The sequence below is a fragment of the Girardinichthys multiradiatus genome, chromosome 10 (assembly GCF_021462225.1).
Source record: "Girardinichthys multiradiatus isolate DD_20200921_A chromosome 10, DD_fGirMul_XY1, whole genome shotgun sequence".
Classification (NCBI taxonomy): domain Eukaryota; kingdom Metazoa; phylum Chordata; class Actinopteri; order Cyprinodontiformes; family Goodeidae; genus Girardinichthys; species Girardinichthys multiradiatus.
Window position 1 is genome coordinate 34,489,394 of NC_061803.1, and position 70,269 is coordinate 34,559,662.

The 70,269-nt window shown below is 42.9% G+C and overlaps 5 protein-coding genes across 9 annotated transcripts in view; 3 read left to right on the plus strand and 2 right to left on the minus strand.

Annotated features, from left to right (window-relative positions):
• The first annotated feature begins 7,572 nt into the window (after nt 1-7,572).
• acta2 (actin alpha 2, smooth muscle) lies at nt 7,573-14,716 on the plus strand. Its single transcript, XM_047376713.1, has 9 exons — nt 7,573-7,725; nt 11,125-11,304; nt 11,385-11,513; nt 11,589-11,699; nt 12,758-12,842; nt 12,963-13,124; nt 13,244-13,435; nt 13,575-13,756; nt 14,052-14,716. The coding sequence occupies exons 2-9, from the start codon at nt 11,176-11,178 to the stop codon at nt 14,193-14,195; spliced, it is 1,134 nt and encodes a 377-aa protein (XP_047232669.1). The 5' UTR covers nt 7,573-7,725; nt 11,125-11,175; the 3' UTR covers nt 14,196-14,716.
• A 5,357-nt stretch (nt 14,717-20,073) lies between these two features.
• Nucleotides 20,074-35,117, minus strand: stambpl1 (STAM binding protein-like 1). 2 transcript variants are annotated; one of them, XM_047377782.1, is made up of 12 exons: nt 34,796-35,117; nt 32,606-32,707; nt 30,185-30,402; nt 30,018-30,096; nt 28,403-28,498; nt 27,920-28,135; nt 25,839-25,989; nt 25,529-25,653; nt 25,306-25,443; nt 24,301-24,413; nt 24,120-24,232; nt 20,074-23,550 (listed from the first exon to the last, which is right to left on the minus strand). In XM_047377782.1, exons 2-12 carry the CDS (start codon nt 32,633-32,635, stop codon nt 23,543-23,545), a joined length of 1,287 nt encoding a protein of 428 aa, XP_047233738.1. In that variant the 5' UTR covers nt 32,636-32,707; nt 34,796-35,117; the 3' UTR covers nt 20,074-23,542. The 2 variants fall into 2 exon arrangements, with proteins under 2 accessions (XP_047233738.1, XP_047233737.1); XM_047377781.1 differs by having other exon boundaries at nt 24,120-24,219; nt 34,796-35,115.
• Nucleotides 35,118-38,535: 3,418 nt separating this feature from the next.
• ankrd22 (ankyrin repeat domain 22) lies at nt 38,536-48,466 on the plus strand. Of its 4 annotated transcripts, XM_047377104.1 has the most exons (7): nt 39,612-39,843; nt 40,088-40,176; nt 41,611-41,802; nt 41,881-41,988; nt 44,540-44,617; nt 44,711-44,809; nt 46,147-48,466. In XM_047377104.1, the coding sequence occupies exons 3-7, from the start codon at nt 41,668-41,670 to the stop codon at nt 46,222-46,224; spliced, it is 498 nt and encodes a 165-aa protein (XP_047233060.1). In that variant the 5' UTR covers nt 39,612-39,843; nt 40,088-40,176; nt 41,611-41,667; the 3' UTR covers nt 46,225-48,466. The 4 variants fall into 4 exon arrangements, with proteins under 4 accessions (XP_047233057.1, XP_047233060.1, XP_047233058.1 ...); XM_047377101.1 differs by lacking the exons at nt 39,612-39,843; nt 40,088-40,176 and adding an exon at nt 38,536-38,916; XM_047377102.1 differs by having other exon boundaries at nt 39,612-40,176.
• An 801-nt stretch (nt 48,467-49,267) lies between these two features.
• On the minus strand, nt 49,268-63,852 carry lipf (lipase, gastric). The gene is made up of 11 exons (XM_047377099.1): nt 63,709-63,852; nt 54,743-54,871; nt 54,394-54,505; nt 54,083-54,281; nt 53,358-53,467; nt 53,136-53,272; nt 52,729-52,875; nt 52,489-52,560; nt 50,960-51,028; nt 50,694-50,804; nt 49,268-50,434 (listed from the first exon to the last, which is right to left on the minus strand). The coding sequence occupies exons 2-11, from the start codon at nt 54,863-54,865 to the stop codon at nt 50,312-50,314; spliced, it is 1,203 nt and encodes a 400-aa protein (XP_047233055.1). The 5' UTR covers nt 54,866-54,871; nt 63,709-63,852; the 3' UTR covers nt 49,268-50,311.
• Nucleotides 63,853-64,495: 643 nt separating this feature from the next.
• Nucleotides 64,496-70,269, plus strand: part of rnls (renalase, FAD-dependent amine oxidase) — a 10,970-nt gene continuing 5,196 nt past the window's right edge. The window contains exons 1-3 of the mRNA XM_047377245.1: nt 64,496-64,742; nt 65,305-65,410; nt 65,483-65,625. Of these exons, the coding sequence (XP_047233201.1) occupies nt 64,625-64,742; nt 65,305-65,410; nt 65,483-65,625 (367 nt within the window). The 5' untranslated portion in view covers nt 64,496-64,624. The remainder of the gene's footprint in view (nt 64,743-65,304; nt 65,411-65,482; nt 65,626-70,269) is intronic.

Consider the following 70,269-nt stretch of genomic DNA (forward strand, 5'->3'; position numbering starts at 1 on the left):
ACTCTGGGAACAGCCTATTCGTTCAGAAATTTCTTTCTGTGTCTTATCCTCTTGCTTGAGGGTGTCAATAGTGGCCTTCTGGACAGTCAGGTCGGCAGTCTTACCCATGATTGGGGTTTTGAGTGATGAACCAGGCTGGGAGTTTTAAAGGCCTCAGGAATCTTTTCCAGGTGTTTAGAGTTAACTCGTTGATTCAGATGATTAGGTTCATAGCTCGTTTAGAAACCCTTTTAATGATATGCTAATTTAGTGAGATAGGAATTTTGGGTTTTCATGAGCTGTATGCCAAAATCATCCGTATTAAGACAATAACAGACCTGAAATATTTCAGTTAGTGTGCAATGAATCTAAAATATATGAATGTTAAATTTTCATCATGACATTATGGAAAATAATGAACTTTATCACAATATGCTAATATTTTGAGAAGGACCTGTAAATACCTCGATCTTCACCTGGACAACAGACTAGAGTGGAGATGCAACTGTGAAGCCAACTACAAGAAGGGACAGAGCAGACTGTACTTCTTGAGGAAGCTTAGGTCCTTTGGTGTTTGCAGCAAGATGCTCCATATCTTCTTTAAGTCTGTTGTGGAAAGTGTGATCTCTTCTGCAATCATCTGCTGGGGAAGCAGCATCAGAGCCAGGGACTTAAAAAAGCTCAACAAGCTGATAAAGAAGGCTGGCTCTGTTCTGGGGACTCCTCTGGAACCTCTGGAGATCATTGTGCCAAGAAGGATTCTTCATAAAATGAAGAACATTATGGAGAACCCTGAGCATCCTCTTCATGAGACTGTCCTACAACAACAGAGTATCTTCAGTCAGAGGCTTCTCCAGATCTGCTGTAAGACAGGAGATCCTTCCTGCCCACAGTCATCAGAATCTACAACGGCTCTTTGAAGAAACCCTCATAATGAGCTACAACAACATTTAATTTCCATTTGGGATTAATAAAGTATTTCTGAATTGAATTTCCCCAAAATGTTCGCCAATTATCAATGTAGCCCACATCGTTTTCTGGACACTACCTAGACAGCCAGCGGTTGAATGACAGCATGCGGCTAAACATGTCGTCACTGGTCAGATCAGGGAGGGGACCAGAGAAAATTACGGAGTCCGACATTGTTTTGGCAAACTTACACACCGAAGCAACACTAACTTTGATGACCTCCGATTGACATAACCGGGTGTCATTACCGCCAGGGTGGATAACAATCTTACTGTATTTACGCTGATCCTTAGCCGGGAGTTTTAGGTAGGATTTGATGTCGCACGTTCTGGCCCCTGGCAGACATTTGACTATGGTCGCTGGTGTCTCTAGTGCCATGTTTCTGACTATGGAGCTGCCAATTACCAGAGTTGGCTTCTCAGCGGGTGTGTCGCTGAGCGGAGAAAATCTGTAAGAAACGCAGACGGGTTGGTGGTGACCTGTGGGCTGGGATCTAGGACTATGCTTTCTACGTACTGTCACCCAGCCGGCCTGAGGCCCCGGCTGCGCGGGCTCTGCTGGAGGACTGCTACGGGGAGCTACCCTCGGTGGCTCCGCGCGGATTAAGGGGCCTCGGCTATCTGCTGGTTTTTCAACAGCGCGAAGCCGGGCCTCCAATTCCGACACCCTCGCCTCCAAAGTTACAAAAATGCTACATTTATTACACGCACCATTATCACTAAAGGAGGCATAGGAGTAACTGAACATCTGACACAGAGAGCAGGAGAGAGGAGGAGACTCAGGGAGAGAAACAGCAGAACGGGTAGCCATGGTGGAGCTAAAGCTAACGCTAAGCTAGCGACCCCTTACCACTACAAGAAAAAAAACGTGTAAAACACAGAGAGTCCCCAAACGTTAAATGCAGCAACAGAAAGTATGTGTTTTAACGTGCTTATGTATTAGAACAAGTAAGAGGTATCACAGTAGAGAGAAATCAGATCAAACGAGAGAGCCTTCACACACCAAACAATCCACCGAGTGTAGCAGCGAAAACAGGAAATGACGAATACGCCTTACCACGCCTGTCCAGCAGAGGCAGTCTGAACACAGAAAGTGTGAAAGACCGGTGAAAAGTACTATATAAATAAATCAGAACTCCTGTCCAGGGTGTACCCTGCCTCTCGCCCATAGACTACTGGAGATAGGCACCAGCTCCCCCGCGAACCACTATGGAATAAGCGGTAGAAAATGACTGACTGACTGACTAAATCAGAACTCAATAAAAATAACACAACAAGCAAATGGATTGTTTTAAACAGCATAATTATTAAGGGAAGGAAAAGCAAAAATTATCCTTTGTATTTTCTCAAAAATGGAAACAGTAAAATATAAATCAAATATTCAATGAATTCTTTGCAAATGTTGGACCAAAACCATCAGAGGCAATAAATGCTGAAAGGAAAACGGATGCACCAGATAATGTTGAGTGAAAGAGCAGTTTAATGTTTTGAGATCAGATGAAGAAAATGATACACAATATACAGTATTGGGATGGTCTGAAGAAAACTACCACAGACTGGAAAGCAATCACATTAAAGGCCTGTATCGATACCTTTCCAGTTTCAAAAATATTCGAGAAACTTATCATAAATTAGTTTGACAGTTTAATAGAGAAACACAAGTTGTTAACAGATCACCAGATTAACAGCCTTGGCCCTGATTGACCTAGTAGGTGAAGTTACAGATAGATTGACAAGAAAGGTTTGCAGTAGGACTGTTTTTAGATCTGAAGATAGCATTTGACTCTGTCAATTAGGACACCAGCTTAGAAAAATGCATGGTAAAAGTACGGTTTCCAATTAGTTTTTCTGGACTGGTTAAAAATCTAAATAAACAACAATATGTATTAACCAGTACAAATATAAATTTATGGATTTTACATGTGGTGTACCTCAAGGGCCAAGTCTAGGGCCAAAAATGTTCATTAAGTATATTAATGGTATATATATAAAGTATCAGAGAGCTTAAAATTTGTGTTATTTGCAGATGTCCGTTCTGGTTTCAAACTGCAGCAGCTTTTAGAGGTGGTCGCAAAAGAAATGAAAAAGATTAAAACATTTTGTCTTTCAGCTTTAAAATTAAAGACAGAAAACGTCATCAAAACTCCATGCTGAGTGAATGAGCTGATGAAATGATGAATCAGGAAACCTGATTGTTATCTGATTGTTATGATGCTATTTTTTGTTGAATACTTTACATTAAAGGTTAAATTCCGACAAACAGATTCAAACTGTATATCTGGATGTTAGTTGACATTTGGTTCCACTAAACCTGTGATGATCTCCTAAACACCAGCCAGCTATATGAAAGATCATGTCATTATTTGTTGACTTTCACATGAGAACAAGCTGAGATTAGTCCTTCAACTCTCTGACATCCCATCACTAAAATTAATCCTGACTTGGTACACAGCCTCTGAGGACGCACAAAACACAAAAATTATGAAAGAAGCTGTTTGAGGATACAGATGTGGTTTTCTCGCAGGGAGGTGGTGGTCATTGGACAGGAGGCAAGGTACACCCTTGCCAGGTCGCCAGTCTATCACAGTGTTCTGGGAATGTGTAACATAATTTCAAATAAAACAGGCAGGGCTGTATCTCTGTGTGGCTTCAGGAAGGTCTGGAAATATCCTCAGATGGGAATCACTGTGTACATTGTATAAACTAATGATGTAATTTCTATGGCTTGGTGTATACAGTGTGTGTGTGTGTGTGTGTGTGTGTCGGTATGTGCGAACACGCTCCAAGTCCATATCAGGAGGGAAGAGCAGTGGCTCTCAGGCCGGCTGTAAAGAGCAGTAAATTAAACCACTTTGGGTTCAGTTCATCAGTCAGCTTCAGAAAATGTTCAAGCTCTTTCCTCACTACTGGAACAGCAGAGTTACACTCACAGCCTCCTTTATTTATTGCCGCTGTGGCTTCTTTGTTTTCTTGGTTATTGTTTTCAGTTTTAGTCTTTCTTTTCCTCTTTTTTACAGTTTATTAGTCTTCCTTACTTAAATTTCTACTAGTTTAGCTGAATGTTACTAGCCTAGTTAAAGAGTTTGTTAATTAAAGTTTGGTAACCTGAAATTGAATTATTTTGTTAATAATAACAATAATTAGTTAATAATGTTTATTTTATATAAATGTGTAGGGCATACTGTTTGAGAACACCAGTGCTTCATCTACTGTTCTATAAAACTCACTCATTGGGCAATACCTGACAGACTGAAAGTTGGCTAAAATTTAAGTATTCTATCTGTGTGTAACCCTCTCTCTCTCTCTCTCTCTCTACATATATATATAGCCAAACCTTTGGTCACTCATGCCAATGCCAAACGTCGGTTTCAATGGTGCAAAGAGCGCAAATCTTGGACTGTGGACAATGTGAAACATGTATTGTTCTCTGATGAGTCCACCTTTACTGTTTTCCCCACATCCGGGAGAGTTATGGTGTGGAGAAGCCCCAAAGAAGCGTACCACCCAGACTGTTGCATGCCCAGAGTGAAGCATGGGGGTGGATCAGTGATGGTTTGGGCTGCCATATCATGGCATTCCCTTGGCCCAATTCTTGTACTAGATGGGCCAAGGACTACCAAACCATTCTTGAGGACCATGCGCATCCAATGGTTCAAAATTGTATCCTGAAGGCGGTGCCGTGTATCAGGATGACAATGCACCAATACACACAGCAACACTGGTGAAAGATTGGTTTGATGAATATGAAAGTGAAGTTGAACATCTCCCATGGCCTGCACAATCACCAGATCTAAATATTATTGAGCCACTTTGGGGTGTTTTGGAGGAGCGAGTCAGGAAACGTTTTCCTCCACCAGTATCACGTAGTGACCTGGCCACTATCCTGAAAGAAGAATGTCTTAAAATCCCTCTGACCACTGTGCAGGACTTGTATATGTCATTCCCAAGATGAATTGATGCTGGATTGGCCACAAAAGGAGGCCCTACACCATACTAATAAATTATTGTGGTCTAAAACCAGGTGTTTCAGTGTCATTGTCCAACCCCTGTATATATATGTATATATATAGGTCACTGTACAAATGAAAACAAAGCCCCTGGTGTAGTATATCTCTAATTAAATAATAGATGACTCAGAATATTTCATATTTCAGTGAAAATATGCCACAAAAAGAGAATCTAAGTAAGAAGAAAGATGGAAAAGATATGACTACCTGAACAGATGTTTAAACAAAGCACAGTTAGCAAAGATGAGATGCAGTTCTAAAACTTACATATTGTAAAATAGTCTTTGAGGATTTTATATAATTTCAGTTTTAATATTCTAGGACAAGTATTCTGTTTTCTTACGCTGTAGAGAATTGTCATTATTTCCAAAATGTGAGTTACTCCAGAGCAGATTTTTAGTGTGTGTAAAGGCCCAGAGGTGTGGTAATGGTAAAAAGATGTGGCAAGTAATTTGTTACTTTTCTCAGTACTGCATACATTTTTCATACATTTTTCCTGCTTCCTCTCTTTTCCATGATAAATATTCACAGGACTCGTTTTCAAGCATGAGTACTGACCATGAAGGGGTTTGTTAATGGGTTTGTATCAGTCCCTTTGGCAAAGTTCATTTCCACTCCTGTGAAGGAAGCATAATTCAGAAAAGTCCATCAGAGTTTTCAGAGCAACACATGTTGCGTTCAAGGCGATATCTTTTCCAGGGACATCCTTGGCTTGGCTGTGTCAGAGTATCAGAGTACTATAACCAGTATCAGAGTATTAAAGTACAATAAGCCCCATGAGAGTACTAAAACTCATATAAAATATTAGAGTACTATAACCCATTTCAGAGCATCAGAGTAATATAATCCATCACAGTAACAGAGTACTGTAATCTGCATACAGTGGCTTGCAAAAGTATTCATACCCCTTGAACTTTTCCACATATTGTCACATTACAACCACAAACATGAGAAAGACCAACATAAAGTGGTATATAATTTTGAAGTGGATTGAAAATAACACGTGATTTTGTTCTTTTACAAATAAAAAACTGAAAAGGCCATTGTGCAAAAGTATTCAGCCCCCCTGAGTCAATACTTTGTTGAACCACCTTTTGCTGCAATCACAGCAGCAAGTCTTATAAGGCATGTCTCTACCAGCTTTGTACGTCTATTGACTGAAATTTTTGTCCATTCTTCTTCGTAAAACACCTCAAGCTTAGTCAGATTAGATGGAGAGCGTTTGTGAACAGCAGTTTTCAGATCTTGCCACAGATTCTCGATTGGGTTTAGGTCTGGACTTTGACTAGGCCATTCTAACACATGAATATGTTTTGTTTTAAACCATTCCATTGTAGCCCTGGCTTTATATTTAGGGTTGTTGTCCTGCTGGAAGGTGAACCTCCGCCCCAGTCTCAAGTCATTTGCAGACTCCAACAGGTTTTCTTCCAAGATTGACCTGTATTTGGCTCCATCCATCTTCCCATTAACTCTGACCACCTTCCCTATCCCTGCTGAAGAGAAGCACCCCCAGAGCATAATGCTGCCACCACCATATGTGACAGTGGGGATGGTGTGTTCAGAGTGATGTTAGGTGTTAGTTCTCCGCCACTCATTGCGTTTTGCATTTTGGCCAAAAAGTTCAATTTTGGTCTCGTCTGACCAAAGCACCTTCTTCCACATGTTTGCTGTGTTCCCAACATGGCTTCTGGCAAACTGCAAACGGGACTTCTTATGGTTTGCTTTCAACAATGGCTTTCTTCTTGAAACTCTTCCATAAATACCATATTTGTGCAGTGCACGGCTAATAGTTGTCCTGTGGACAGATTCCCCCACCTGAGCTGTGGATCTCTGCAGTTCATCCAGAGTCACCATGGGCCTCTTGGCTGCATCTCTGATCAGTGCTCTCCTTGTTCGGTCCGTAAGTTTAGGTGGATGATCTTGTCTTGGTAGGTTTACAGTTGTGCCATAATCTTTCCATTTCCAGATGATGGATTGAACAGTGCTCTATGAGATTAAATCTTTTTATAGCCTAAACCTGCTTTAAACTTCTCCACAACTTTATCCCTGACCTGTCTGGTTTGTTTCTTGGACTTCATGATGCTGTTTGCTCCAATATTCTCTTAACCAACCTCTGAGGCCATCACAGAGCAGCTGTATTTGTACTGAGATTAGATTACACACAGCTGAACTCTATTTAGTCATTAGCAACCATCAGGCAACTTCTGAAGGCAATTGGTTGCAGTCAAAGTAAAAGAGGCTGAATACCTTTGCACACCGCACTTTTCAGTTCTTTATTTGTAAAGAATGTTTCAAATCATGTATAATTTTTATTCCACTTCACAATTGTTTACCAGTTTGTTGTTCTTTCACATAAAAATATATTTATGTTTGTGGATGTAATGTGTGATGTGACAATATGTGGAAACGTTAAAGGGGTATGAATACTTTTACAAGCCACTGTATATAGTATCAGAGTACCTTTCCTTGGCGCCCTACAGACTTCCTACTCAGCTGTTCCTGCCTCTTACAGGAATGCAGTGAATGATGGGAGAAAGTCCACAGATGCCATCAGCCGTCTGATTGGCCACTTCCCTCGGGCCCTGCCCTATAAGGAAAGGAGCCGAGGAGACAGTAAGGAGGAGGATGAAGAGGAGGAGGCCCTGGCCTTGTTTGGATGGAGGATGGATAGAGAAGGTGGAGGTTTGATAAACTGCGAGGCAGCTCCTCATACTCTCACTTCTGTCCTGCTCTGACTCCCACATCATCCCAGCAGGTCCTGCAGTGCCACGGTAAGACCTCCTCATCAACACCTCATCTGCACTCTTCTTTTTACAGTAGGAACACCTTATTAAAGATTCTATTCCTCCTCACCACCTCCATTCGGACTTATTGTTTCTTGTACTTTGTATTCACTTCTCTCTCCTACTTTATTTTATTGCTCTTTCACCTCCTCTCTCTTCTCTCCTATGTTTCCTGTTCCTATCAGTGATCAAACATCTCTCTTTAATTTCTCTCTTTATTGCTGCATCTGCTCCAAAAGCATCTCTTCTCCTTCAGTTACTACCTGGACACCCTCTCCTGTCAGAAAGAGGTTTCACCTCTTTAACTTCATCTCCTGTCAGTGAAAGCTTTGTCCTCCTTCACCTACTCTCCTACCAGTAAAAGACTGATCACCTATGTTTTCTCCTCCTGTGGTTGTCCTCTCTGCTCCTGCAGCGGGAAGATCATGTTCTCTGTGCTTAAACCTGTTTTTTTACTCGTGAAAAACTGTCCATCATCTCGGTGGGAGCGCCTTGTGTTTAGAAAACTAACAGAATTTACTCTTTCACCTCTGTGTCCTGAGCTCTGACTGACAGGCTATATGTCTGAAAAGCCTGATTCCTGCAGCAGATGTTCATACTCAGTTTAAATTGTCCATCACTGTAAAATGTTTTATTAACCAAACATGATGCCTTCAGGTGCAATCATTTAGACTGTATAATGTTCTTCATCAGGGTAAGCAGAGGAAAGAGTATTGGTGGGCTCAGCTCTAAGACAGACTGAAGGGTCCTGAGATCTGAGCCCATTTAATGTCGTTCAACTCTGTGTTACAATTGAAAAAAATCATCTTGGACGTGTCAAAACCTAAAAATTGTCCTACCGTTTGACTAAAATCCCCACCAGCAGAGGGCAGCTCTGAGAAATCCCACAGAACTGGTCATTAAGAAATAGTTTGAAATATGTAAAATGTTCTTATTTGGGATGTTCTGAGTCAACCTTAACAGAAGGATATAATTAATCCATCTGCTTTTTTTAAATCTATGATATAAATAATTTTAATCAAAGTTATCACAGCTGCTGAACCACCTTTAAACCAACCCACTGGTCCAGGACATCCTGACAGAAACTGAAAGAGAACATCAATCCAGTTCTGGAAAACCTTTTGAGCTAAAACAAAACTTCATAACATTTCTTTGATTCCTGTTGTATCGTTTCCAATTATCTGGGTGCTCTTCTTAATTGTTTATCTGGTGATTCCAGAATTTTTCCAACCACTATCCGCGATTCTGATTGACTCCTTACCTATAGGAGCTTTCCAGATGTGGATCGGAACTGAGTCCAACATCCAGCTGTGGTCTCCATCTCTGCTTCCAGAAAATATTCACTGAACATCTGGAAGTCACTTCTAGGAACATGTAGTCACTTTCATTGTTTGGAAGAACATTTAAAGTTATATTTCAAATGTGGCCACAATCAGAACTTTTACTAAGGCTGCTTCTGGACTAGGTTTTTGGGAGGTCCATTTTTAGGGTGTTTAAGTGATTCGTAGTTCAAGTTGATTTATAAATGACTAAATGTCATGGCATGAAGGAAGTTTCTGTACGTTCTGACCTAAATTCAGGTCAAATGCTTGATTAAAGCAAAAGTTTTTATTTTGGTTTTTATTTCTGTATCCACTGCTGATCTTGGATCAGTTAATTTTTCTGATCTTTGTTGTTCTGATGCTTTGACTTTGATGTTAAGTTTGATTTGGAAAAATAAAACTGAGGCACACAGATGAAACACATGAGCTCCCTGCAAAGTTAAAGCAGTTTCTACAGTCACTGTAAGCCAGATAACCCTTGACCTTAAAGGGTAAGCTGAGCCAAGCATCAGCTCCACATGCACACAGCTGAAATCTTCATCACATTCATACCTCTTATTACTGTCAGGTTTCAGCATGTATGCTGTTAATAAAGTTTAATTCAATTTAACAATTGAAATTCAGATTTTTACAGCGGCAATTCACAGCAGATGTCAAAACAAAAAAAGATCCAAGTGATGAAGAGAAATATATCCAATCATGTAAACATATTCAAAGTTAAATACATACAATTTAATTCATTCCTAAAATAATGTGGTCAAGCTCAGTTTATTATTTCAGTCGGTAAAGTTTTCTATCTAAGGAAACCCTGGCGTTTGCATCGAGTCAGCATTCACTCCTCCTGGATGAGTATCTAGCATCAGCAGACTGTCAATTCCATTGTTGTTAACTTTGCAGCAATCCCTCATACTGAGCATGTATCTAGCGACTGTGTAAAGAAAAACTTCCCTTTAACAGAAAAAACTTCCTGCAGACCCTGGATCAATGTAAGCAGGGTTGAAAAGATAGAGCATACACACATAAAGACACAGTTTTGTCCCAAAGCATCTCCTGCAGCAGAAGATGATATCCCAGATTCTGGGAAGTTGAATCAGCATAAGCATCTGCTGCAGAAAAGGGCTTACAGCTCAAAAAAATGCAGAAACTGTTTAACTGACTAAGATAATAGGAGGAGCAGAGGGGAGTGTCAGGCAGAGCTCAGGGCAAAGTTAACCCACAGAGGCCTATCCAGCAGCCAGAAACAGCAGAAATATTCAGTTCCTAGAGTTTATGACTAAATATGGAGCAAAGTGTTGTACACAGAGAGGAAGATGAGGAGAGATGAGGAAGGACAGATGGAGTGGGCTGGGCAAGGCAGAGCCAACAAAGGGAGAGAGAGAGAGAACATACCAAACACAGGGAGGATTCTACTCATGACCGAAATAGGAAGTTTTCTCTGAGTAGGTCATGTGACCACCTCTCAGCTCCAGTTTTGGTGATACTACACTACTCTGACGGACTTCATTCAGACCTTCTCCCTCTGAGGTGTTTTTGATGTAAAAATATAATTTTAGAAGAAATTTGGTTAATCTGGGTGCTGATGCTTAAGTTTCTACCTCTGGAATATTTTTTAATGTTTCAACTTTTATAACGTTTATCCTTGTCCTCCAAGTTTCTACTTGATCTTTCAGAAAACCGAGCTTTAGAGCAGGATCCCAAAAACTCATTAATCAATAATTAATAACCACGATTACTAAGCAGTGATATTACTCTATCTATTCAACATGTTTAACCTTTCAACACTCCAAGATGAATTTGAAATTATTTCTAAAATAATTTGTGGAAATTAAATAAATGTCAATGAGCTTTAAATTGAGTCAATGAAGCAGCTGTAAATTCAACAACTAATTTATGTTTATGTTTTAAATTTCAAATAAATGTTTTATTTGAATCATATTTAGGTTGCTAAGTTTCATTCAACTACAAGCTGAGCAAGCCGTTGATGATAATTGCTCTGATGTTTTGTTTTATTTAAATAAAAGCTGAACTGTTACAGCCGCTGACCAATTACATCTCTCTTCATCAGTGCGAGTCGCTCTTGTAGGTCTGCAGCTTGTCCACAGCGCCCCCTGCAGTCATGTGTGATGATGAAGAGAGCACCGCTCTGGTCTGTGATAATGGATCTGGTCTGTGTAAGGCCGGATTCGCTGGAGACGACGCTCCCAGAGCTGTCTTCCCCTCCATCGTGGGCCGGCCCAGGCACCAGGTGACTGCTGATTGGTCCACGTTCACACCAGTCCTTCACAATGAAACTGTGAACTGACAGATTGTGTGTATATGTGTCAGGGAGTGATGGTGGGAATGGGACAGAAGGACAGCTATGTGGGAGACGAGGCTCAAAGCAAGAGAGGAATCCTCACCCTGAAGTATCCCATCGAACATGGAATCATCACCAACTGGGACGACATGGAGAAGGTCTGATACACACACAGACGTGCACACACACACCTGTGACACCTCCTGATCTGCTCCTGCTCTCTGATTGGTCAGATCTGGCATCACTCATTCTACAACGAACTGCGAGTGGCTCCAGAAGAACATCCCACCCTGCTGACCGAGGCTCCGCTCAACCCCAAAGCCAACCGAGAGAAGATGACTCAGGTAGAAGAAGCACTGTGCACAGTCAAATTAAGTTCAACCAGATCCAGAGACACTGGTTCCTGCAAAACCCACAGGTTCTGAAGGAGGTCCTGATAAATCTTTGTAATGTCTGTCTATCCTGTTGTAAAGTGACAGACTGAAGCAGCAGGTTCCTGCAGACGCTTAAGTGTCCTGCAGCTTTTTTGCTGATATAATCTGAACTAACAACCTGTGAAGTGTTTAATCACACATACCTGGTCATGTTACTGCACAGAGACATGTCAGAGCAAACAGGAACCGACAGGAGGCAGGAAGGTTTGGTGGTGCTGAGCAGAGAGCATTCCTCAGTGCTCTGCAGAAGGTTGCATCTCCTGCATCCACGTCTTCTCCCACAGCTCCCAGTCACATGTTGGCTTTCAGTTACGTTTTATTGAATAGGTCCTGAGTGGTTCTTACACACCTACTATAAAGTTCATGGAGTAGTGACAGCAGCACAGCGCAGCAGTTTCTGTTCCAACTAACTGTCATCACCATCAGAGCTGATGATGATGATGACCACAGAGTCAACAAGGATGTTGTGATAGTGTCTCTCTAGAGTGGGTGCTGACTGAGGAAAGCTGAGATTTTTATTCAAAACATCTTAAACGTGAGTCCATGTGGCTCAATGAGAAGTTGTTCCTCTATGGTTAGATCAGAAGATGAAAACTAAAAGAGACCATGAACCCAGCTTTAATCGTGAAATCCCAAATCTCTTGCAACCTTTCTGTGAGGAACTGTTTTAAATCAGTTCATTGATTTTCTCAAGCTGAAGATCCACTAAATATCAATAATCCTAACAGATTTAGACTGTCATAAACACCATTTTTGGGGCAAATCAGAGTTATCTCTGTTTTCGGAAAATGTTATATTACAAAAATCTCCTTGCCCCAGGTTTTTATGGAATATGTTGCAGCATGGAGCTCAGGAATTCATGAAAAGATGCAAGGAATCTGAGGAGATGAAGCACATCTTTGCTTCGAGTTACAGTTGAAGGATGAATGAAGTGACTCTGATGGTACTCTGTTAATATCTGTGTTCAGATCATGTTCGAGACTTTTAATGTTCCTGCCATGTACGTGGCCATCCAGGCAGTCCTGTCGCTGTATGCCTCTGGACGCACCACAGGTTGGACCTCTTCCTCCTCCTTTAGAACTCATGGATATTTCCTTAAAAGCAGTATTAAACATGTCTGATACAAAGCAAAGGTTGAAACCAGCTGAGGGACACCTCCTCTCTGTCCTCCAGGTATTGTCCTGGACTCAGGTGATGGTGTCACCCACAACGTCCCAATCTATGAGGGCTACGCACTCCCGCATGCCATCATGAGGTTGGACCTGGCTGGCCGTGACCTCACAGACTACCTCATGAAGATCCTAACTGAGCGAGGCTACAGCTTTGTTACCACAGGTATACCCCCACACTGACACACCTGAACTTGCCCTTTGACAAACATCTTTCACCCTGATACTTGGACATGCCCTCATCACGCTAACAAGTCTGATCCTATGTGTCCGTCTGTCCTGCAGCTGAGAGGGAGATCGTGCGCGACATTAAGGAGAAGCTGTGCTACGTGGCTTTGGACTTCGAGAATGAGATGGCGACAGCGGCTACTTCTTCTTCTCTGGAGAAGAGCTATGAGCTTCCTGACGGTCAGGTGATCACCATCGGCAATGAGAGGTTTCGCTGCCCAGAGACACTCTTCCAGCCATCCTTCATTGGTCAGTCACCAATGTCATCATTCATACTAGTTGTTTATTTGTCTTTCCACCGCTTACCTGACAATTGATAAACTGGTACAGCTGTTTTGGTAAATGGATTAGGACACAGCTACACATTGGTACTTTAATCTTCCTGCAGGTATGGAGTCAGCTGGAATCCATGAGACAACCTACAACAGTATCATGAAGTGTGATATTGACATTCGTAAAGACTTGTATGCCAACAATGTGCTGTCAGGCGGAACCACCATGTACCCTGGCATTGCTGATAGGATGCAAAAGGAGATCACAGCACTAGCTCCCAGCACTATGAAAATAAAGGTCAGCTCTAAGTTTATCATCAATCCCAGATTCCAGGATGAGTTGAAGCTTTTTAAAGTGACAGAATGAGGATACGTTCAGTTTTTAGCTTCCTTTTGACCAGAGCCAGTTATCTGGTGTACTTGTTAGCAGTACTTAAAAGAAAATCTCTTTATGGGTTTAAAGGACAGAAGAGCCCTGTGGAACTCCAAATGTAATTCAAATAGTTGTTTGTCCTATTGTTTGGAAAAATAGTTGAGATATAATTAAAGGTAATAAGCACCATGTATACATTTCATTTAACCCTGTCCCTCAGATCATCGCCCCTCCTGAGAGGAAGTACTCTGTGTGGATCGGCGGTTCCATCCTGGCCTCCCTTTCCACCTTCCAGCAGATGTGGATCAGTAAGCAGGAGTACGACGAGGCTGGACCCTCCATTGTCCACCGCAAGTGCTTCTAAAGAACCCACCCCCTTCTCCAGGTCTATGTGCTTTGCAGCCTCCCCGCTGTTTCCAGCTTCAGCACTGTCTTTATTTTAACCTGCACTGAGCACCAGTTACTACCCCCAAGGACCAGCAGCAGGAGCTCCTGACAGAAAGAGGTTGAGAGATGCTGAAAGCTCCTGGCTGGGTCAGCAGTTAATAGGGAATTGATGTTGGGTTTAATGTTGGACTTTTTTCGTCAAATTAGTAAAAATACCCCCATCTGCTCACCTTCAAACTGTGAATCTGCTATTTTGCCCTCCCTCTGCAACACCGTCCCTCACTCCAGTTGTGGCCCACCCATTCCTCCTCCATGTTGATTCTGTTTTTGTTTAGAAATAAAGCTTGACTGTTACCAGGGAGCAGAGCACACATGCACTGCATTACGATGTCACAGTGTGTACGACAGGTGATCAGGAGGCGTGGCCTCACTTATGGTGAGTAAGCACCGTGGGCATGACCGTCCAGAAAGAAATAAAGAGCTCCAATAAAACACAAACTGTTGTTAATGTCTTTTATGTAACTGTTGATACTCTTTGTTGTCATAGCAACCAGTTTTAAAGGCAGGTAGGTCTTCACCTTTGTTGTGCAACTACAGGTCCTTCTCAAAACATTAGCATATTGTGATAAAGTTCATTATTTTCCATAATGTCATGATGAAAATTTAACATTCATATATTTTAGATTCATTGCACACTAACTGAAATATTTCAGGTCTTTTATTGTCTTAATACAGATGATTTTGGCATACAGCTCATGAAAACCCAAAATTCCTATCTCACAAAATTAGCATATCATTAAAAGGGTCTCTAAACGAGCTATGAACCTAATCATCTGAATCAACGAGTTAACTCTAAACACCTGCAAAAGATTCCTGAGGCCTTTAAAACTCCCAGCCTGGTTCATCACTCAAAACCCCAATCATGGGTAAGACTGCCGACCTGACTGCTGTCCAGAAGGCCACTATTGACACCCTCAAGCAACAGGGTAAGACACAGAAAGACATTTCTGAATGAATAGGCTGTTCCCAGAGTGCTGTATCAAGGCACCTCAGTGGGAAGTCTGTGGGAAGGAAAAAGTCTGGAGGAAAACGCTGCACAACGAGAAGAGGTGACCGGACCCTGAGGAAGATTGTGGAGAAGGGCCGATTCCAGACCTTGGGGGACCTGCGGAAGCAGTGGACTGAGCCTGGAGTAGAAACATCCAGAGCCACCGTGCACAGGCGTGTGCAGGAAATGGGCTACAGGTGCCGCATTCCCCAGGTCAAGCCACTTTTGAACCAGAAACAGCGGCAGAAGCGCCTGACCTGGGCTACAGAGAAGCAGCACTGGACTGTTGCTCAGTGGTCCAAAGTACTTTTTTCGGATGAAAGCAAATTCTGCATGTCATTCGGAAATCAAGGTGCCAGAGTCTGGAGGAAGACTGGGGAGAAGGAAATGCCAAAATGCCAGAAGTCCATTGTCAAGTACCCACAGTCAGTGATGGTCTGGGGTGCCGTGTCAGCTGCTGGTGTTGGTCCACTGTGTTTTATCAAGGGCAGGGTCAATGCAGCTAGCTATCAGGAGATTTTGGAGCACTTCATGCTTCCATCTGCTGAAAAGCTTTATGGAGATGAAGATTTCATTTTTCAGCACGACCTGGCACCTGCTCACAGTGCCAAAACCACTGGTAAATGGTTTACTGACCATGGTATCACTGTGCTCAATTGGCCTGCCAACTCTCCTGACCTGAACCCCATAGAGAATCTGTGGGATATTGTGAAGAGAACGTTGAGAGACTCAAGACCCAACACTCTGGATGAGCTAAAGGCCGCTATCGAAGCATCCTGGGCCTCCATAAGACCTCAGCAGTGCCACAGGCTGATTGCCTCCATGCCACGCCGCATTGAAGCAGTCATTTCTGCCAAAGGATTCCCGACCAAGTATTGAGTGCATAACTGTACATGATTATTTGAAGGTTGACGTTTTTTGTATTAAAAACACTTTTCTTTTATTGGTCGGATGAAATATGCTAATTTTGTGAGATAGGAATTTTGGGTTTTCATGAGCTGTATGCCAAAATCATCCGTATTAAGACAATAAAAGACCTGAAATATTTCAGTTAGTGTGCAATGAATCTAAAATATATGAATGTTAAATTTTCATCATGACATTATGGAAAATAATGAACTTTATCACAATATGCTAATTTTTTGAGAAGGACCTGTATATGTTTGGTTTGGCCATTAGCAACTAATAATCATAATTAACATTAATTATAATTGAATTACTAATAAAGTTAGAATATAAAATGTTTTGTCAGACTAAAAAAAAATTAGGCCACCACCTGATCAGGAATCATTATCTTAACATTCTGTTTGTCAGGGATTGTCCTGTGAATCCCAACCCAAAACGGTGCGCTATTATGGAACAAGAGATGAAAGAGCATTGGCTCTGCACACATAAAATAAATACACTTTCCAAAATATAAGAATTTATTAACAAAAACAATTCAATTTAAAATATTTTAGTCAACAAACTCTTTAGGCTAGTAACACTCAAACTACTAGGCAAAAAATGAAACCAAAGAAAATTAATAAACCATAAAAAAGCAACGGGGAAATACACCATAACCAATTAAATTATGCAATGATATCACAGTTGGGTGTGAATATGTTCGCGTAAGAACCGAGGTTTGTCTTGTGGAATTCGGAGTGAGGCCAGTTTAGTTTGAACAAAACTAAACTGGACTACTAAAATTTGTGGCGAGGAATGTTTATGCCTCTCACAACCTGGCGAAACAAAAAGGACAGTCGGCGCAAAGTTGTCCCCTAGTTAGCAGTTAAACTAAATGCGGAACCTAACCGTTACTGCCTGGTTGCTGTTTTTTGAGTAAGACTATAAGCGGTGTGGGTAGGTTCAACCACATCACCAATTACAACAAACACTGGAGGCCCTCAAGGCTGTGTGCTGAGTCCCCTCCTGTACACACTCCACACCAAGTCTTTCTCCCAGGACCATTTACTAAAAATACTCTGATGATGAAGCCATTCTTGTTCTCCCCACAGATGACTTCTCTGTTCTGGAATATAACAACACCATCAGCCACTTCACACACTGGTGTGAGAGTAATCACCTTCATCTCAATGTAACCAAAACAAAAGAACTAATAATCAGCCCTCCCATCCCTCAGCACCCAATGATTATCAATAACCAAACTGTGGAAAACGTTGACAACTTCAAATATAAAATTGGACAATAAACCCACATTTGATCAGCACATAATAGCCAATGTAGCTAGTTTTCAAAATTTCTGGTGACAAATACCCTACAATTCCTACACTTTATGCCATGGCATCATCGGACGAGGAAAGTGTAGAATGGTAATGACACTGCAGGTCCTTGTGACTGGTTGCTCAAGGGTGTCACATATAAAATGTGAAGACTTTGTCCCGCCAGCGGTTTCTTGTGTGACACTTTGTACATGATCGTAAAATTGAGCTTTGGATTTCAGCTATGACTCCACCATCCAGGGCTGTTCTGAAAGTAGGTTAATGTGGTGCATTTTGGGATTCAGAGTTTTACCAGTCTCTTTGTTTGTGTAGTCCAGATGTTCTCCATCCATGGCTGGCCCTAAAAACTGTAAAGAGCCTTTACATTATAAACTGGACTATAATGTTTTAACCAGTTTAGATGTGTTGGCTGCTGGGAATCATGTTTTTGCTGGTTATCATCAGACCTTTAAACAACCTGATATAGTCATTTATTGAATTAAATCAGAAACAGAATATGACAGGATGCAAAAAGCTGAAATTAACTTGAGATTTTAGTTTAGTTTTACTTTTCATCCTTTAAATATTACACAAATACTAATTAATACTAAAGCAGTACTGATGTTTTTATTACTTATAACTAGCTGACTTGTCTAAATTAATATTATTTGCAGTGAATCAATTAAGATGAGGCAGACATCCTGTCTACTTTTAAGGCTAGGCTTAAAACTTTCCTTTTTGATAAAGCTTATAATTAGAGTGGCTTAGTTTATCCTGAGGTATCTCTGTAGTTATGCTGCTATAGGCTTAGGCTGCTGAAGGACATAATGACCACTTTCGCTCTCTCTGTTACATTATCATACTACTCTCCAATTTTGCGTTATTTGCTGTTATTTCATCTTTTAACTCTATGTTTTCTCTGTTTTTTCTCTTCCTAGAACCTACACCTGGGCTGACTCTGTGTTTAGTTGTGACACCTTCCTGAAAGGGGACATCAGCTGAGTGGCTGCTACCAACAACTTAATGCTCACCTTATACATATGATACACTTGGCCCTGTGTTTCAGTGTTTAACCCCGTCTCTCCTAGACATAGCTACTGGCTGAGCTTCTACTGTAACTAACTGTATGTGCTCTCTTTCATACTCTAGACTTGAAAACCGGGTCAGAGTTCATCTGCTTAGCTTTCTTTCTGTCCTAGATGAAGCCACTAAAGGAGCTATAACCATTAATGTTTTACTTTCTTTCCCATAGAAAGTACTCCTGGATCAGTGCTTCTGTGTTCTTTTTATGTCTCTGCTCTGTTCTCTCAAACCCCCAGTCGGTCGTGGCAGATGGCGACTCACACTGAGCCTGGTTCTGCAGGAGGTTTCTTTCTGTTAAAAGGGAGTTTTCCTCTCCACTGTCGCTACATGCATGCTCAGTATGAGGGATTGCTTCAAAGTCAATGCTAGCGACAGTCCACTGTCGCTTCATGTTCATGTCTAAAGGGCAATCTAACAACACCAATCAACCCAGGAATACCCAGAGAGAACCGAGCCATGTATGGGGAGAAGACGCAAACTCCATGCAAAAAGACCCCAGGTCGGGATTCTAACACAAAGCCTTCATGGTGCAAGGCAACAGTGCTAACAACTGGTGTAGATGCTCAGTCATCCAAGGTCAACATCTCCAGCAAAATGTATCCTTAACAACACAGTGTCTTAAATATTAAGTAAAGAAAAGACAATGGACAAACATAAAATCTAATTTAGGAAATTCTAAAAGGAATTGAGAATGAACATTCAGAAGACAATTTACTGATAAAAGATCATTTAGCTTATTTAATGTATATTATTATCTTTCTCTGCAAAGTAATTTCAAAGTTTAATGTGCATAATTTGGATTCGAAATAGCTGTCTTAACTAAAGTGAGTTTAAGAAGGAATTAGGAATTCAGCAAAGGAAGGTCTTTACTGTCCAGCAGGTCCTGATGCCAGGAAACAGAGTAATATTGGTACTAGAAGAGAGAACCTGCAGTTGAGTCAGATGCTTTTAACTTTCTCTGAACCAGTTTCTTTCCAAAAGGATACTCAGCTTTGGATCACAGGTGCTGTCTGCCCAGGGAGGTAACTCTGTGGATGTGTGGATGTTATTTCTGTGGCACGTCTCAGTCGTTTCTGTCATGTGTGATTTTGTGTATGCATAAAAACTTTAATGATTTTTGTTTTTGCTAAGAAAAACACAAATCAGCTAAGAAATGCTCTCTGTATAATACATTGCTTTATCATTATTACCATTACCATCTTTACTATTATATTAGTTGCATTTGCTACCTCCTGTGGCATTTTCTGAGACCGTCATCTTTCAATGAACTAACAATTAAAATAGATTTTCAGAATTAATTATTTTCCATTGAAATTTTTTAAAAGCACAAATAGAAAAAGTTTCAACTTGAACTTTCAAAATAAAGCCCAGAGATGCTCCTCAATATAAGAGTGTAGCTCTGTCACAGTTCAGTTAACAAAAGACAGATTTCAAGTTCAAAGTGGGCTTAAAAGGAACATCTCATCTCTCTGTAAGGCCATGTTCATCAACTCATGCAAACTTCAAAAAATCAACAGCTCTGATGTGGATGAGCAGCAGTTGGGTTTATTACCAAAAACGTGATTCAATTAAAAACAGCAGTCAGACTCATGGACACAGCTGATGAGTTACAGCACTGCAGCTAATGACCCTCAGAATCAGAACAAAGATTCTGAACACACCACCACTCTGATCAAGTCCATGACACAATGACCAATTAGCAGAAACCAGCAGAACATAACTGTGTTTTCAAAAAGTGAGGAAAGATTAGAGTCAAAACCACAAACAAATAAAATAAATCTGCTGACATCAACACACAGGGTACTGGATTATTACAAAATTTTATCATGGGCCATGCAACATTTTTCTAGGTTGTTTTTATTACATTTTTTACTTACATTATGAGTGGTTCTGGGGTCTCATTTATAAACGTGGCGTACACACAAAATGGGTCTGAACCTGCTGAACGTCACTTTTCACGCGAAGGTTATGGTCTATAAAAAACAAACTTAACAGGAGAATGTGCTGCCCCTTATGGAAGCCCATTTCTGCCACTCTGATGAAAAAAAGAAACTTTAAACCTTTAACTTAGCTATCTCATAATTATGATATACAAGGATTTTTTTTCCATCAGAATGGCATAAATGAGCTTCCATGGCACCTCACACAAACTCTGACCCAGGCGTACTCTTGTTGTGGAGGCAGGGGAAAATGGCGATGCAGATGGAGAGGTGGGAACTGAAGCCACACTGTATCATGATTCCTTTAAGAGATTCAATTTCACTTCATATCAAACTTTAATCATAGCGCGACAGCATCATAAGAATTCAAACCCAAAGTGTTATTTATGCTGTCTCTGGTGAGCCAAAACTATGCATAAGGACCTTTCACACAAATAAAAAAAACCCGTACAGCCAACTTAATTCTTAAATTAAAGTCCGCACAATATCTCATCAAAGTTTTCTCACAATCACATTCCTCTACCCGATGATAACTAGGGTGATGTGGACCACAGTATTTGTGAAAAGGTGTCAAGCAATTACAAATACCGTGGTGACACTCGTGCGTAATGCTGCACGATCTATTGGCACTGCTGGGAGACCTTGGAAATGGGAAAACTAGGAGGGAACGCGTTTTCAGTGAACACCAAGGTTTCCTGGCCCATGATGATCACTGGCTAATTTGCTGACTTAGACTCCCTAGAGCATTGCTCTTGGATCTATGTGCTGAAATGGGTCCAGTATTGGAGAGACCAGCCCGCCGGCACCATGCTATCCCTGTTCAATTACAGGTGTTAACCACTCTGGCGTTCGTGGCAACCAGTTCTTAGGAGCGCAAATTAGTTGATAGGTTTGTGTTTAACATAATTAACAGTTAATTAACTCTGCCTGAAGCCACTTTTAGGAACAACATGATTCTGTGAAATTATCCATAGGTCTGGGATATAACAGCCAGCACTAAGCGCAGAAATACCTGCTGTCCTGGATGACATTATTAATATGACCCGTCATCAGATTTCCCTTTACTGTGGCTATCCTATGTTCTCCACCTCACTCACCAACAGATCGATTTCTGCCTTGGTGAAATTGTGTTTCTTTGTTCTTTTCTTCGCGGTTGCCATTGATAACGATGAAACAATATTGATCAGCTGGCTCATTTAAATACACATTGACATCCCTGGTTGAATGTGGGTGTGTAGAGGGCACAAAATGAGGAGGAACCTTGTAGCTATTGTTGAGGTGCAGCTGTGATTTAGAAAGGGGAAACTGCTTGCTGGTGTGCTTGCACTTGGTTTTATAAACCTGGATTGTTTTTTGGCGTACGCCATTTGGCCGTATGTACACTTTTAGTACAGATCCTATGCAACGTTTTGTAAATAATACCCCAGATCTATTTAGGTAAAAGAACTTTAATCCTCTCACAAAAAAAAGCTTTATTTTTAATTTTTACCTGACTTCAATTTAAACTGCTGTTTTAATAGACAACAATTTGTTTATATGGTCATTGACTGATTTTTTGTCTATTTCTAGGTTGTCTCTTGGGTTCCAGTCTCTATTATTTCATTATTTTCCTTTGAGAGTCAGATTTAAAGTCTTTTTACTTCTTTTATAAATCAAATCAAACTTGATAGTGTTAAAATGTTTAATTGATCTCCTTTGCAGAAATATAAGATCAGTTTATGAAGACATTTAAGGGAAGAAGTTACAGCCCCTCTTCATATCTAAAACTGACCAGCTAAAGGGGTCTAAATCATAACGCTGGCTGAAAGAATGACAAGGCACAATAAAACAAACATAAATCAAATTACATACAAAGTTTGTAAAATGCATGCCAAAATTAAAAATGAAAAAAGAAATGAATACCTTAAGAAATAACTGAAAATACTGTTGTTGTTTGGGAGGTAAATTATATTAATTTATTTTCAATTTAATTTCACTTTTATAAATCAGATTTATTCCTTTTGTTTTCCGAACCTGCTGTTCTGTAATCCCCAGGAGAAAACTTGGAGGTCTCTCAGCAGTCAATGCTGCAGGTTTCATCTGACAAAGATCCTGAATAAAAGGAATTACAATCGGAGATGATGCTTCTACACAACACACGACTACAATAACACTCTTCTGATCAGACGGGTTAATGCTTCACAATAATCCGAACATACATGTCTGTGCAGTACTACCTGCAGGCTAAGAGTCGCCATGGCAACCAGTGTGTGTGGGTCTTGTGAGCCCTAGTGACCTACTGACTTAAGGTAGCTAAGGTAACAAACTGATAAAAACGTTAGTGCCTTGTTTGGATCCCACCGCATTAAGAATGAACCAGTTCTTTCAAACACTAAGAGGATCAGTTGAGCAGTTCAAAAAGCTACAAGCAGCAGCATGTACAACAATATTAAAGCCCTGAGAAATGTTTGCAGGCATATCCTCAGCAGCTCTCTTTCAGCCTGAGAGGCAGAAATGTGGTTTAGCTCTACAGGGCCAGATGCAGCTACAGCCAGTCTGGTAGAGATTCAGTCTGAGGTAAAACCTGATGGATGCTAGGTCTGAACAAATCAGCTGCACATTTTGGAGATGTTCAAGGGATAACAAAACTGAAAAAGAAATGTGAAAGTTGTGGTGTTTTTCTAACACCATTAAATGGTTAAATTCGGTCTGCTGTCATTAAAAAACATCAATGCAGATAAAGCAACGGATTTCTGGTTTCACAGCAGATTCAGGAGCATCATTCATCCTGTACGTTTCCATGTGAAGGCACTCAATCACTGACTTCTGATGTTTGTTTAGGTGCAGTAGATGCATTGTCTACGGCATCACAGACAAGAGGCAGAACAACAAAAACCTGCGGCTGTGAGGGCAGCTAACAGGCTCACACAAACACACTAGCACACACGCTGAGGCAGCGAGTTCACAGTTTTCTCTTCAGAATAAAAGCATGAGGGTAAACAGATGCGCAGAGCTTCCTTTCTGTCACCTGAGGTCCAACTGGTTGAGCTTGTAGTCCCTGACCACCACATGTTTACAGACCTGAGAAGACCAGAGAGGGTGGAGTTATGAAAGGTAGCAGGCGATTCAAAATGCATTCATCTACTCTAATCTAATAAATCGGATCGGAAAATGTGCTGGGATATAAAACAGGTAAAAACTGTTCCCTTCCTTTCACACAACCAGATTGTCTCCAGCTCATGAGCTGGGAGCCCTTATTCCTGCTCTCAGCAGAAAGCTGAATACTTCTGGCAGCCACATTTATCACATCACTATTCCATAAGACAGGAACTAAGGAACTAAAGCACGGGTGCCCAAGTCCAGTCCTCTAAAGCTGCTATCTTGCAACTTTTAGATGTATCCCTTCTCCAACACACCTGATTCCAATGAATGGTAATGGCTTGTTACCATCCCCCTGGAGAGCTGAATAACATACTGATGAGAGGATTCAGGGATTTGATTCAGATTTGTTGGAGCAAGGCCACAACTAAAAGATGCAGGATATTACTGGACTTGGGAAACCCTGAACCAAAGTTTTTCTCCTGCTGAGACATAGAAGCGACATACTTAGTTTCTGGAGCAAGATAAAGATAGGAAAAAAAATTTCTCACTGTAAACAGAAGAGGCTCCTTGGAGTGGGGATGGAAACCTTTCAGTCTGCATCCGGAAACTTCCAACATACCCGCACTGGTCAGTCTGAATACACCAGTACTGAGACACACAGCTAGGGGTCAGTGAGGAGGCTGAAAGGCCTCATGGGAAATGAAGTCCACAGAGTGAGCGTGCACATACTCATTGTGTTTGGGAGCACATACGACGGCCACGGCCTCCGGCAGCATCAGCTGGTAGGAACAGTGGGTGTGGAGGTCCACGCTGGACAGGAATGCCGTCTGGGTGGGATGGGTCTAAGTATACAGGTCAGAGGTCAGTCAACAACACAGATCAGATGACACAGAAACAACAGAAGCACAGCAGTGGAAGGTCCTCTGCTCTGATTGAACAGTTTCAGACTTTACTGACACAAAGCGCCCGCCTGTCCCTGGTCAAGTTGAGGACATAGACCTGGCTCAACCTGGAGTGTATTTAACTGAATCTGCCCATATGACAAGATTTTAAAGGAGTGAATGCTGCAAGTCACTGACTCGATGCAATCTGCTGGGTTTCCTTAGATAGAAAACTTTTTAACTAATTTTAATGATAAACTCAATCCGACTGCCATGTTTGATAGTTAAGATTAATTTGAATGTATGAACCTGACTTGAAATCTGTATGATTCAATTTAATTGACTTTGTAAAGTGCCTTGAAACAAAATGTATTGTGAATTGGCACTATATAAATAAAACTGAGTTGAATTTGATTATATTTCTATATGGCTAGATATGGATCGGAGCTGTGTGTCTTCTAAAGTGCTTCGAGATATCATAATGTATAACACTGATGTTGGAATCATATAAATAAACAGAGATAAATTATATTGAGACTACTGCAGAGTGAGACTTCTATCCATCTGTTCCCATCTCTGTCCCTCCCTCGCTCCTCTCATCTGTTGCTAGACCACAGGTCTGTTGCCATAGCGATATTAGCAGATGCAAATGAAAGGGAAGCAGAGAACAACGGAGGTCTTTGTTTCCCCATCAGGGCTGAGTGGGTGTGAGCTCTGAGAGGAACACAGAGCGCTCCGTGCAAGAACTCAGTCAGGGTTAATAAGAACCGACCTCGGCCTGTCCGCCTCTAGCTCCAGAACAACTAAAAGCTCTAGAATGTGTGATGTAACGTGTGTTAATGGGTCATCATACATGGATCCACCCCAGCGTAAGTAGGTTCTGTTGGTCCTGGAAACCAAACAGCTCCTCCACATTCTCCATGTCACAGAAATCCGGTCCAGCTGATTGTTTTGGGATCACTAAATGAGTCAGCACGAACTCGTTGTGGGTCTGAGAGAGACACATATTTAGAGGGAATAGGTTCAGTTTTACTGCTTTTTCAAAGAAATTTCCGTCATGAGATGCAGACACTCACCAGTCGCCCGCAGAGGACGCCACAGGTTTCTATTCCTCTGGTTGTGTTGGAGTCGGCCAGCAGGAGGAACTGGTACGTCAGATCTCTGGGAATCACCACCCGCCTCAGACCCTCCACCCGCTGATCTGCACAGATAAAACAAACTCACACTGAAGCCTTAGAGTTGTGTTCATAATGTGTTTCAGTCTAGTTTCCTCAGGAACTAACACCATAGGTCTGAGAACACCCTTTGAGTCTGAACCAGCATGGCTTCAGACAAGTATAACCAGCAGTAGGAGCAGCAGGACCACGGGCAACTGTGTGTACTCACTGTGTACTCCTGCTAACCCGGTAACCGGTTGGTTACTGGTCACAGACGGCCTGTTTCTGTTCGGGTCCACTCCCTGAAAACGTACGCCACTTTTTATTGGCTGCTTAGACAAACAGCAGCCATCTGTGACTTCAGGCACTTTGGTCTGTACCTGCAGGAGAGACCACTTACACAATCACTACAGAGTACAACAGCTCAGTACACAGTACGACACAACTAATGCACAGTACTGTGTCACAGACTGTGACACAGTATTGCACAGAGTATTAAAGAGTACTACACAACGCACCATACATTATCCCACAAACAACTACAAAGTACTGCTCAGAGTACTACACAGTGTACTTCACAGTGGTGCTCTGTGCTACACAGAGTACTGCGGACTACTACAGAGGTCTACATGGCTGAAAATGTTGCCACCCCTAAAATATTTTCCAGAAAATAAAGCATTACTTCTAAAAGAGTATTGCAATTACACGGGTTCTGTTTTACATGTTCATTTGCTTTGTGGGAATCGGAACAACACCAAAAAGCAGAGAAAAACAAGCCAAATTTGACATAATTTCACGTAAAACTCGTAAATTTGGTCGAACAAAATGATTGTCACCTTTTTGACACTGGGGGTAAATAACCTTGTTTCAAGCATGTAATGATTGGTTAAACTCACCTGTGGCAAGTAACAGGTGTGGGCAATAAATCCCACCTGAAACCAGATAAAAAGGAGAGACTCTTTGAATCTGCATTGTGTGTCTGTTTGTCCCACACTAAGCATGGAGAACAGAAAGAGGAGAAAAGAACTATCTGAGGACCAAAACTGTGGAAAAATATAAAAAAATCTCAAGGTTAGAACTCCATCTCCTGAGATCTGGATGTTCCTTTGTCTACAAACCGCACATAATAAAGACATTTACAACCCATGTAGGTGTAGCTAATTTCCCTGGACGTGGACAGAAGAGAAAAACTGACAAAAGGTTGCAACACAGGATAGCCCGGATGGTGGATGCCCTGCAGGCTCAGGGTGCGTCAGTGCCAGCACAAATTATCCGTCAACATTAACTTAGGTGAACGCTATGGCAAGAGACCCAGGAGGATACAGGAGGCACAGAGACACGAAAAAGCTAGACTGCAGTTTGCAAAAATGTACGCAAGTAAGTCAGATCCTTCTGGGAAATTGTCTTGTGGACAGTTGAGACCAAGATAGAGCTTCTTGGCAAAGCACAACACAATGAGGCCTACAAAGAAAAGAACCCAGAACCAAGAGTCAAGTATGGTGGAGGCACAAAGATGTTTTGGGGTTGTTTCGCTGCCTCTGGCAGTGGGTGCCTTGATTGCATGCAAGGCATCATGAAATCTGAATATTACCAAAAGATTTTGGGTCACAATGTAGGGTCAAGTGTCAGAAAGTTAGGTTAGCGCCCTAGGTCACGGGTCTTCCAGCAGGACAATGACCCCAAACTTACTTCAAAAAGCACCTAGAAATGGATGAAAAAGCACTGGAGAGTTCTGGAGAGATGGCCAGCAGGGAATCCGGATCCAAATCCCTTGAACACCCGTGGGAGAAGGAACCCTTCAAATATAGAGACCTGAAGCAGTTTGCAGAGGAAGAGTGGTCCAACATTCCAGACAAGAGGTTTGAGAAGCTTGTTGATGGTTATAGAAAGAGATTGATTTCAGTTCTTTTCCAAGGGGTGCCAATAAATGTAAAGAGTGCCAATAATAATTTTTGGTGAAATAATTTTGTGTGAAATTATGTCAAAGTTGCCTTTTTTTCTGCTTTTCAGTGTTGTTCCAAAAAACACAAAATAAATAAAAAAGTTTATAGCAAAACAGGAAATTGCATTAATTTCTGGGAGTAATGCAGTGCACTTTACTAGAAGGTACTGCAGAACACTACACAGAGGACTACACTACTACATCATAAACACAAAAAAACACAGTGAACTACTAAATACTACACAGTAAAACAGTTCTACAGAGAACAAAAAGAGAACAATACAGTACTACAGAGTATTACAGAGTACTAGACAGAATGCTATACTACTATGGAGCAGAATAGGGAAATGTAAGAAGTGATGAAGCACCTTTAGCTCCGCCTCCTCTCCTCTCTTATTGGCCAGCTCCTGGCGCCTCAACTGATCCTCAAAGTAGCGGAATTGTTCCGACTCGATCTGCATCTGTCGCAGCGCTGCTACTCGCTGCTTCTCCTCCTCCAGCAGCAGGAGGCGCCGCCTGTCCTCGTCCAATAAAGACAGCTGCTGCAGCTGCTGACCACACCCATCCACCACCAAGGCCTGGCTCTGAGAAAACAGTTGGATCAGAACCGGATGCTCCCAACAGGAGGTAGAAGCCTTCTCCTCACTCATTACAGCTTTGTATTTACAGTTACTAGAGATCAGTTACTGATCCAATAAACCAGTAGATGCAACTCTCTCTAATCTTCATCACTGATCAGGTCACCTTTATTCATCATGTAGAGGCCATTCTCCTGAATCAGACCCATGACTCACTTATCAATGTTCCAAGCCCCCCCAAACACACACACACACACACACACACACACGCACCTGTACTTTGAGGTACTCCGAGTGCTCCCTGCTGTATTTCTCCTGAAGAAGTTTCTTCAGCTCCTCTTTCCGAGGAAAAGCCACCTCTTGGAGTTTCTGCAGACACACAGAGAGCCAACATGAGCCAGAACTAGGACCGCAGTCTGGATCAGTGTGTGAGCTGGACACAGAACTGTGGTAGATCTAAATTAAGTTCCCAGGTTCTGGGATGCTGGAAGCTGTTTTATCTTAGCTGATGTTACTGTGGGAATCACTCTCTGTTTCAAAACATTTATATTCAGAATCTGCTTGGATACCCGTTCATGGTCCTGAGTTAAATAACATAAATACAGAATGTTTTAAAATCTAGAATTCAGATCCAGAAACTTCCAGATCCCATAAATCTTACTGTAGCTCCAGTGGGAGGACCAGGATCTCAGATCAGGAGATCCTTTCCTTTCACCCTTAAATCATTCAGTTGTGGTCTATATAAAATGGAACTGCAATGCTTTGGTCTGAATTCCTTGTTATTGTAGCTCCTCAGGCTCCTCTTTTACCTGTTCTGAGGTGCGTCTGAGAGCAACTCGTTTTGGTACCGTCTCTTTTAATGCTACTGAGATACTTCACACCCCGCAGGGTTAGGGTTAGGGTTAACCCTAACCCTAAGTGTGCCGCACTTTAACCCATTCAGCCAATTCTCTAGTGCCACAGAACAAAGACAAAAATGGCAAAAAAAAAAGAAAACTGTTTATGTAATAATACTATTTAAAACATGCATTATGTTTATGTCCTCAAGGAGCTAAAAGCAGCACACAGCACTAACATCAGCAGAAGGCATGATGCTACTGCTATCAGAACAATGGCCAGAACGTCATGTACAATAAATTCATGTCTAAACTAATGTTTGTTGTCAATTTAGCGTTATTTGCAGCTTACCGATTTGCTGCTTCCGTCTTTTCCATAGACAGAAGGAACTGACCCTTTAATCAGATGACGTCTTTCAGCAAAACCTTCTTGATATTAACGTAGGTTGCTGAAGACATTCGTCCTTGAAGAGGGGAAAGTAGGAATTTCCTATCTACGCAACACCCAGAGAGACTAAATTGAACTTTTCTCCACTTTTACAGACTCCAAGTACACAACAAAATGTATTTAAAGGCTAAAAAAGTGGATTTTGCATATGTCCCCTTTAAATGATGAAAAAAATCAGAATGAAGTGGTTTATGTTTGAGGCTCCTACAACTATTACTGAAAGATTAATCTGCCATTGGTTCAGGAATTCCTCCTTGTTTAGAAACTGGTTTTAGGGTCCGGGAATCGGATGGATGAAACCTCTTCTCTAGAGATAGTTTCCAACAAAGAGTCTAGCTACCTGCTCTGCTCTTTGACAAAGTCTTTGACATGCCCAGGAAAAAAAAAACTTCCAGGTGTGACAAATGTCAGATGTTCATTCCCATTCACTGAAAAAAGAAAAAGGAAAAGCTCAGGATAGATTATGGAAGATGATATGGCATCAGGAAAGAAAACTGAATCTGGAGTCAGTGTTTGGAAGTGACTGTTGGAAATCAGCAGAAAGAAATACGATTTATGGACAGGAAAATAAAAAGTACTGGACTTTTGGTGAACGTTCCATTACCTTCATGATGAGCTGCTTCTCTGGGATGGCCGAACACTGCTGGTAATCCCTGTGGCTCGGCAGCTTCTCCACAAACAGCCTGAACAATAGAAGAAACTTCAAATTAAATCCTCCCTGTTAAAGACAAGCCCCGACCCCCCAGCCACGCCACCTCAGGTGTTCCTCACGTGATGAACTTGGTGTAGAGGACGTAGGCGTTCTCCAGGCTGCCCTCCTCCAGGTAAACAGCTGCCATGCGCTCCATCTCCACTCCAGAGCGGAAGTAGCGCCTGGGCTCGATTTCCTCATTGATCTCTACGCAGCATCCCATCTTCGCCAGCGCTCGCACACGCTCCGCCGCCGTCAGTGTCACATCAGTGTAGTTTGGTTCCGCCGCCAGCTTCTTCTGTGAAAACATAAAACAAAGAGAGATGTTACCTCAATCAACAAAGCTTTTGCTGTAATCATGGTAACAACCACATACACCGGATTGATCAGAGAGCTTGAAGATAAACCGGGTACTGTTGATCACCTGTTGGATCACCGAGCTGGAACCCTGTTTCCAGGACGAAGGTGAAGTTGACCTCTGATTGTAGTTTCTGATTCAGGAAATGGCTAAAGGGATATTCCACCTCATTTTTCACAATCTGGTAAAAGTGCATGTTTTGAAAAGTACTCAGTGAAATAAATTCAGTTTGTTTCCAGGTCTTTTGTAGCAAGTTCCAGGCAAAGGAACCGAGTGAACCAAAGTCTTTCAGTCTGAGTATAAGGGACAGGAAGAAGCAGCAGATTGTGAGAGCAAAAAGTACGAGTCGGCATTTCTCAGTGCAGTTGCAGCTCAGATGTATGCCGGCAGTAATCCAAGTATTGCCTTATATATAAAAATTAACCAATGGCAGGGTGGCCAGTAGTCAGAGGGTGACAGAGTAAATTATGGGTGCACCAACTCTATTTGATTTTCCCCAGAAATGAGCAATGACAGGATCTTATGTGATCCTCCTACTACTGGAAAAATACATGAATTTTAGTCGTGTTTAATAACACAAATAATGAGAACAACTTGGAAATTATGTGAGGAGCGCTGGACAGCAAGAAAAGCTTTCTGGGATAATTCAATGGCTAGGGGTGATCCAGTGCAATACATTACTGTGTCGTCTGCATAAAAATGCAAATGCTATTTGATGATACACAACCTGGCAAAATAATAACATACTTGTCAGACCTGTTAGACAGCTGAAGTCTTGAGCTTTGTGTCTTGAGACAAGATCAAATACATGTTAAATGTAATGTGAGTTAAGTTAACACCAATGGTTTGTACATTCCTTTCACATTTTTATTTAATTAATCAGTTATCAATGTTTTAAAGGAAATATATTTTATATCAGAAACCAATATGTGGAATGTGTGAGTGTAATTGTAATCCTTAAAATTAACTAGATCAACTGGAAAAACAACCACAATCTGTCAATTATTCAAGGGCAACAAAACAGAGTAAAGATGAATATTCGGCAACCGAGTGGCTCAGTGGTAGAGCGGCTGCATCATATGAGGAGGCTATGGTCCTTCATGCAGCTGTCCTAGCTTCAATTCTCAGGTCAGTTACTGCATGTCGTTCTCTCCCTTCATGCCCAGCTACTAATAAACAAAGACCACTTGTGTTACAAAAAACTTGAAATAAAATAGAAAGCAGTTTTTGAGAAGGTCATGGGGTCCTGTCAGCACACACATGGTAGCTCAGACTAGGAGTAGGTTAGGATAAGGGTCTGAAGCTATTAAACATGTTTAAAGATATTTTTTCGGCACTAATGGCCTTTTTATTTTTATTTTTTTGACAGTAGGCAGACAGGAATGAGGGGTTGAGAGAGGGGGAGACAGACATTCAGCAAATGTCGCCGGGTCCAGGACTCGAACCCGGGACGGCCGCCTCGAGAACTGTAGCCTCCGTATATGGTCGCGCGTTTTCTGTTGAAAAAGATGCCTGAGCTAGAGTGGAATTTATCTGGCTTCAAGGTAAAGATTTCACAAGTCAAGTAAGGGATTGTAGTTTTTGAGCTGGACCAGTTTTAATCTGGCCCAGATACAAAAAAAAAGCACTGAAATCTCCCTTATTGACTGGTCACTAATCAAATAAAGGTTTCACAAATCACAAAGTGGGTTTGAAAGATTCTGCTATTAGCGTAGAATCATCGAGTCCAGGTTTGAAGAGCCTAGGTATTGTAATTTTAAAGTTAAAGCAGATTGAAGATGCTGACGTTTGTGAAAAATGAGATGCAATTGCCCTTTAGCTGTTTCTCCAGTCGGAAGCCAACTTTAACTGGCAAAAAAATCTCTCATTTCCAGATCCTGCTGATAGCATGAATGCAGTGTTTGTTCCTCAGTTCATTTAAAGGAAGAGGACAATGTCCCATCTGTCCACACAGAGTAGACCCTCAGACAGAAGGACCCAATGAATCAAATGATCCAACGTGTGCTTTATGAACAGGGTTTGAGCTTTTTATAACTCCATCCAACAGTGACGCTGTGTTCAAGAGTTATCATCATGTCCTCAGATGTTCCTTCAGACTCAAACCGTAGAGAGCAACATATCAGCACGCAGAGGTTTAACTCACCAGAGAATTTAAACTGAAGCCTTGATCCATGCTGAGTGTGTCTGCGTGTCAGTGGTCGGCCCACGGTTGCTTGGTCCATCTGCCACCGCCCATGATGCTTCACTGAAGGAGAGCCAGATACAACATGTCAACACAGAGACGTTCAGATGTACAGTCATTTACACCCCAGCATCATCATCATCGGCACACATCTGAGTGAAGCTATGACCCCCTCCCTCCAATCTAACAAAAATGGTGTTAAACATCTGACCAACTCAAACAGACCATATACCAACAACACCATTTCTTTTATTTGGGCGATGTGAAGGGGGATTGTCCACATTTAAGGACCTACCCTTAAACTTGTATTAATATTTTTTAAATGACAGCTCCAAAAAAGTTAGATTTAAAGAATATAGCATGGGGTGGAAGGGGGCTTCTTCACTTAGGTTCATCATGCTCGGTCTTCACTGGAGGCCAGGGATACCATGACAACCTGCATCTTCTGCTCCAGTGAGTCATCCACCAAACAAGTGAAAGAGAAGAAGAGAGAGCTCCCAATTCTCTTCCTGATTCACTCAGTCACAAACACCGTCTGCTGCCACCAGCTGGGAGGCTGTCACCACAGTAACACAGAGGAGAAGACGTGAAGGTGGAACTAGAGGGCACAAGATGAATAGCAGCGTCTGCTTTACAAAATGTCAGAACAGGTTTTTTGAGCCCTAGTCAAATATCCTGGAGCAGAGATGAACCACCAAAAATCTGCCCAAACTGGACTCATGTGACCCACAAAGAGGGTTCTGTCTACACTCATCGATAAACCCTCCCTATGAAGATAATTATTCTTTAGAAAACATCTTTAAGATCAAGCCTCTCTACTCTGACTCTAAAATCCCATGCCTAGCTGCAGCCAACCCCCCAAAGGGAACACAGCCTAAGGTGGTTTTTACCTGGACCGGTTCCATTCATACCTGCTGAGATCATCAGAATGTGATCCAACCGGTCCGATCTGTTGCTGTAACTCACTCTGAAGTCCATTAACGCTCAGTTGCTTCTGATCGGTTAAAATGTTTTTAGGCTCCCTCTGATTGGCGGCAGACTTCTGAAGCAGTCTCTTAGTAATAAGGGTTCTGAGCCACTCCCTGGTTTATCAAAAGATTATGAACATCTCTATGATTGGTAAAGAATTTTTCAGAAACAAGTTGAACCCAGTTAATATGACTGTGAGGTCCTCTGATGCTTTGGATAAAACCTCCTCATCCACATTCTCTGAAGCTTAGCCTAAAGCAGGTAATAACTCTGTAGAACCAAAACTGAAGATTAGCTGCTAACAGAACCTGCAGCCTCACTGTGGAGCTAGTTGGTGGTTCTGTCACCTCTAATAGGGCGGTATCGGCCAGTCAGACCTTAATCCAAAGAGTTCTCAGAGTAAAAATTCCTTACGCCATCTGATCCACAGAAAACAGAGCTCTGTCGTAATAAAAGCTGTCAAGGTGAAGAAAATAAAAATGTGAGGTCTTTTTAAAGAAACATTCCCATTAAATCAAAATCGAGGCTGTGACACCATGAGTGAGGTGACAACTGAGGACAGACAGGATTCAGGGATTCAGTTGATTGCTCTGACTTGTGAGTGAAACAGTTAAACCCAACAAAATATATCAACTCTGCAGTTTTTATAAAACACAGACAGGGTTTAAAAAAATCAAGTCAATTTATTCCTGAATGAAGCAGAGTGAGAGCTGAGTCTGAACAGGATGGAACACCTTAAATCATTTCCAGCAGTCCAAATCTGGTTTCTAAATGTGATGGTTGTCTGATAACAACCCTTTAAGCTGATTCTCTATCTTCTCTATCATCAAACGTCATGAAGTCCTTCAGGAACTCTGATCTAGTGAACTAGTTTGAGTTCACAGTGACGTTAGAAGTGGCCAAAATGATTATCACTTTTTCTGGTTTCTGGGTGCGTGATCTCAGACCACAACAAAACCAACATATGGAAACATCTGTCAGACGAAGCGAACAACATGGTGATCAACCAATCAATCAACAGGTGACGGTTCAGCTCTGGTCTTTCACAGGAGAAAATCTTTGCACTGTCTGGTTCAAAGGCTTAATACAAACAGTCAAATCAGCTGCTCTTAAAAACCATATGAGATAGACCCGGTTCTACCCGATTTGGTTCGGCTCTAGCGTACTCCAGGACAGATTTACCGGCTGCTGCTCGCTCATCTGTCCTAACTCGGTCTGCATCCCAGCGGGGTCCAGCGGAGCGGGATATGACAACAACCGGTTCTGGATGCTAGGCGGCGATATTTCAAAGGAGGTTCGGTTCCAGCAGCTTAATGAAGCAGGTGGAAAATGGCTGAAAGCTCCGGATGATGCTGCAGACCGATGGAGGCCACAAAGATCGTCTTTAAGCTATGATGAGCCACTATCTCCTTTCTGCTGTCACAAACTGGACATGACTTCTCTGCGCATGCGCTGTATAGTGATAGGTTCAAAGATAACTCACTCTGATAGATAAACTGAGGACAAAACGTAGGTCATTTATTCACAGAGCGGATTATTCCGCTATTTATACATGTTTTTTTTATTTGTGTATGTTTCTTTGTTTGTCAGAAAGAACACGTGACAACTTACAAAAGTAACAACCTAAGTTGATATTTGAGCTTCGGAACTGAAACCTTCAGCAGGTGATGTTCGTGATACAGCTAGAAAAGTTCTCCAGAACGCACAATTTATAACATTCACACTCTGCTTGTTTTCTGTGTATTACTATATGCATGTCTGTATGTTGACACTTGAACATACTGTATTTGTTCTGTATATTGTTTTAACTGCTTGCTGATTTTGCAATACTTAGAAAAAGCATAATAACTGATAATAAAGCTGATTCAGATCACTTTATTATTTACGCATTTAGCAGCATTTTATGAGCTCTGAATGGCTGTCTGATCCCAGCCAACCTGCTGATCAGGTATTTCCAGAGCTTGCGTGTGTGCGTGTGTAAAACTGTTTACGCTGCGTATTTAGGACGTGTTGTGGTTGAATCACTTATCTTCTGAAGACCGATTAGGGTTAGAACTTAGGTGTGAATTTTTTGGTTGAGGTTAGGCATAGGAATAAACTAATTCTTCTCCCGGGTTCTTCCTAACCTTCCTCCACCTCGTCCTCCTCAAGGTATTCCAAATCTCACCGGGTTACCTGTCTTTACCTGCACATTTAGCCTCAAGCTGATCTGAGCGCAGCACAGACAGGAACTGGGCTGGCCCGACTACAAAATAAAAGCCTTTGATTGAAGTAGAATAGAATACACTAGAAATCTCCTTTATGTCCTCAGTGGGGAAATTTAGGTGTACCAGCAGCAAAGAAGTAATGCAACGTCTTCATCTCAGCTCTGGATAAGCTGCTGCTCCAACAGACAGCACCACAGAAGATGGCTGATGGCACCACAGAGTCAAAAAGGAGGGCGCGGCGCTGATGGGGTTAAGCGCGTGACCATATACAGGTCCTTCTCAAAATATTAGTATATTGTGATAAAGTTCATTATTTTCTATAATGTAATGATGAAAATTTAACATTCATATATTTTAGATTCATTGCAAACTAACTGAAATATTTCAGGTCTTTTATTGTCTTAATACGGATGATTTTGGCATACAACTCATGAAAACCCAAAATTCCTATCTCACAAAATTAGCATATTTCATCCGACCAATAAAAGAAAAGTGTTTTTAATACAAAAAACGTCAACCTTCAAATAATCATGTACAGTTATGCACTCAATACTTGGTCGGGAATCCTTTTGCAGAAATGACTGCTTCAATGCGGCGTGGCTTGGAGGCAATCAGCCTGTGGCACTGCTGAGGTCTTATGGAGGCCCAGGATGCTTCGATAGCGGCCTTTAGCTCATCCAGAGTGTTGGGTCTTGAGTCTCTCAACGTTCTCTTCACAATATCCCACAGATTCTCTATGGGGTTCAGGTCAGGAGAGTTGGCAGGCCAATTGAGCACAGTGATACCATGGTCAGTAAACCATTTACCAGTGGTTTTGGCACTGTGAGCAGGTGCCAGGTCGTGCTGAAAAATGAAATCTTCATCTCCATAAAGCTTTTCAGCAGATGGAAGCAGGAAGTGCTCCAAAATCTCCTGATAGCTAGCTGCATTGACCCTGCCCTTGATAAAACACAGTGGACCAACACCAGCAGCTGACACGGCACCCCAGACCATCACTGACTGTGGGTACTTGACACTGGACTTCTGGCATTTTGGCATTTCCTTCTCCCCAGTCTGCCTCCAGACTCTGGCACCTTGATTTCCGAATGACATGCAGAATTTGCTTTCATCCGAAAAAAGTACTTTGGACCACTGAGCAACAGTCCAGTGCTGCTTCTCTGTAGCCCAGGTCAGGCGCTTCTGCCGCTGTTTCTGGTTCAAAAGTGGCTTGACCTGGGGAATGCGGCACCTGTAGCCCATTTCCTGCACACGGTGGCTCTGGATGTTTCTACTCCAGACTCAGTCCACTGGTTCCGCAGGTCCCCCAAGGTCTGGAATCGGCCCTTCTCCACAATCTTCCTCAGGGTCCGGTCACCTCTTCTCGTTGTGCAGCGTTTTCTGCCACACTTTTTCCTTCCCACAGACTTCCCACTGAGGTGCCTTGATACAGCACTCTGGGAACAGCCTATTCGTTCAGAAATGTCTTTCTGTGTCTTACCCTCTTGCTTGAGGGTGTCAATAGTGGCCTTCTGGACAGCAGTCAGGTCGGCAGTCTTACCCATGATTGGGGTTTTGAGTGATGAACCAGGCTGGGAGTTTTAAAGGCCTCGGGAATCTTTTGCAGGTGTTTAGAGTTAACTCGTTGATTCAGATGATTAGGTTCATAGCTCCTTTAGAGACCCTTTTAATGATATGCTAATTTTGTGAGATAGGAATTTTGGGTTTTCATGAGCTGTATGCCAAAATTATCCATATTAAGACAATAAAAGACCTGAAATATTTCAGTTAGTGTGCAATGAATCTAAAATATATGAATGTTAAATTTTCATCATGACATTATGGAAAATAATGAACTTTATCACAATATGCTAATATTTTGAGAAGGACCTGTACAGAGGCTACAATCCTCGAAGCGGCCGTCCCGGGAACGAGTCCCGGACCCGGCGACATTTGCTCTTTCTATCCTTCTTTCCTGTCTGCCTACTGTCAAAAAATAAAAAATAAAGCACCCTGCTCTGGCTCTATAAAGGGCATCTCCTGACACCTCCAGCTTGTTCCTCAGACGTCCAGGCTGGATGGTATTTAAGGCGTTGGACAGATCTAAGAACACGGTATTCACAGTGCTTCCGTGCTTCTACAGGTAGGTCAGAGCTCATTGCAGAAGGTAAATAATGGCATTATCCATCCCAATGCCAGGCTGTTCGTCAAACTGCAGCAGGTCCTCCAAGGGGCTAAGATGGTTAGCCGCTTGTGAAATCAGTGCTACTGGCCTGTAGCTGCTGAGGTCCTTCAGATGTGTGGTCTTAGGCACTGGTACTACACAGAAGGCCTTCCACAGCTGTGGTGCTTTCCCTGGTTCCAGGCTAATGAGAGGTGTGGAAAGGGACATGATGCTGAAACAGGCTGCCTGCTTGCATGGTGTATCCTGATGTAGTGGCCCAGGTGCCTTTTATGGCCATCTAAATAATTTTGTGAGGCCTCCGTCCTTTTCTTTAATGGAGCAAATCTGGCCTGCCAGGAGGTGGTTGATGCAGATGCACTCTTTTATCGTCTTTGAGGGTGACATTTTCACAGACAGATAAACTATTCATAAAAGAAAAAAAATTTTTTAAATACAACACAAATAATTTATTATTCATTAATCAGGTTTCTACATTCATCTGAATTTTATAGTAAACAAAATCACAGACTTTTGCCAAAACTTTCAGATTTGACTTGGATTTATATATAAAATGGATCGAATCCCTTTCTACAAAAACCTGACTATTTTGTTGGTTTCAATTCAATCTTGCATGCTTAGTTTGTTATTGAGTGGATAAAGAAATTTATTTTTGCGTTTTTATTTTAGAAATGAAGTGCAAGTGCATTTAACTTGACGATTTTGGCCTTATTGACACCACTGGGCTATAGTGACCGATGCCGTGTCTAATTCTCTCTGAAGTGGTTTTAATTCCCGATTAAAGATTTCATTCTGAACAGGAAACATCTAACAACCAGCAGGGGTATCAGTGCCTTTTATTCTGAAATTGAGTACAGGAAGTGCTTCCGCTGAGGTGTCGGGGCAGGGACGACGTGTCAAGGTGTGCTCTCACCGTCATGGGGCTAGTTTACTCGGAGGTAAGTTGAAACTGTTCAGCTTTTGTCCCGACCTGACTTTTAGGTTCGTTTATTCCTCATCATTTATTCTGACAGGACCGAACACTGGTTCTGTTTAGGGTGCGAACCGAGCGCATACCTGAGCTGTTTGTGGTCCTCAGATACGGTGAGGGATGTTACCTCACAAGTATCAGGAATATTTGAAGATTACTTCAGCAATATTGCTCTAAAGTTTCTGTGACTTCTTGGGGAACACTGCTGTAACTTTCCCGTGTATTTCACGGGAAAGTTACAGCAATACTACTTTAACTTTGACATGTTACTTCACCAAGGCCCTCTTTGGCCCCTGGTGTAGAGCCTTCTCAAAGAGTTTGAAATGAGCTGCCGAGATTGTCGTTTTATCCATTTTGAGTTTTTAGCAATCACACTTATATCTGAAGACGATACTTTCTCAACAGCGCGTCACTGACTTTCAGGATTCAACAGTGCGGGATCGCGCCTTGCGCATGCTCAGATGGCACCTATCATTACGTCTCCCTTTCTTAAAAAAATGAAATGATCAGTACATAAATATGATAGCAATATTTTAAACTTGAAAAGGGACTCTTAATTCAAAACGGTTGCACCATTAGTATGAAATAATTGGTATCATGTAGAACAACAAATACAGATCATATTATGTTTAAACTTGTTCAGTGAGTCTCTGAGGTGGTTCCAGTGTCCTTGAAGATCTTCTAAGACTCGACTCCTGTGCTTGAGCTGGTATTTCAGCTGGCAGTCTCTCAGGCATGTGTGTGATTTGCTCACCTTGCATCACTCTTTTGCACAGCCGTGTTTGGCTCCTTTAAGGTGTCATGGTGATTTCTCCTCAGCACTGCACCATGTTCTGTCTGGATGTTGTACGATCCTGGTTGGTCTTCAGCTCGAACTGCTGCTTTCCTTGTTTAGGTGTTGCTCACTGGATCACCAGCTTGATGTTTTGCTAGGCTATGTGTTCCTTTGTTGTTGTAGAACTTCTGTTTTTCTTTTGTCCTTCCTTGACCCTCTTCATTTTCTCCATCCTTTGTTTTCAGCATGGTTTCCTTCACAGATAGGTTTGACCTCAGGACTGCATTCTGGTGGTGTGGTACAATGTATCAATAGACTCTTGTGGAAATAACCTCTACTGTCTTTTGCCTTAATCGTTTCACAGCTTAACCAGGCTTTTCCATTAATCCAGTGGACTGTGGTGTGGAATCCATAAAATCCCACTTCTCTGCAAAGAGTCTGAAATTTTAACTGGTAAATTGTGGACCATCATCAGTAAAGACTTCATTTGGTACGCCATGTCTGGAGAACACTGCTTTCATGGTTGTCACTTAATGGTTGTTCAGTTTGTAGACCTCTGGATATTGTGAGTAATAGTCCGACTACCATATAGTCCTTTCCATTTAAATCAATAGATTAGCACCAACCTTCGGATATGACCTGCCTGCTACTGGGTGTGGTTTCAGTGGCTCTGCTGGATTGCTTGCTTGATATTTGAGTCAAACTGAACAGCTTGACCCCTCATTTGCCACATCCTGATTGATCAGTGGCGTGTTTATTCCTTGCATTTCTCTATTCCCAAATGTCCTTTGTGTATTTTTGCAACATCTTTCTCTTTAGGGATAATTTGCTACCTTTGTTGATGATGCCATCTACAACTGATTGTTCAGCTCTGTAGTTCCAGTAATCAGTGATTTCAGGTTCACAGCTCTGTTTCATTCATTTAACACAACAAAATAAAACAAGGAGAGAATTTGTGAGGCCAATTTTTAGGGTTTGTACAGAATGCTCAGTAGATGATATTTAGGAACAGTAGCTGGGTGATATGACCATGTGAACGGGATCATTCTCCATCAGAGCAGAAGATGCTGTCTGAATCTATGATCGTGCTCTGTATCTGCTGACCTTCACTCTATTCTGACAGACGCTCTGGTAACTGTCTGGTAACACAGTCACTCAGTCCATCATGGATCAAACCATTTCCAACCACATTATGGGTTTGCAGATAGACCAAATGAAGTCCAGATTCCTAATAGGAGCAAAACTGTTTCTGTTACTGAGGCAGATTCAATGGACGACTGCTGAGCTGCTGCAGAACCGTCAAAAGGGCTAGTAGAACCTTTTTTTTAAAAATCTTTTCAACATATTTAGATCCATATGAATGACTTTGAACATTCCTGTTTGATCAATTTTAGACTTGACTGTAGTCTGAGGCCCTGTTTACACATCAACAATTCATTAAAAACAGGATTTTTTTTTTCTGTTTTTGTTAACACATCTCCATGACATTTTAATTACAATCCCTGTTAACACGGCAACAGAAGAGACATAAAAATAGTGCGACACCCTTGCGGCGCCACTTGTTGGCTGTATGTTCTTTCAAACTCAACAACATGTGAAACATTTCCTGCTTCCTGCAAAAGATTTTACAGAAACTGGAGAATGAGACTGCTCCATGACTGTTTACCAGTGCATTTATCTTCAGGCCATCTGAATTCCCCAATTGGTCAGTTCAGCTCTCAGTCATCATCACAGTCTCTGCTGCAGAATAGGAGCTTCCGACAATCCATAGATTACCCACAGCAGAATGCCAGCATGGTTTTGGATCTTTTCCTATATTTCACTATATTTCTGTCCGACACCATACTGAACTTCTCCTCCTCCTCCTTCCACCCCCCACCTCTTTAGCCGGCCTGTCAGGCAGCCTCCAGCGGAGACATCCATCAGCTCTATGCGATCCTGAAAATGAACCCGACCCTGCTGGACGTTCAGGACAAACACACCGGGGACACGCCCCTCATTGCTGCTTGTCGTCATGGTAACCTGAATGTGGTTAAGTACCTGGTGGACAACAAGGCAAATGCCCTGCTTACCAATAAGGTGCGGTGTCATGATGATGTCAGGATGCTGTAGGTTCCTCTTCTGCGCTGATTCTAACAGTGTCAATTTGTCCCTCAGAAACAGAGGACATGTCTTCACTATGTGTCTAAGAAGACTCTGTCTCTTTTGGACTACCTGATGATCGCCATCCTGATGCCTATCCTGCTGCTGGGATACGTCCTCATGGTAATCAGCCAATCAGCATCCTCCCTGCAAGATGTAGTACAGTGTTAGTTTTACAGTTATGTTCAGTATAACTGAACCTTGGTGTGTTTAAAAAGGGAGTAAAACACCTTAAAAATCCTTAGAATGGTTACATTCGACAGTCCATTTCTTGATGCTGCCTCAGAGACAGCATGTTTGATGTCACCCCACACACTTTCTGGGGTTTGGGGTTTTTCTTCAAGGTTATTCCACGTTCAATATAAAGCATAGTGACCTTTTCACGTATGTTTATGAGCTCACACTAATCCACTATCACTAGTATGTGATGAATAAGCTGTATACCATAGTTTGAGAAACATTGCCATACCATAATGCTTCAGTCCCCGTGCTTAAGTCATTTGAATTTAATGTTTGAGGTTTATCAGACAAACTGTCTTCAGCCGTAGACCCAGAAAGAACAATCTTACTTTCTTCAGTCCATAAAACGTTTGATTCCTCTTTCAGCCAGTCACTGTGTTCTTTGGTAAACTGTAACCTTTTCAGCACATGTTGTTTTTCCAACAATAGGACTCTGCCTGAGCTCCTTGCTATTAGTTTGGCTTAATATAGGCATCTTATGATGGTTATTTTGACAGTCTCCATCCATCTTGGTGATTGAGGGTTCAACCAAGCCCCATTGGTGATGTAGTACACCAGGGGCCTATTTCATGAAGATAGAATTGTGCATTTCAGGATCAAAGCAGATAGCTGCTCTTGATCAAGCCTCGTGAGCAGATCTGGACTTCATTGGTTTTACAAACAAATAGCCACACTGAGGAGAGCAGATAGCTCAAGATGGGTGAACTAACTAAAGAGGGCACACCCACAGCTCTTTTTCTCTCTCTCCCAGTCTGCTCTTGCATTAAAGTGGGTAGCGGCGTGGCTTGGTTTAGCGGCCTGAGACCACTGAGTGAAGCTCTTTTCCCTATGATGACTTGGAGGCATGACTCAGTTCAGTGAGGTGCAAGCATAACGCAGGTTAGTAATGTAACTTGGATCTGTGGCTCTGTTCAGTGTGGTGAGGTGGAGGGGTGGCTCGGCTTGGCTCCTTCGGCGAGATGATGTGGCTTGGTTGAACGAGGTGAGGTAGAGAGGTGGCTGGGCTCAGTGCGGTGAGGTGGAGGCATGGCTCGGTTCAGGGAAGTGTATGGGGGTTCGGTTCAGCAAGGTGAGGTGGAGGCATGGCTTGGTTCTGTGGGTTGAGGTAAGGGAAGTTTCCTGGTTGCTGAACTTACTGATCTGGATTCAGTTAAATTTAATTCAGTTTAGTTATATGGCACCAATTCACAACACATGCCATCTAAAGGCACTTTACAATAAAACACATCTAATCATTGAGACAGATTCCAAATGAAGGACATAAGTCCCAAATTGATCCTAGATAACAAACAATGCTGTCAAATTTAGTTATTTATTTAAATAGGTTTAAAAATGATGTTATTTCTAAGAAAACCCAGCAGACTACATCAAGTCATTGACTTGCAGCATTCACTTCTCCTGGGTGAGCATGTAGTGACAGTGGTTAGTTACTTGCATTGTGTTTGCATTGTACTTGCTCTAAGACTGCAAGGGAAGCTCAGCTTCCCCTAAAATGTCAAAAAATAAGTGATCAAATATATACTGTTGTGTGTACATGTCATTGACTAAATATGTGCTACAACGCGCTCAACGTTTGTTCAGAATCAGCATCTTATCACTGGTAACAACGCAGCTTTCCTCTCACTCATTCTTGCAGCTTCACAGTGCTTTAAACAGTGAGTTCAATAGCGAAGCAAAAATGCTGGGCTTTGTCCCACCCATCGGATGCTCAGCTTCTCTAGCGTCTATGGGGCAGTGGGCTGGCATCAGCTGGCCTGGACGCTCAGCTTCTGCATGATGATTGGATGATCTGTCTGAGGCTGAATCCCTTTTTGATTGACAGCGAAATGAGCGAATCAGCGATCTTGAAATTGAGCCTCCTTGAAAGACCACTGATTTGCAGTAATCCCTCATACTGAGCATGCATGTAGCGACAGCAATGGAAAGGTCCTCTTGAACCGGAAGAATACCTACAAGAGAACCTGGCTCGGTGTGAACGGCCACATGCCACGAGCGACTGGGGGGTTGTGAAAATAGAGCATACACAATGAAATAAACAATATTTAAATTGTCAGTCAGTCAGTCATTTTCTACCGCTTATTCCATAGTGGGTCGCGGGGGAGCTGGTGCCTATCTCCAGCAGTCTATGGGCAAGAGGCAGGGTACACCCTGGACAGGCTGCCAGTCCATCGCAGGGCTTTGTTTTACCCTAAATTAATTTTCACAGCCCAGGCATAACCTCTTACATAAACTGTTCTGAAGAACAGGAGGATAGGAGGTCTTGGCTGGCCCAACAGCTGTATTGTCTTAATGAAATAGTTTTAACAGTTTTCCCAGCTCCACTTCATCATGTTACTGTAACTGGCATGTCCAGAGGGTTCCCTTAGGGCTTTTTGCTACTGCCCTCTGACTACAGCATGTCTGACCTCTGCAACTGTTTGTGTTCATGTTGCAGCTGCAGAAAGAGAGAAAGAGTGTGGCGCTGATGGAGGTCCTGCTGAGCAGTAGTGTGAATGTTAGCGCCATTGACTATGTGAGTGAAACCCCAAATAGGAGAGCTGGTAAATATCAGACTACAACTTCTCTCTGATCACTGTCCTGACATCTGTGTCTGTTTCTGCTGCAGAAAGGCAACACAGCGCTGCACTATGTCTGTCAAAGGAAAAGTCACAGTCTGGTTCCTCTGCTGTTGAAACGGAATGCCCAAACTGACATTAGGAATAAGGTACGTCCACAAATGCACCATTACCAAATGATGTTAACATTCCTAAACACTGTGGCAGAGTAATGTTTAGGTTTACTTTTGTAATCAGATTCTGGTGTCCAGTTTAGGTTTGCTCCCTGAAATTCAATTTATCTCAATTTGATTCAGTTCAGTTTATTTATACAGCGCCAATTAATAACAAATCTTGTCTCAAGGCACTTTAAAAAAAAAAAGTAAATTCACTCCAATCAAACATACCAATTGGAGAAAACAAGCAGTCAGTTATATTCATTCCATTTTAATGCTAGTTATCAAAAAATGCAGTCAAGTTCAGTTTATCATTCAAATAGGTAAAAGGTGTTCTACCTAAAGAAACCCAGCTGATTGCATAAAGTCATAGACTAGCAGCAATCACTCCTCCTTGATGAACATAGTAACAGTGGAATATTGATTGCATTGAGTCATTAACCTTTCAGCAATTCCTCACTTTCTATGTTAAAGAAAAAGTAGAGGCATAATGACATTGGTCATTATGCCCTTAGTGTTTTCAATTAGGACAGAAATGCAGCAAAACAGATAGGCTCTGAGCCTACATACAATTAGTCACAGCAAAGGCTCAGTCAATTGATTTGCCCAGCAGAGAGACAGGGTGAAATACAGAAGCACCGAGACAGTTGTATCATCTATGAAAAGAGAACATGAAGTTATTGTCAGCACTGACTCAGCTGATGTCCTCCTAAAGGGAGATGTCACAGCTAAACAGAACTCCAAGCAAGATGTAGCTTCTATGAAGAGAAAAAACAGAGAGAACATAACTTTGAAGGCTGAAATTACAGAAAATAATGCAAAATTGGAGAGCAGTAGGAGAATTTAGTGTTAAAATCCGACCAGTATCTCCTCCAGCTAACTACCGGTATATGCCTTTTAAAAAATGTAAGTCTTAAGCCTAGTATTAAACTTGGCAGCTTTAACTATTTAGTAAATATCTTTCAACAAGGTATAGGAGTGTGTTCATAGTTAGATAAGAAAATCAGAATTGCTCCGTTTTAATTCAACCTAAAGGTGTTCGTGGCGGTTGAGGAACAGTCAAGTTTCTCCATACCAAACTTTATATACCTTTAGCCATGGTAATAATTGTAACACAGGGATTCATTGAATTGGTGGCGTGACCCAAAACCTTTGGCAAAATAGTGTGTATGTAAAGGTGGAATGGAAGAATTTGTGTTTATTTCTTTTCTGTCTGAACTTACAGTTGTAGCTATATCAGAAAGACATGTGGGTGGATTACAAACTCTGTAACTTTGTCACAGAATTAATAGATTTGATGACTTGTTTATTATCTGAATCATGTGTTCCAGAATGGAGAAACTCCGCTGGACATCGCCACCCGGCTAAAGTTCACAAAGATAATTGCCATGCTCAGGAAGACAAACTAATGGACACCCACCACCATCAGTTAGAGCTCAGACTGATCCATAATGCTAAGCTAGGTTAAAGGTTTGGGTGCTAAGCTAGGTTAATGATTTTTAAGAAGTTACAGTACTGTAATATTATTGAACCCTGTTGCAAAGTTTGGCTAACTAATTCTGTGTTAAATTGTGTTTTTTGGCTTCAGTCGATTCAAATCTGTTCATGGATAATGGTTTTGTACTCGGAAGTGGGATTTTCCGAGTTCCGTCTCGGAAAAAGCACAAAAACAATGCCTCAAGTCTGATTTCAACTAGGAATGTTGCAGTTCACCAAACAAACTCGAGTTCAGTATCGGATATGACTGTGCACATATAGAATATTGTAAAAGTTTCAGGTATAAACAGTTTAATAGCACTTCTGACAGTTTATATATCATTAAACCAGAGCCACACAGTGCTGTAAAGTAGCTATATGTGACCATGCTCCTTTTTGTCCTTTACCACAAATAGAAAAATATTATCGGCTTGCACTGCTAAAAGTACTTAGCTTCAAAACAAATCGCACATCCCAGTGTTTTTCCACTAACAATTAAAATGCTCTCAACTTCTAGGCCAACAGTTTCTATATGTAGCATGAATCTGTCTATAAATGCTAAAGTAGGCTAAAAGTTACTCTTTATCATCAGTTACATTATTTCTATACATAGATGCTAATAGGCTAATGTTTTTACACTAAGGAAGGCTCACAGTTACTAAGTAGTTACAATAATGTAATACTGTTAAATATTGACATTTGCTGAAATAACTACCTTTAACTGTTTAAAAATGCTAAGCATGCTAATCTTTATATCTAGCCTCAGATAATTTCTACATTTATTTGCTAATGATTTCTTTTTGTAGCTTTAGTTGCTTTCTTTATAGATGCTAAGCAAGTGTGACTGAGAGCGAAGAGTGGAGAATCTATGTGCAGATGTAAAACTAAACTTGGAACCGAAATTTCAATGTTTTTAACATTTTTAAGACAAAATGTCTGTGATATGTGCAAATATTTTTCTTGGAACACAGCTGCTGAAGTTAAAGTTACACTGTATCAAAATGTTCTTTCAGTTTGTTATACTTTGCTCTTTATGTTGTAATTTATAATGTATCCTGGGACATATTTACTGTGTAGAAAGGACAGACTTCTGATTGAGACATTGACAAGATAGCAGCATAAAGTAGCGCAATTTCAGAACCCTTGTGACAAATAATGTTTGTCCAGACAAAACAGATTTGCTCCTGACCCGTCACCTTCAAAGACAAAAGTCCATAATGTCTACTACAGTAAAGCACAAGAAAAACATCTGTCTACCAGCAACATACAAAGATGCCAAAAGGAGCAGAACGTCTTCCCCAGCTAATAATGCAGATGATGTGTTCAATGTTAGTGTTTGATTAAGTGGTCCTGTTCTGCTTACACTAAAGTGATATTCAATAAATTACAATAGTATTAAAAAGTTTATTTATTGCAGTAATTTAATTCCCAAGGTGAACACATAATATAGATAAGTTGCAAACAGACTGATGTTTTCAATCACATGTTTTCTGAAAAGTGGCCAAGATTACTAACCTACTGGAAATGAATCCAGAGGCATTTAGAATGCTCACTGGGTTTTTTTACCCTTTAGTTGTGAGTGAATGTACTTGTGTTATATCTCTTTTAAGAGATTTGATTAATATGATAAAAATGTATCCTGATTCTTTTAATAAGCAACAATGGCATCAGAAGAAATGGTTGAAACCAGAACCAGCTACAGCAGTAGATTGGATTTCAGATTACCAAAACAATTTACATAATAGAAAAACTTTCAGATAGGGAAATATTTTTAATAGGTTTACAGAACATGTGAAACCTGTGAAGTAAGATTTCTGCTGACTGACAAGCTGGGTAGGAACTGTGAATTAATTTACATTTAAGGGGTGCAGTGGTTTTGGTGTAAACATGCTGTTCTGTGCTGTCAGTGTCCAGTATCATAGAATGTAAAAAGTGCATGCTCCCCATTCATGGCAGTGTTACTGATCATCTTTCTTTTCTCCATTTGCGGTTTGCAAAATAACATGTTAGTACCTTTTCTTTTGTTTGTGTTGTTTTTCCTTGCTTAATCCTGACAATAACCTCCAAAGGTGAAATGTTTCCTTATTTATGTAACATTGTTTTGAATGTGAATTGCAGTGCCAAAATATAAAAGACCTTACAAAAGAAAATGACAATAAAGGTTTCAAATGCAAATTTAAAACTGTTTTGTTAAGGTTCTCATGAGTTCTTTAAAATTAGACTAAAGAAGCTCCTAAACCCTGAAAGGTGTACGGGGGAGAGAGGACCCCTTCACTAACACTCAGCTGGGGGTGACCTGGGCAGGAGTTTTCCTCTTTAAAAGGATAGCAAACAGTTTGAACTACAGGATGAGGTGAAGAAACAGGTTTCAGAGCAATCTGAGTTTAATACGTCATTAACTGGTGAAAATGTGGGTGATAATCTAAACTACCTGTGAAAATTTGCTGGGCAAGACTGCCTGGAACCCATCATGTTCTAAAGATTTACATATTTAAGACATTTTTATCGTGCCACCAAAACACATCTTTTATGGTTAGATTAGTCATATGGTCAATCGATGGGTGACAAATGGTGCTTAACCACCAAAATAATTTGAACTTTGTAAGTGCTGAGGTCTCTTCTGAATTTTGACCGAGATGATTCTCATGTTTCCCAATTTGTTCTCAGATTAAAGAGGCAGCGCCTGTTGCAAACCTCTGTGGGCGTTCTCTGCTGTTTCTTCATGCCATTGGATTATTTTTAGCTTTGGAATTCCTTAGATCTGCAGTTTCAGCCTCACCTGTTCCAGTTTTTACTCAAGATTTCACATTAAAAGGAGGAAGTTTCTTAAGTTCAACACAGGAAACTTCTGCGAAACTCTGGATCCGTTCCCAGGTCAAAGAACCAACCTGCTGTTGTTGTTCTATTAAACTATCAGAACCAGAACCTCTGTAATCCATCCAAACTGAAATCTTGTTTTGTTTCTGGTCACAAAGGTGTGGGTATGAAACAGCAGCTTTAATTCACAGTTTATCATGAACAACATGGTCATTATTTCCTAACACGTTACAGTACAACACACACCTGCAGCTGTCTGTGAGGCTGAAATTAAAACAGGAAGTCCAGACCCAGATACTGCGAATGTTTCAGCTTCACTTCCTGTTTTCAGATTAGGCTGTGTTCAGTTGCTGCACTCTGATTGGACAGCTGCTCTAAAAAACATTCTGAGGACAGATTTCATTAAAAGGTCCAAAGTCAGAATAAATTCCATCTGGGTAGACAGGATGATCAGAACCAGCAGAGATGTCAAACAGAATCTCTAAAGGTCAGAACGTCTCCTACATGTCCAGAGTTGCTCATAAACAAGAATCTGCTGGAAGGAACCAGCTCTGCTTATGGTTCTGATGCTGGTTCTGCAGCTTCAATTCACACTGCATTCAAGTTTTATCAGAACAAGAGTTGGAAGCTCAGACCAACCATCTACATTGATTGCATTTGGACTGAACCAAAGACTTCAAAGTTCTTGTTTCTGGTAACATTGGAAAACCAGGTGAAGTTCTAACATTTAAAGATTGTTCTGTGATGTTTCAACATGTAGATTTGACACAGACAGATTTGGACACTCTGTTCCATTGCAGGTTCCATCCAATTAGAGCATCTGTCTTTAATCAGCCAGCAGCTGGTTGAATACAAAACAGTTCAGTTTGGACCTTTAATGAAGCCTGGGCAGAGCTTCTAGTTGGTTCTGGACCAGAATACTGAACTCTGCTTGTTGTTCTAGAACCATGAGCCTGAACCCACTTCAGAGACTACATAGCATATGAATAAAGGTTCTGACAGCTCTCTGTCAGAACTTGTAGAACCGAGTTAAAACATATCAGCTGCTGTTCTGTAAACTTTTTCTTCCCTCTAAATCAAAATTCTGGTAGTACATTATAAAAACATTATAAAACGTGCTGGATTAAACATGGCTGCTGGACCTTCACTCAACACATCCTGAACTCTGCTGGTCCCTAAGAAGAACCAGTGTCCTCTGCATCTCTACCGATATTCCTGCAGCAGCTTCAGAATGGACGGAAACATAACCTGAGGAGCATCCAGCCCCCAGATGAAATCCAGATGTTCCCAGTGCTTGATGTGCTGATGGTAGACCAGGTTGGACACCTGCAGTGAGAAAATATTTTCAACATCTCTGCCAACAAGGAACTTGCAGAAAAACATTATTTAAAACCAGAAAAAACCCTTAAGAAAACCACATCCATGTAGCCACTGAAGGTCCACAGCTAACTTTAAACAAATATACAACTGAGACCTTTACAGTGAAGAGATCTGTTAACCTGTGACTTTTATTCTGAAGAAGCAGCTGAGAGACCTGAAGCTTTTACGTTGAGAACCCAACACCAAGTGGCACTGTTGATCTGACCTGAGTGAGAAGAACAGCGATGTCTTTTGGGTCTGCTAAAGTATCATGTCCCCCAGAAAACAGGGCAGTGGGAACTTTCATGTCCTGGACCCGAAACTCTGGAGGAGTTGACTGAAGAGGGGACGCATAGAGGACAGGGGAAGGACAAATGTGAAGACATGTGGCGAGAGAAACACAAAATTAGAAACATGGAGCCAAGAACAACATCTGTTATCATACCCCAGTTAAACAAGGAGGTTTCCCAGTGCTTCCAGTTTCAAATTCACCTGGTTGTAGTGCCTTCTGTTTCCTTGTGGTCCAAAGTCAAATGCCATTAGTTTCCCTCTATGGACAGCCTGTAAACAGCAGACAAAACAGCAATCAATGACGTCATGAGAGAAACACTGTTTATATTCAATTCAATTCAATTCAAAGATACTTTATTGATCCCCGAGGGGAAATTAGAATTCCAGTACAACCCATCCAAACATACATCATGACACAAGACAAATGGGGGGACGGGTCACCGAGGCTTTGCTGCCCGCTCACAGGCGCTGCCCTTGCTAGATGAGAAAAGAGGCCACATTAGGAAAGTAGAAGGAAAAAAAAATCATATTTCACACTTTATCCTTAGCAGGATACAGTTTGAGATTGCAAAAAACCTCAGCACAAAGAAGCAACAAGTTTACAAAACATCATGCTGGGAACGATGGAGGTGGTGTGAGGGGGTGCATATGTTTATCTTGAGCATGTGTGTGTGTGTAAGTGAGTGTGTGCAAGTAAGTCCATGAAGCACTGTCACAGAGGCCATTGTCCTTGATGGTTCGTTGGAATGTTCATCAACCGGCCACAAAGTTCTGAGCAGGTCCACAGATGTCCTCAGGGAAGGGAGGGGGCAGAGGGAGCAGAGCGTCATGTTTCCAGGAGAAGTTGAAGATAACAAGCCATCAAGGCCGTGCAGGGGAGCCAGATTCAGAAAAACAATAATTATTTGGGTTAGGCTGACTCTTAATTTTCCGTCAGCCTTGAGAATCTCGCTGGTTCTTCTCAAAGGCGAATCCAAATAGACAAATTCCTGGTTTTCGCCAGATCCAAGCGAACAACTTTCTCCAAGATTTATCCCATTTCACCCCTGAGTCCAGGAACCGCAACCCGCCTGCGATCCTAAGGATCACATCCAGTCTGCGATTCAGCTCACGTAACATCTCAGTCTGAGTGTTAATCGCTCTGAAGATCCCATCACACGTGCCAGGCAGCCTCACAATTGCCAGAACAGCTGCTGACATTCTCCGAATTTCTCGATACACCAGGTAACCGCTGACTCCAAAAAGCAGAAATCCTGATATCAAACATCCAATTATATACACATCTTCCACATCCTCGACTGACATTATCACCAGACACACAATCCTCCACTTCTGCCAGGAGTCCATCGTGTATCCGGAGAAAAATGTCCCAACCGGGCAAGTGGGCTCTCCCGACCCCTGTCTTCTCGTCGAGAAAATTTGATCAATTGCATTGAGAGACCAGCTGACCAAATCCATAATTTGGAAGAATTTAGAAGGTGTGCAAAAAGAGGCCCCAAAAAAAGACAAGACACAGAGCTGAAGCAGGGCAGATATGGGAGGGGTGCGGGAGACAGAGAAAAAGCGTCCTCCTCCACCGAGAGCAGGAAAAAGAGAATGAAGTCATCGACGTGCTGTAGGTCCAGTCAACCCTGCAGAAGAACTGAGTTCATAACTGCTGCCTCCATATGTTCAGTGTCTGTGGATTTTAAAGGTGAGTGATGGGGGCAAGGTTCAAATTGTTACAGTACCTGCGCCCAGTGGATCATGTTCTGGACAGAGGTCCCAGCAGGACAGTGAGTGGTGAAGACCGGAGTCCGAGTCTGGAACACACCAGGAAGTCTTCTTCAGTAAAACACCTGAACTTCAACACAAACTGGTAATGTTTTCTAATTTAAATCAGTCAGTTACAGGAACATCTGACAGAGCTTTAATCTGCCTGTAGAACAAAATAGAACAAAGTTCTGGTATTCTGGGTCAGCGGTACAGACCATGTTGAGGTTTTTCTCGTCAAAACCGCAGAGGATGAAGAAGAGGTTTCCACACAGCTTGTTCAGCAACGTCCTCGCACACACATGTTCAGCCAACCATTTGATGTACTGGCTCTGCGGCAGGAAGTCCCGCTTTCCAAACAGGTCCTGCAGGGGGCAGCAATGAGCACGACATCAATGGGTCTCAAGGAAAGGCAGAATAAGAATTTTCCGATAATGTTATTAAATAATATGAATACAATATTAAATATTTTCCTGTAAAGCTGCTGGAATTCATCCTGTTTCTGTTCTTTTTGAAAAGGCTAAAATTTGTAATACATCTCAGATTTCCACCAACAGATGGATCATCGCAACCTTGTGAGCACCAGTCCGCTGCCCTGCAAGCGGGTCCAGGAACTGATTCTTACCCAGATCAGAAAATCTGGCAGGACAGACAGTTTGGTCATGGGGCTGCCGGTGAATGCCACGGTCGCTACAGGAGCCAATCCAAAGAACAGCCGAATCTTACTGGCCAGCTCCGGCAGCGTGGAGAACGCTATGAATGCTGGGAAATAAGACGGGCGTTAGCCTGTACAGGAAGTCAGTATTTTACAGCAGACTGGGAGGAAGAGCAGTACTTGGTCTGGTACCTATGGTGGTTCCTTGGGAGTGTCCGACGTAGAAGATCTGCTCCTGACCCGTCACCTTCAAAATGTGGTTGACAACTGCAGGAAGATCCTTCAGAGCCATTTCATCATAGCTGCAGGCATTCAGAGAGGATGGTCAGAATAGTGGAAAACATCATGTCCCAAAACTACCTTATCCAGAAACATCAGACCAGAACCACCTGATCCAGAACCATCAGAGTGTGTGGAGGGTCAGAACCAGAAAAAACCCTATTATGATCCAGAATCAGCTGAACCGGAACATACTGTTTTAAAACAACTTGAAACAGAACCATGTGACTTAGAACCACCTGTCCTTGAAAAACCTAATCCAAAATGATTTTTTTCAGAACACTGTTCTCCAGAGCAACCTTATCCCAAAGAATCTAGAATCCTGTGTTCCATAACCACTTCATCCAGAACCCTCTGTTCCAGACCAATCTGATGCAGAATCACCTGATCCATAAACTGACTGCAGAAATACTCCCCAGGTTTGATACTGGAGGAGGCTGCAGCTCTAAGAAATTAACTTAAATGATCTAGAAATGTCCAGAACCATCTGCAGTAAATGTCTGGGTATGGTCTCTTCTAGAAATTAACGAATTATTTTCAGTCTGAAGGACTAATTGTTCCTGGAATTTCTAGATGTTTGAACTATTTTCTGAAAATAGATGTCTGAACATGAAGATATCTCAGCTGTAAGTTCTCACCTGAACCTCCAGAAATCCTCAAGGTCTGGGCTCAGAGTCTGATGTTTCCTGGACCAGGTGTTCCCCCGGCTGTTCCCGATCCACACGTCGTAGCCAGCATCTGCCAGCACGTAGCCCAGGCTGGAGTTAGGAAGGTTGGTGATCCAGTTACTGCCGGCAGCCAAGAGTCCATGCTGTAGGAAGACTGCTGACCTCAGACCTGTCGAATGGACACCAGGACCAGTTGAAGTGATGGGTGGATAAAATCCCTATTCCCCATCAGCGTTTTGGTGTAAAAAAAAAAAAAACCCAGAATAGAATGAGAATCCGACCTGCTGTGTGTTTGAGTCCATGAGGGATCCTGTTGACACTCAGGATGTAGCCGTCTTCTGTCAGAACCTCATGCTCCTCCGCAGGGTAACCCCATCTCTGAATGATCTCCGTCTGAGTGACAGAGGTTCACAAATTCAACAACCTGCAGAAAAATATCCCAACACAATGGCACACCTTCAGCCTGCTGCTCCTGTTATATGTCAAAAAGCCAAAACACACACTTGCAGGAGACAAAACTGCACGTGTGAGGCAGAGATCTGAGGAAAAAAACCCATTCCCTCTGACTTTCAGCAGAAAACAGAAATGAAAGCGCCACCTGGTAGTAATGAAGATGTAACGTGTACTTACAATGTTCATGTTGACCTCAGGGTCCAGCCTTAAATGTGGTTGATCAGAGCGGCATTGACCACCAACGGTCCAGCCGCTGTGGAAGAGAGTGGAGAGAAACAATGTGCACACCCAGATGCACATGATTATCTGAAACAGAGAGTCAGATTGCTGCATTCAGGGACAAGGACAAAAATCTGTAAAACTTCTACACTTACAGCCTGTTTTATATCCTTTCTGTCCCATTTGATAGGCTGTATATTGGCCCATCATTGGTTTTACAACTTTTAAATTTATTTCAGTTTCTGTAACCCAGATTCAGTCAGGAGCAGGACTGACAGCATACAAGATAATAATAATAAAGATACAATCAGATAAACTTTATTATTTATTTTGTGGCATTAGGGGCATTTGTTTTTCATTTTTTTGACAGTAGCTAGACAGGAAAGAGGACAAAGAGAGGGGGAGACATTCGGCAAAGGTCGCCGGGCCAAGAACTTGAACCTGAGACAGCCGCATGGACTTTAGCCTCTGCACATGGTCGCAAGCTTAACCCCTCCACCACCAGTGCCGCCCCCTGATTGTGTCTTTATTATTTTTTCTCCTGGAGCCAGGCCTGGGGTCGGGACTCGTCGGAGAGCGCCTGGTGGCCGGGTTGCTCCTCGCGGGACCCGGCCGGGCCAAGCCCGAATGAGAGACACGAGGCCATCCCCCAGTGGGCCCACCACCTGCAGGGGGAACCGTGAGGGACCGGTGCAAAGAGGATTGGGTGGCGGACGAAGGTGGAGACCTCAGCGGCCCGATCCCCGGATGCTTAGGCTGGCTCTAGGGACGTGGAATGTCACCTCGCTGGGGGGGAAGGAGCCTGAGCTTGAGCGGGAGGTCGAGAGATATCGACTAGAAATAGTCGGGCTCGCCTCCACGCACAGCGTGGGCTCTGGAACCCATCTCCTTGAGAAGGGTTGGACTCTCTTCTACTCTGGAGTGGCCCACGGAGAGAGGCGGTGGGCTGGTGTGTGTTTGCTTGTTGCCCCCCAGCTCAGCCGTCTCGTGTTGGGGTTTACCCCAGTGGATGAGAGGGTCGTATCCCTACGCCTTCGGGTTGGGGAGAGGTCTCTGACTATCATTTCAGCCTACGGGCCGAATGGTAGTGCAGAGTACCCGGTCTTCTTGGCGTCCCTGTCGGGGGTGCTGGATAGTGCCCCTCCCGGGGACTCCATTATTCTGCTGGGGAACTTCAACGCCCACGTGGGGAACGACAGTGACACCTGGAGAGGCGTGATCGGGAGGAATGGCCTCCTCGATCTGAATCCGAGTGGTGTTTTGTTATTGGACTTCTGTGCTAGTCACGGATTGTCCATAACGAATACCATGTTCAAACATAAGGGTGTCCATCAGTGCACTTGGCACCAGGACACCCTAGGCAGGAGGTCGATGATTGACTTTGTTGTCGTATCATCAGACCTTGGGCCGCATGATTTGGACACTCGGGTGAAGAGAGGGGCTGAGCTGTCCACTGATCACCACCTGGTGGTGAGTTGGATCCGCTGGAGGAGGAGAACGCCGGACAGACTTGGCAGGCCCAAGCGCATAGTGAGGGTCTGCTGGGAACGTCTGGCGGAGCCCTCGGCCAGGGATGTATTCAACTCCCACCTCCGGGAGAGCTTCGACCAGATCCCGGGGGATGTTGGAGACATAGAGTCCGAGTGGACCATGTTCTCCGCATCTATTGTCGATGCTGCTGCCCGTAGCTGCGGCCGTAAGGTCTGCGGTGCCTGTCGTGGCGGCAATCCCAGAACCCGGTGGTGGACACCGGCAGTAAGAGATGCTGTCAAGCTGAAGAAGGAGTCCTATCGGCTGTGGTTGGCTTGTGGGACTCCTGAGGTGGCTGACGGGTACCGTGAGGCCAAGCGTGCTGCAGCCCGGGCTGTGGCAGAGGCAAAAACTCGGGCCTGGGAGGAGTTCGGAGAGGCCATGGAGAAGGACTACCGGTTGGCCTCGAAGCGATTCTGGCAAACCGTCCGGCGCCTCAGGAGGGGGAAGCAGTGCTTCGTCAACACTGTTTATAGTGGGGGTGGGAGACTGCTGACCTCGACTGAGGACATTATCGGGCGGTGGAAGGAGTACTTCGAGGATCTCCTCAATCCTGCCATCACGCATTCCGTGATGGAAACAGAGGCTGGGGACTCGGGGTTGGACTCTTTCATCACCCAGGCTGAAGTCACCGAGGTGGTTAAAAAGCTCCGCGGTGGCAAGGCTTCGGGGGTGGATGAGATCTGCCCTGAGTACCTCAAGTCTCTGGATGTTGTAGGGCTGTCATGGTTGACACGCCTCTTTAACATTGCGTGGCGGTCGGGGACAGTGCCTCTGGACTGGCAGACTGGGGTTTTGTTTCCCCATTCATTAGAAGGGGGACCGGAGGGTGTGTTCCACCTACAGGGGGGTCACACTCCTCAGTCTCCCTGGTAAGGCCTACGCCAGGGTATTGGAGAGGAGAGTCCGGTCGGTAGTCGAACCTCGGCTTCAGGAGGAGCAGTGTGGTTTTCGTCCCGGCCGTGGAACACTGGACCAGCTCTATACCCTCTACAGGGTGCTCGAGGGTTCATGGGAGTTTGCCCAACCGGTTCACATGTGTTTTGTGGACCTGGAGAAGGCATTTGACTGTGTCCCTCGTGATGCCCTGTGGGGGTGCTCCAGGAGTATGGAATCGGGGGCCCTTTATTAGGGGCCATCCGGTCCCTGTACGAGCGGAGCAGGAGTTTGGTCCGCATTGCCGGCACTAAGTCGGACCTGTTCCCAGTGCATGTTGGACTCTGGCAGGGCTGCCCTTTGTCACCGGTCCTGTTCATAACTTTTATGGACAGGATTTCTAGACGCAGCCAAGGGCCAGAGGGAGTCTGGTTTGGGGACCAGTGGATTTCGTCTCTTCTTTTTGCGGATGACGTGGTCCTGCTGGCCCCCTCTAGCCAAGACCTACAGCATACGCTGTGGCGGTTCGCAGCCGAGTGTGAAGCGGCTGGGATGAGGATCAGCTCCTCCAAGTCCGAGGCCATGGTACTCGACCGGAAAAGGGTGGCTTGTCCTCTTCAGGTTGGAGGAGAGTTCCTGCCTCAAGTGGAGGGGTTAAAGTATCTCGGGGTCTTGTTCACGAGTGAGGGAAGAATGGAGCGTGAGATCAACAGACGGATCGGTGCGGCTGCCACAGTAATGGGGGCGCTGTGCCAGTCCGTTGTGGTGAAGAGAGAGTTGAGCCGAAAAGCAAAGCTCTCAATTTACCGGTTGGTCTACGTTCCTACCCTCACCTATGGCCATGAACTTTGGGTCATGACCGAAAGAACGAGATCCCGGATACAAGCAGCGGAAATGAGCTTCCTCCGTAGGGTGGCCGGGCACTCCCTTAGAGATAGGGTGAGGAGCTCGGCCATCCGGGAGGGGCTCGGAGTAGAGCCGCTGGTCCTCCACATCGAGAGGAGCCAGTTGAGGTGGCTCGGGCATCTATACCGGATGCCTCCTGGACGCCTTCCTTGGGAGGTGTTCCAGGCACGTCCCACCGGGAGGAGGCCCAGGGGACGGCCCAGGACATGCTGGAGGGATTATGTCTCTCGGCTGGCCTGGGAACGCCTTGGGCTCCGCCTGGAGGAGCTGGAGGAGGTGTCTGGGGAGAGGGACGTCTGGGCGTCTCTGCTGAGTCTGCTGCCCCCGCGACCCGGTCCCGGATAAGCGGAAGACGACGAGTAAGAGTACGAGTATTTTTTCTTTATCTTCTTCACTCCAGTTTATCTTCTTGTATTCATAAAAAATTAGATTAGATTCGTTTTTATTTTTTTCTTTGGTTAGGTTTTTGCTAAAACATTGAATGTTTTCTAACTTTAGAAATCCCGATCTTGTCTCTGATAATTTAGGCTTTCATTGTTTTTTAGCTCCAATATGACTTTTTAACATTACTGCAATATTCTTCCTTTTTTAGCAGCCAAGTGTTTAATTTTCAATAGTCTTTGTAGTTTTATGGTTGAGGTGTGTTATTTGTACCTTTATTACAGTGTCATATCTTGCTACTGAACAGGATATTAACCAATAATCTATCAACAGATGTTCCTTGATCATTTGGTTTGTTGTTTTGTCCTCTCTATACAATACAGACCAATAGTTTGGACACACCTTCTCATTCAAAGAGTTTTCTTTATTTTCATGACTATGAATATTGTAGCTTCACGCTGAAGGCATAAAAACTATGAATTAACACATGTGGAATTATATACTGAACAAAAAAGTGTGAAACAACTGAAAATATGTCTTATATTCTAGGTTCTTCAAAGTAGCCACCTTTTGCTTTGATTACTGTTCCGCACGCTCTTGGCATTCTGTTGATGAGCTTCAAGAGGTAGTCACCTGAAATGGTTTTCGCTTCACAGGTGTGCCCTGTCGGGTTTAATAAGTGGGATTTCAAGCCTTATAAATGGGGTTGGGACCATCAGTTGTATATTGCAGGAGGTGGATACAGTACACAGCTGATAGTCCTACTGAATAGACTGTTAGAATTTGTATTATGGCAAGAAAAAAGCAGCTAAGTGAAGAATAACGAGTGGCCATCATTACTTTAAGAAATGAAGGTCAGTCAGTCCGAACAATTGGGAAAACTTTAAAAGTGTCCCCAAGTCCAGTTGGAAAAACCATCAAGCGCTACAAAGAAACTGGCTCACATGAGGACCGCCCCAGGAAAGGAAGACCAAGAGTCACCTCTGCTGCGGACGATAAGTTCATCCGAGTCACCAGCCTCAGAAGTCGCAGGTTAACAGCAGCTCAGATTAGAGAACTGGTCAATGCCACACAGAGTTCTAGCAGCAGACACATCTCTAGAACAACTGTTAAGAGGAGACTGTGTGAATCAGGCCTTCATGGTAAAATAGCTGCTAGGAAACCACTGCTGAGGACAGGCAACAAGCAGAAGAGACTTGTTTGGGATAAAGAACACAAGGAATGGACATTAGACCAGTGGAAATCTGTGCTTTGGTCTGATGAGTCCAAGTTTGAGATCTTTGGTTCCAACCACCGTGTCTTTGTGCGGTGCAGAAGAGGTGAACGGATGGACTCTACATGCCTGGTTCCCACCGTGAAGCATGGAGGAGGAGGTGTGATGGTGTGGGGGTGCTTTGCTGGTGGCACTGTTGGGGATTTATTCAAAATTGAAGGCATACTGAACCAGCATGGCTACCACAGCATCTTGCAGCGGCATGCTATTCCATCCGGTTTGCGTTAAGTTGGACCATCATTTATTTTTCAACAGGACAATGACCCCAAACACACCTCCAGGCTGTGTAAGGGCTATTTGACCAAGAAGGAGAGTGATGGGTTGCTGCGCCAGATGACCTGGCCTCCACAGTCACCGGACCTGAGCTGGACCGCAGAGTGAAGGCAAAAGGGCCAACAAGTGCTAAGCATCTCTGGGAACTCCTTAAAGACTGTTGGAAAACCATTTCAGGTGACGACCTCTTGAAGCTCATCAACAGAATACCAAGAGTGTGTGGAGCAGTAATCAAAGCAAAAGGTGGCTACTTTGAAGAACCTAGACTATAAGACATATTTTCAGTTGTTTCACACTTTTTTGTTCAGTATATTATTCCACATGTGTTAATTCATAGTTTTGATGCCTTCAGTGTGAAGCTACAATATTCATAGTCATGAAAATAAAGAAAACTCTTTGAATGAGAAGGTGTGTCCAAACCTTTGGTCTGTACTGTATATCAATGAGCATGTTTCAGTTCATTAAAATCTGTTATATAATTTGGATGACTGTGATAATGTCTAGTAGGCATCTGTCTGACCACTCATCAGTTAAAGCCTCCTCCCATTAGTATGTGGTCTGTTGAATATTTGATTTCTAATACCTTGATAACATTTGTAATCTGATACAGTGTACACATTAAAATCAGAGATATTGACAAATATCAAACATTTTCAGTTTTAAGAATACATGCTTCCCAATGGCTATAAGCATCTGTAATATCATAATTTAAGTTTATAAAAAAAGCTACTTTTATAACAGTAATTTAGTCCTGTCAGCATCACCAGTGTGCTACAAGATAGGGAACTTGAATCAAAAGTACAAACTTCTATAAGGGATATTAACACAGTAAATAAGTGTCACTTCTTTTTTAACCAACCTCAGAGTCTGACTTGAGGTAAGGAGAACATGGGAAATTGCACTGCACCTTCACTGATCTTGTAAACGTGAACCAAAACTACTTCTTTTGTCAATTATGTTAGTGGTTAATATTCCATTTGGGAATTTTACTGATGCCACCTTCTGCTTTGGAAGGGAACTGCTTGTTCCAGACTCGCACTCTGCTGGTGAGTTACGTCCCCTTGGGAACAACAATCATTTGGCTGGGGTGGTCGCAAAGGTGGCCAAAGAATAGCTTATGGTCACCCCTGGCCAGCCCCTAGCTCTGCCCCTGTCCCCACTGCTGAGACCAGATTTGACTTGTTGGAGTGTTGGATTTTTGCCCTTTACAAAACAAAAAAAATAGCTTTGAGCCGTTCAGTCATATTAAATTAAATGAAGAAATCATTCCATATACTTTCTCCTGATTCAATTCAATTCAATTCAAAAATACTTTATTAATCCAAAAGGGAAATTAAATGTTGTTATAGCTCATATTATGAAGGTTTCTTCAAAGAGCCGTTGTAGATGCTGATGGCTGTGGGCAGGAAGGATCTCCTGTAGCGCTCCGTCTTACAGCAGATCTGGAGAAGCCTCTGACTGAAGACACTGTTGTTGTAGGACAGTCTCATGAAGAGGATGCTCAGAGTTCTCCATAATGTTCTTCATTTTATGAAGAATCCATCTTTGCACAATGATCTCCAGAGGTTCCAGAGGAGTCCCCAGAACAGAGCCAGCCCTCTTTATCAGCTTGTTGAGCTTTTGTAAGTCCCTGGCTCTGATGCTGCTTCCCCAGCAGATGATGGCAGATAAGAGATCACACTCTCCACAACAGACTTATAGAAGATATGCAGCATCTTGCTGCAAACACCAAAGGACCTAAGCTTCCTCAAGAAGTACAGTCTGCTCTGTCCCTTCTTGTAGATGGCTTCACAGTTGCATCTCCACTCTAGTCTGTGATGAACCTGTATGGACCTCTGAAACCCGCTGCTTTGCAATCCTTCCTTGCCTAGTCAACTTTCGGCCGCAGAGCATGTCTGGACTGCCCATCCTCTCGTGTCAGATGTTCAGCAAACCGGATCCCTTCTTCTCTGCAGACTGGTGACACCTTGGTTCTTCTCCATATTTCATTCTTGTTGATTCTTTTGGTGAAGCGGATAATATTATGTCTATGTTTATTTCGGGCCAGTCTTCTAACCACATCAACTGTATTGTCCACCAGAAATTAACGATGTCAGGTCTGACATTTTCTTTTTTCGCTGTAAAACAGATACACCATCTTCTCTTGTATCTTACATACACACAGGTCAAACGTTTTAGATACACTTTCTCACTTAATGGGTCTCTTTATTTTCACGACTATTTCAATTGTAGATTCTCACCAGCGACACCAAACCTGTGAATGAACACACATGAAATTATGTAGAAAACAAAAAGTGTGAAATAACTAAACATTTTTATATTTTAGATTCTTCAACATAGCCACCCTTTGCTCTGATTACTGCTTTGTTCTCTTAGCATTCTCTCCATGAGCTTCATGAGGTGGTCACCTGAAATAGTTTTCCAAAGAGTCTTGAAAGAACTTCCCAAAGGTTAATTGGGAGACAGCCAAAGGTTCATATTTCAGTCATCACAGCAAAGGGCATCTACTTTAAGGAATCTAAAATACAACAGATTTAAAGTTCTTTTAAAATTTTTTCTTTGACACATAAATGCATATGTGTTCATTCACTGTTTTGATGCCTTCAGTGAGAAACTATGTACAATGTAAATAGTCATAAACATAAAGAAAACCGTTAAATGAGAAAGGTAGTTTATATTTAGACTCATGTACTTTTTTTTTTCAGTGTTTCTACTTGTGTCTCCAAGCAGTTGTCTGTAGTTTTACATTCTTTCAGATCTTCTGAGTTGAGCTGCACTGTTATTGCAATGGAAACTAACACTGTGCTATGTTGCTGCAGTGAAACAGAGTTCAGCTGGTGTCCCCAATGAATGTGTGCATTCTGACTGAAATACATTATTTTATGTCTCCATTTATCAATTTGCTGCAATATGTTGGATTCATGTTAATTTGTGTTTAAACACATAACACAGAATAAAAATAAAAATAAAGAATAAAAAGGTCTAATTAACCCAAAATCTCACGACCCCCTGGTGTACCTCCACGGACCCACTAGGGGTCGCGACAGCCTCGTTAAAGACCTCTGCCCTAGACCTATGGTCAGATCTGTTATTGGTCAGTCTGATTAACTCAGTTCAGACTGCCAGAACACACTGTTGCAAGTCCGAACGGGTCCATTACTGTGCAGTTAGCCTGGTCCCTGAACACGACACTTACTTTTGGTTGGACTGACAGGAATCAATATAGTGACGTGATTCCCCGATAGGAGCTCCAAGATTTGACATTACTGGAAGGCTGCATGATTCTGTTTCTGGCTGATTTCAACCCAGTTTAACATGTTTAAAGTCAGCTTATACCAGGTATTAATATTTACAGCATATTTTAACTAAGTTACTACCTGTTTTCAAATGTTTACAGCGTGGTTCTAAATTTTTTACAACCTGTTTTAAATAGTTTTAACATGTCTGCTGTCTGCTTTCTTTCTGACAGCAGACTGACTCATGAAAACACTTCGTTATCCGACTTTTTTTACTTCACTCATTCTTTACTTGTGTTACAGCCTCTCCATTAACTACTTGCTGCCTATTTCTGGTTTATTTAACTGGTTTAACTCGCTTTACTAACATAAACCGGTTCCGTTCCTATTCTACCCGTATTGGACATGCATGACCTGATTTCGTCAGGTAAGAAGCCCTTACAACTCACCTGTTGTCCAGCTACTGGTGCAGTGCCGCTGGTCTCTGAACGCGGCAGGTCACACGACTAACTTCAGATGTGGTCTTTCTGTGATTGGTCTTTTTCTTCTTAGGTTTTCGTTGGTGGTTTGCAAACAACAGCTTGGTGCATTACCGCCATCAACTGGTAGGAGGTATGGACTCCCTCATCCTGAACTGTTTTAATTAATTCAATTTAATTTAATTCAATTCTTTATGATGCTTTTTACTTACTGTTCGACTGAATTTAATATTTATTTCAACTGAAATTTCTTGTAGCCTTCGTTGCAACTTTGTTATTTCATTTCCACTAATATGAGCTGCTATCCGTGCAAATATAACAATTAATCCCATTATTTTGATTCTAAACCTTGTTTGTTGTATTTCCATCAAGATATCTGGTCTGCTTTCTGAAGAAATGTTTTTAATACAGAGTAATTATGAACTGGATCTGAACAAATTATTGATGTTAGTGGTTGTTTATCTTGAATAGTGAGTAGTATTGCTACCATTTCGTCTGTATATAATGATAAATTATACACAGAAGAAATGTATATCCTCCTTCTTACTTTCACTCCAAACTCAGGAATAATGATCTGAATTATTTAATGCATCTGTATATATATTATATATATAATTGTGTATATTTTAACATATCCATAATAGTTGTTAATCTATTCTATGACTGTATCTAAATTAAAAACCGTTTTCTAATATTTTCTGATAAGTCCACTTCTGATTAGTCGGAAGAAAACGTTTGTTTTGCAATGTCTTGCCGGATGTGAGGTCAATTAACACCGGAATAACTTTTGTTTGCCCATCATATGTAATAGGGTATTACCTTGGTTTTACTCTTACGATCCTGGACCCGAACTCTCCGGTCCGGACCGGAGAGCTTAGTTCTAAAGATGTCCCGGGTTCTGATTGTTGGAGCGGGTCTGACTGGCAGCTTGTGCGCATGTCTGCTGAGGAGAGCACTGCGGAGCAAGGTTCAGGTGGTGGTGTGGGACAAGGCGAGGGGTGCAGGTAAGTTCAGAACTCCCTTCAGCTTAACTGGCTTTTGGGTTTATCAGGTCAGAACAGAAAACAACCAGCCTGCAGATTAATACCCCTGGTGGTTCTGATATCAGTTGAGTTTGGTCTGTAATTCGGTTTAGAAGTGACTTTCATCGGAATTAAATGCCTGCTGGCAGAACTGACCAAAATAAAAGGTAGAGATACTCACCAAAGTGACTGATTTTAAAGACTCACAGGTAACCATAGAGAACTTGAAAAAGTGAGAACCATTCCTGGATTCATCTCTTTAATTCGGCTTTAAAATGGTCTGTGAATATCCCTTAATTAGGTAAACCAAACCAACAAATTTTAGCTTTAAGTCTGACCTTGGAGCAATTCATTCAGACTTCCGAGTCAGTACATTAGGGCTTTGAGGTGAGACCCTGGGGAACTTTCTCTCACAGATGTGTGGGCTTGTCAAAAAAAGAGGCATGTCCCTCTCAGATATAAATCAATTTTCACTGTTTCCTGCCCTCAGATATCTTAAGTTTGCTAATGGAGCTTTGTATGAACCTCCCTGTGTGTCTGTCAGGGGGCAGGATGTCCACCAGCCGTCCTCCTGACTCTACGTCTCATTCTGCTGACCTCGGAGCACAGTACATCACAGCCACTCCTGCCTATGCTCAGTCCCACAGCAAGTACGTCTCACTTGGCCACTTCTGACACTAACACACATCTCTGTGTGAATTTCTGACGCTGCATGTGTTCAGTTTCTATACAGAGCTGCTGTCAGCCGGCCTACTGAGGCCACTCGACTGTCACATCGAAGGTCTGCAACATAAAGAGGGAAACAAGGACTATGTAACGCCACTGGGAACAAGCAGTGTGGTGAAACACTTCCTGTCCGAGTCAGGTAATCACACCTGTTTTAGTCTGGTTTCCACACCTGTCCACTTCCCGCCTGAGTCAGGTAATCAGGTGAGTCAGCAAAGAAGAAGAGAAAGAAGAGGAGGATGTAGGCAGAGAGAGAAGAGGAAAGGCTAGAGTCTTAAGACTGAGAGTAGGGACTTTGAATGTTGGGAATGTGATGGGAAAAGCTAGAGTTGGCTGCCATGATGCAGAGGAGACGTGCATACTGTGTATTCGGGAGACCCTGTGGAAAGGTAGCAAGGCTAGAAGCTTAGGAGCAGGATTCAAGCTGTTCTGCCATGGTGTGGATGGGAAGAGAAATGGTGTAAGAGTTATCCTGAAGGAGGAGTTTGTCAGGAATGTTCTGAAGGTGAAAAGAGTGTCAGGATGATGAATCTAAAGCTACGAATTAATGATGTTCAGTGTTGTTAGTGGTTATGCCCCACTGGTAGGATGTGAGGTAGAGGAGAAGGAGACATTCTGGAGCGAGTTAGATGAAGTGATGCAGGTTTTTTCTAAAGGTGAGAGAGTGCTGATTGGTGCGGATCTCACTGGACAAGTGTGATAGGAATATGGAAGGAGGACTTTAAAGAGTTCATGAATGAGGAAAGCGAGAGAGAACAAGAGCAAAAGAAGCAATCATTGTACACCAGGAAGTCATGAAGATTAGTAAAGATGAAGTAAGGAAGGCACTGACAAGGATAAAGAGTGGAAAGGCAGTTGGTCCTGATATACCTGTGGATTGGCTGGCAGTGTTGGACACAGCCTCAGGATGTCATCATTGACGCAGATGACTCTGTCTCCTGTTCCTCAGTGTCACTGTCAACGTCTACACAGCAAGATGGCTGACATGAACACAGATACAAAGAGCACTGCCCAAGTTAATGCTTGTGAAGTGCGTTTTGAGGCTTACTGATTGCTGTAATTTAAAATCCTGCAAGTACAGAAGGTGATTAAAGACTGCAATGATCTGCTGAACAATTTTACTTCAGTTGCATTAGCACAACCAAAGCAGATATCCTCGATGTGGGTGTCTTTTTTCTGTCACGCGTAACCCCAGAGTGTCATCCAGGTTGTCCTGGCTTCCAGGACTCCGTAAGTACCTGGCCTCCAGGACTCCATAAGTACCTGGCCATGTTTGCTAACTGCCGAAACAACTTCTGAAGTTGAACCAGAGTAGGGTGCTCAAGTTCGGAAACTGACGAACGCATCTGCAGTAAACCTGAATGCAACACAAACAAGCAGCCAGTTCCTGCTCTTCTGTCTACTGCCTGGGCTCTGATGGGAGCAAGACCCAGGGCCCTGACCCTCTACTCCACTCCTAACTGGACCAGTTCCCATGTTGGTTCTTCTTGGGCTGATGTGGTACATGGAAACAACAGCCATAAAGGCAAAAAGAGCAAACAGCCGTGTCTGCAGGTGGAAGACCAAAACGGCAGAACAGTAACTGATGGAGGTGGCTGTTGGTCAGGACTCATCTGTCCAGGTGCCCATGACGTTACAGTCTAAAAGGAACCCCCCCAGCAGAGTCGAAGTCTCTACAGAGGTCCTCTTCGCCCTCCTCACACCGTTGGCTGAAAAATCTTTGAACTGCCTCGCCCTGTGTAACTTTCAGAACTTCTCAGTCCATGTGTTGTGAATTGGCACTATATAAATAAACTGAATTGAATTGAATTACAGTCCTTCTAGGACTCCAAGAGCCCTTGATATCAGACAGGCCTCATCTGTGTCCTCTTTCCATCAGCTTTTATTCATTGAGCTCATTCTTCTTTTTCTATCTGCTTTTTACACCGCTCTTGTATTTTATTAAGTATATTTATTTTTTTGTATCCTGATATCTTTGTTACATTTTTAAAAAGTGCTATATAAGTAATTATATATATGGCGGCTCCCTTACAGGAACTTCTGAATAGAGTTGTTGGCAATTAGAAAGACTATCTTGCTGAAAGATTTGATGAATAAAACCAACAAGAGGATCTAACTTGTTTGTGCACAACTTCTTGGTTCAACTGGTGAGGGTATCTTTGTGTCTCTCCAACATCTTTTCTTCTTCACATCTCTGTCTTCCCTGTGTGTACAGAGATGACAGAGGGATTTCTGCACAATTTTTGCATTTTAATTCTGTTTCCAGGTTCGACAGCAGTAAAGATCTTAGCTGATGAATGATCTGTTCTATTGAACTAAAGTTTCTGCAGGCAAAGTAATTACTGCTCAGAACCTCTCAACAAAACCATGCTTCTAAAAGCCTCTAATCATAAAGGTTGATGTGTAATGCATCTCAGAGTGCACTGTAAGATCTGGAGAATGAATTCTGGAAAATGTGAGAAACCTCTCACAGACTGCAGAGCTGTGTCCTACTGAGGAACCTGCAGGACACTCTCAGCCTCTTCAGAGCTGTGTCCTACTGAGGAACCTGCAGGACACTCTCAGCCTCTTCAGAGCTGTGTCCTACTGAGGAACCTGCAGGACACTCACAAACTTTACAGAGCTGTGGCCTACTGAGGAACTTGCAGGAGACTCTCAGCCTCTTCAGAGCTGTGGCCTACTGAGGAACCTGCAGGACACTCACAAACTCTGCAGAGCTGTGGCCTACTGAGGAACCTGCAGGACACTCTCAGCCTCTTCAGAGCTGTGGCCTACTGAAGAACCTGCAGGACACTCTCAGCCTCTTCAGAGCTGTGGCCTACTGAGGAACCTGCAGGACACTCACAAACTCTGCAGAGCTGTGGCCTACTGAGGAACCTGCAGGACACTCACAAACTCTGCAGAGCTGTGGCCTACTGAGGAACCTGCAGGACACTCTCAGCCTCTTCAGAGCTGTGGCCTACTGAAGAACCTGCAGGACACTCACAAACTCTGCAGAGCTGTGGCCTACTGAAGAACCTGCAGGACACTCTCAGCCTCTTTAGAGCTGTGGCCTACTGAAGAACCTGCAGGACACTCACAAACTCTGCAGAGCTGTGGCCTACTGAGGAACCTGCAGGACACTCACAAACTCTGCAGAGCTGTGGCCTACTGAGGAACCTGCAGGACACTCTCAGCCTCTTCAGAGCTGTGGCCTACTGAAGAACCTGCAGGACACTCACAAACTCTGCAGAGCTGTGGCCTACTGAGGAACCTGCAGGACACTCTCAGCCTCTTCAGAGCTGTGGCCTATTGAGGAACCTGCAGGACACTCACAAACTCTACAGAGCTGTGGCCTACTGAGGAACTTGCAGGAGACTCTCAGCCTCTTCAGAGCTGTGGCCTACTGAGGAACCTGCAGGACACTCACAAACTCTGCAGAGCTGTGTCCTACTGAGGAACCTGCAGGACACTCTCAGCCTCTTCAGAGCTGTGGCCTACTGAAGAACCTGCAGGACACTCTCACAAACTCTGCAGAGCTGTGGCCCACTGAGGAACCTGCAGGACACTCTCACAAACTCTGCAGAGCTGTGTCCTACTGAGGAACCTGCAGGACACTCTCAGCCTCTTCAGAGCTGTGTCCTACTGAGGAACCTGCAGGACACTCTCAGCCTCTTCAGAGCTGTGTCCTACTGAGGAACCTGCAGGACACTCTCAGCCTCTTCAGAGCTGTGGCCTACTGAGGAACCTGCAGGACACTCTCACAAACTCTGCAGAGCTGTGTCCTACTGAGGAACCTGCAGGACACTCACAAACTCTGCAGAGCTGTGGCCCACTGAGGAACCTGCAGGACACTCTCACAAACTCTGCAGAGCTGTGTCCTACTGAGGAACCTGCAGGACACTCTCAGCCTCTTCAGAGCTGTGTCCTACTGAGGAACCTGCAGGACACTCTCAGCCTCTTCAGAGCTGTGTCCTACTGAGGAACCTGCAGGACACTCTCACAAACTCTGCAGAGCTGTGTCCTACTGAGGAACCTGCAGGACACTCTCAGCCTCTTCAGAGCTGTGGCCTACTGAGGAACCTGCAGGACACTCTCACAAACTCTGCAGAGCTGTGGCCTACTGAAGAACCTGCAGAACACTCTCAGCCTCTTCAGAGCTGTGGCCCACTGAGGAACCTGCAGGACACTCTCACAAACTCTGCAGAGCTGTGTCCTACTGAGGAACCTGCAGGACACTCTCAGCTTCTGCAGAGCTGTGGCCCACTGAGGAACCTGCAGGACACTCTCACAAACTCTGCAGAGCTGTGGCCCACTGAGGAACCTGCAGGACACTCTCACAAACTCTGCAGAGCTGTGTCCTACTGAGGAACCTGCAGGACACTCTCAGCCTCTTCAGAGCTGTGGCCTACTGAGGAACCTGCAGGACACTCAAACTCTGCAGAGCTGTGTCCTACTGAGGAACCTGCAGGACACTCTCAGCCTCTTCAGAGCTGTGGCCTACTGAGGAACCTGCAGGACACTCACAAACTCTGCAGAGCTGTGGCCCACTGAGGAACCTGCAGGACACTCTCACAAACTCTGCAGAGCTGTGTCCTACTGAGGAACCTGCAGGACACTCTCAGCCTCTTCAGAGCTGTGTCCTACTGAGGAACCTGCAGGACACTCTCAGCTTCTGCAGAGCTGTGTCCTACTGAGGAACCTGCAGGACACTCTCAGCCTCTTCAGAGCTGTGTCCTACTGAGGAACCTGCAGGACACTCTCAGCCTCTTCAGAGCTGTGTCCTACTGAGGAACCTGCAGGA

Bases quoted from the DNA above. Each gene is read 5' to 3' on its own strand.
- acta2 (XM_047376713.1), top strand. From the start codon at position 11,176: ATGTGTGATGATGAAGAGAGCACCGCTCTGGTCTGTGATAATGGATCT. The intron at 11,305-11,384 runs GTGACTGCTGAT...TATATGTGTCAG, and splicing joins TGGGCCGGCCCAGGCACCAG to GGAGTGATGGTGGGAATGGG. The intron at 12,843-12,962 runs GTTGGACCTCTT...TCTGTCCTCCAG, and splicing joins TGCCTCTGGACGCACCACAG to GTATTGTCCTGGACTCAGGT.
- stambpl1 (XM_047377781.1), bottom strand. From the start codon at position 32,635: ATGGATCAAGGCTTCAGTTTAAATTCTCTG. The intron at 25,990-27,919 runs GTGCTTCATCAC...TCTCTCCTGCAG, and splicing joins GAGAGGAGGCGGAGCTAAAG to GTACAGACCAAAGTGCCTGA. The intron at 24,414-25,305 runs GTATGATGACCC...CTGTATACTTAG, and splicing joins TTACGCTGGGGTGGATCCAT to ACCCATCCCACCCAGACGGC.
- ankrd22 (XM_047377101.1), top strand. From the start codon at position 38,896: ATGGGGCTAGTTTACTCGGAG. The intron at 38,917-41,610 runs GTAAGTTGAAAC...CCACCTCTTTAG, and splicing joins TGGGGCTAGTTTACTCGGAG to CCGGCCTGTCAGGCAGCCTC. The intron at 44,810-46,146 runs GTACGTCCACAA...CATGTGTTCCAG, and splicing joins AAACTGACATTAGGAATAAG to AATGGAGAAACTCCGCTGGA.
- lipf (XM_047377099.1), bottom strand. From the start codon at position 54,865: ATGTGCATCTGGGTGTGCACATTGTTTCTCTCCACTCTCTTCCACAGC. The intron at 53,468-54,082 runs GTGAGAACTTAC...GAATGCCTGCAG, and splicing joins GAGGATTTCTGGAGGTTCAG to CTATGATGAAATGGCTCTGA. The intron at 52,876-53,135 runs GTAAGAATCAGT...TGCCCCCTGCAG, and splicing joins TGCCAGATTTTCTGATCTGG to GACCTGTTTGGAAAGCGGGA.